Source organism: Zingiber officinale, chromosome 3A (assembly GCF_018446385.1).
Source record: "Zingiber officinale cultivar Zhangliang chromosome 3A, Zo_v1.1, whole genome shotgun sequence".
In the NCBI taxonomy this organism is placed as follows: domain Eukaryota; kingdom Viridiplantae; phylum Streptophyta; class Magnoliopsida; order Zingiberales; family Zingiberaceae; genus Zingiber; species Zingiber officinale.
Genome location: NC_055990.1, coordinates 45,251,553 through 45,323,641, shown reverse-complemented (window position 1 = coordinate 45,323,641; position 72,089 = coordinate 45,251,553). Strand labels below are relative to the sequence as shown.

The following is a 72,089-nucleotide window of genomic DNA, read 5'->3' as shown; positions in this document are numbered from 1 at the left end:
CTACAAGGTTAGTATTCTTAGTGAGCTTTTGAAAAATTTTATAGAGGTACCTATAATTGATTTTATTGGATGTGATTCAATTTTTGATATATACTCAGTTCATACTAATACGGTTCTAGCTCCTTCTTATATTACATGCTTGTGGGAGGTTTGCCTTTCCTTTGGGTGTGTAGGTTTTCAAGAGACCAATAATTGAAAGCTCAATCTAAACCGTCTTCGACCACCTGAAAGAACTTTAAAGAAGACGAAGATGGAGAGAGCGATACTTCATTTTTTAACTCCTATATTGAAAGCTCCCTCCATAATAAGAGCCCTTGGTAAGAGGGTTCTAAAATATCTTACTCCTCCAAGAGCAAGATTTAGATGAATCTAATGAGGTGGTCGAGCTAAAAACCCTAAACAAGCGCTTCTTGGGAGACAACCCAAGGGTTCTTTTAGTTCTTTTCAGTTTTAGTTTTTCATTTCATTAGTCAGTACTTTTAAACTTATTTTTACTTTTATTTTCAGGTTGTTAATTTGCTTCCATGAGCTGGCCACGACTTCTTCATGGGCATGGAAGTATTGGAGGAGTAAGGAAGGAGTGAAATTATCCTTTGGGAGTAAAATAGAGCTTGGCCATGTGTCATACACGGCTAGGTATATCCTGCAGAGAAGGGGGATGCTAGGGTCGTGTCTATAAGACACGGCCGTGTAAGGTCTCCTGAGAAGAGAAATTGCCCGACCGTGTACCAGACACAGTCGTATAATGGTTCCAAAAGAGGAGATGTGCTTTGCCGTGTCCCACACACTCCCTTGTAATGATCCAGAAGCAAAATCTACACTGCCTGTGCCAACTAGCACGGTCGTGCAAGGCCTCCCGAGGAGAGGAAGGAAGAGGTCGTGTCCCAAACACGACCGTGCAAGCTATACCGAGGAGAAGATGGCTGAGGCCGTGCATATTTGCACGACCGTGTGAACCAATCCGACAAGGAGAGGGTTGGGGTCGTGTAGATCTACATGGCCTGTGTGGACTGATTTCCCCTAGTCGTGTCTAGAAGACACGGCCATACCCAGGCCGTGTCTGCCATACACCCCACCTCTTCAAGTCACATCCTTTTCTCCCAAACTCCCTTTTTCTTCAACCTTTCTCTTAAACCTTCTCAGATCTAGATCTCAAACTCTTTCTTCTCCACAAACTTCATCAAGATCTAGACTTTTCTCTTCTCATATATCTAAGATCTCCAACTCCTTAGCCAAAGATCTTGTTTCTCAAGATCTATTCCTTCAAGATCTGACTTCTCCAAACAAAAACATCACCTTTCCCCACTTAATCTTGACGACATGTCCAATATTTTGAAGAAACTTCGCAAGGGAAGTGGTGGATCGAGCGAAGGGAAGGAGCCAACAAAGGAAAAGCGAAACAACCAACAAAAGGCAAAGGAAAGAGGATAGCACGCGACGAAGGCAACGACAATGAATTCAATATCATTTTTAGAAATGTAGATCATAAATCTAGATTTGAGATTCTTGTCAATAGAAAGATTATGTGCACACGTTATATGGATCCAACCGTTCTAGACATGTTAGGAATTAGAGATGATGTAGATTGGATGATTGAGTTCCTAGACTGGTATGATATTTTGTACACACATCTACCTACATATCTTCTCATTATTTTGGAGTTCTTGAGTTCACTAGATGTTCACTTTGCCAATGAGGATGACTATGTTGGCAAGATAACTTTTTTTTGTCCACCTCCTCCACCATATTGATTTCATCGGAACGATGAAAAGTTTAAGTCTGGGGAGGGGTGGCTTATAACTTGAAATTTTTTCTGCAATTTTTGTTTTGTTTTGCACTTGTTTTGCTTTGCTTGGATTGTTTTTGATATTCACTTGGATATCTTTTGAAAAAAAGTTTTGTGACATCCCCATTGAAGAAAACATCAAATCCTCACTTTTATGCTTACTTGTCCAAAAGCAAAATGGTTAGCACGTTCTTTATCTTGATTCATGATATTGTAAATGATGCTAGTATGTTTAATGTACTTCTTTTCTCTATCTTAAGTAGCATGATTTGAGCTAAGTATCATATGGAGATAAGTTTGAGATTTGGCTTAACCTTAAGGATCTTACCTTCACTTCACTTTACTTGAACTTGAATAATTGATATCATTGAAATAGTCATGATTCATCCTATTTGTTTAGTACTTGGTTTCCATGATGATTTCTCAAACTTCATTTTTGTTACTAGATGAGGCTTGAATCTTGAAAAGCTCATTTGGAAAAATCAAAATATCCCAACTTATGTGCCTATGAGCTTATGTGTTTAAGTGTTGCACAATGCAATCACTTAATGTAAAAAAAGGGTGCATGAAAAAAAAAGTGAAATGAAAAAAAAAGTATTGAAAAAGGGATATAAAAAATAGTTGTCGTGAGTGAAAACTAACTAGTCACCCCCTTTGAGACCGAATTAGGTTACTGGGGAAATGACTCCCATGTTTCTCCTGATATTGAGCATGTCTTTGAGACCTCGGGTTGATTGAGAAATATGAACAAAGTATGTGGCAAGTAAGTGTCTATCATCGGAAATATTAGGAACTCAATTGGATGATGACTTGGCTAGGACATAGATTGAAAACATAAAGAGTTTGGGTTACTTTGCACTGTGCACAAGATACTTATGCTTAAGCCATACTTGAGTTGTTTCCATGATCATGCTCATCAATGAAACTTTTTGATAGAGTTAGGAATGTACACTAAGGATTATGATGCATTATTGAATACATGATGAATCTTGATTGCAGCATTTTGCTTGAGGACAAGCAAAAGTTTAAGTCTGGGGGTGTGATGTGCGTAGATTTTATACACTTGTTTAGCATGTTTTGATGCACATTCTTATGTTTTATACATGCTTTGTCTATGCACTTTCATGCTTCTTGCTTTGCTTTTAGCATAAATATTTTTTTTTGTTCGGAGATCTGCTCTTGTGCATTTTATGCTTTCAGGAGTCGAATTTAGAAAAGAATTGATGTCCGTGGATGATTCTACAACCAAACGGAGAAGAACTGTAACGCCCGCCCTTCCCCTACTGTTAGCAAGGGCAGTGCTACGCGAACATACATGCATAAGAAATCATTGCAGTGGAAGAAAATTTTTTCCTTTTTTTTTCTTTACAACTTAAAGCTTAATCATATAATCAAAACATGTGAACATGCTAGCATTCATGTATATAAAAATTTATTTACTATCTATTACTTGAAACATGATACATGCTTGTCTAACTAAAGCATAAAGCAACTGCTCTCTAGAGCTCATGATCACTAACAATTCTCTAAATAAACAAGTACTTAGCATTTCGAGGTATCATGGAAGCAAGGGTAAGTATAGTTCACCTTAAGTATAAAACATCCAACAAGTCAAGATAATATCATCAAAGGTAGCAAGAAAGAAATAGTTCACATGCAAAAGCTTAAAACATATATAAGTCCTGAAAACACAAAACAGATCTCTTCCACTATGCCACTACCACACACATCCTTTGCCCCTCCTGCTGATTCCTTTAGTTTAACCATGCTTTGCCCTTTTCTGCAGTACAAGGAAAATAAAACTATAAGCACATAAGCTTAGTAAGATCTTTTCCTACTCACAAAAACATACATCATAAAGTTGATATAAAGTAATGACATGTTCATCTAATCAAACAAGCATAAGCATAAGGTAGTAGCATGTTCATTTAGGCATCATAGACATATCACACAAGAGCATTTTCATGAAGCATAATAATCATGTAGCATGAGATAAGCATATATAAGATGTTCTTTTGAAAACATATATCCTAATCATATAGCATGAAACATACGCAAGATGTTCTTTTGGAAACATATATCATAATCATATAGCATGAAACAAACATATGCAAGATGTTCTTTTGAAAATATATATCATGATCATATAGCATGAAGCAAACATATGCAAGATGTTTTTTTGAAAACATATATCATGATCATATAGCATGAAACAAACATATGCAAGATGTTCTTTTGAAAACATATATCATGATCATATAGCATGAAACAAACATATGCAAGATATTCTTTTGAAAACATATATCATATAGGTACTTAAACATAAATCTCAACATGAGGGCCCGGCATTGTACCACATATATGAATTGCGCGCATCCTAAATAAATCCGAGGTAGCAAATCTCGAACCTACTAGGAACTAGGTGTTAAATACCGAAAATAGGCGAATATTAATAAGGGAATTTTCCGGAATTTTTGGAAATTTTTCGGGAATTTTTCGGAGCTCGTATGGACGAGTTAACGGGGATAAAAACGGGGCCCGGAAAAGTTTGTTTGGGTTACCCCAACTTAAATGAGGAAAAGTTGAATTTCTTAATTCCTTTTTCTTTATTTAGTTTTTGTTTTTTTTTTTCTTTCCTTTTCTTTTCTCACCGTTTCCTTCCCCTCCCGCACGCGCCGACGCCGAGCCGCACCTCCTCCGTGCCCTAACCGCCGGCCACTCGGCGGTTACCTCCTCTCCTCTCCCACGCGAGCATAAGTCCCGGACCAAGGGAGAAAGCCGACGCCTTCTCCTCTCTGTGCTTGGGCCGTGACGCCGGTTTCCTCCACCCGACAGCAACGCCGGTGCCTTTTCTTCCGCGCGGCGTCTTCTCCCGTGCCCTAACCGGCGATCTCTCCATCTTCCTCTCCTCTTCCCTTCCGAGCCACACCGCCGACGCACACAGACGCCTTCGCCGTGGAGATTCCACCGCCGACACTGCTCCTCCTCAGCTCTAGCCCGACCCGCGATTCCTTTCCCTCTTCGGCCACCTCCGCACGGTAGAGAACCCCAGTGCCGGCCCCTCTTCTGTGTCGGTGCCCTAGCAAGCCGTCGGCGTCGCCCGTAGCAGTGCCGCTCCTCACTACGCTGCCTCATTTAGGCTGTGCCCTAGCGCTGGTAGCCGATTCATCTGTGCCCTAGCGCTGGTAGCCGATTCATCTGTGCCCTAGCACTGTCGCCGGAGTCTTGGATCACCTCCGATCAGTGGAGAGGAAGAAGGTAAGGTGAGTTGGAAAATTTGGGTCCCGACAGCCACCTTCCAGCGGCTGTTTTTTTTTTCTTCGGCAGCAACGTCCCTGTTGTGAATTAAGGTGAGCATCTGTGCAGTGATAAATTTTAAGTCAGTTAAGTGTGGATTATTGATGTAGGGTATTTGATTTAGAGGGCAACACCATTTACCTCACTTCGGTCAGGATTATTGGCAGCAAGAGTGGCTGTGAGAGTAGGTAAGGTTTATTGGGTATCTGGATTAAGCATTTGCTTAGTTGTAGATCGTAGTGTACTTGATTTTTGTTAGATGATTATTCATGTGTCAGTTGATTAGGTTTATGTGTTTTTGGCATTAGGGTTTTTGCCCTAATTTAGGGTTAAAGAATTTATTTAGCTATTTATAAGAATTTAGCTAAATAATCGTATATGTTTGGTATTACAGGACTTTGACGCGAGACGAGTATCTCGGAGTCAGATTTGGACCATTTTATCGGAGGCAGGTACTTTTGACTTATGTCATTTGATATGCTTAGTAATTAAATTAACATGTTGCATTAATTGTGTTTCTTATCTGTTTCGGTTAATCACTACCCAAATCTTACATGCTTGATTGATTGATTGGTTTTGCATCTCAGGTATATTTTACCTGTTTGTACATGCTTATAGGGGTAGTGATATGCCATGCTTGACCATGTTCAGGACCTAGGTTTTTATACCTTCTGTGTACCTTTGATTCGATATGATTCGTTGACCTAGGGTGCACTTTTCTATATATATGGATTAGGTCAGGATGTTTATATGGTTATTGCCATGCATCATTTGCATGATTGCATGCTGTGCGATAGTCCGCTCCATTATTGTTGAGCACATCGCCAGTTACATGGATCTGCACACACCACCACTCATGGGTTAGTGGTCGATTCAGGATGAGTGTGTTGCAGCAGGGACTCTGTTAGGCACCGTTGGTCCGCTCATGGGTAGTGTGACACAACGTGTTATCCGGCAGGGATTCCTCCCCGTCTTTGAGTACCGGGAGTTGAGAGCATTGCGCTCCCCCATCTATGATTTGGGGTAGGAGGATAGGTGTACTCCGACAGCATCCTGTCCACTCGGTCACTCATCAGGAGTAGTGACGACAGAGTGCACGGTTGTCACAGCCCTACCCACTCGGCCTCACTTTGGTATGAGATGATCGACTGGCGTCAGGGGTGACCAGGACGCATCATTGGCATCATATGCATGATGCATTTATTGCTTGTGTTTGTGTTTGCTGCATTTATATGCTGCATATTGTTTGGATACCTATGTTTGACATGCATACAGATTCCTATCCCTCGGACTGTTTGTTACTCAGGACCTGGTTAGTACAGTATTCTCCTGTTTATTTCAGATGCATTCTTATCTTTCTTATCAGGAGACTGTACGCATGATTAGTGCTAGGTGTTGTTTCTTTACTTTGCATATCAACTGTACCTGCTGAGTGTTGGACTCACCCCGCCTCCATTGTTGTTATTTTCAGGTTGATGCTGTCAGGAGGGAGTTCCAGTCGCTAGTCCCCACTGCACGTGGTGCTACTCCGCTGCTGGTTTTCTGAGTTGTTTCATTTTAGCTTTTCGCTATCAGACTTTATTTTAGTTTTGTTTTGGACTTACATATGGATATTGTATGGAATCTTTCCGTTGGATGAACTTTTTGTATGATTTGGATTTACTCTACTACATGCCTGCTTGAACGGCAGAAGAGGTAAGAAAAATCGGATTTGGGCTTTACGAGTGTAGTTGAGTAGGGTTGATTTCGAGTCAGAGTATTATTACTGCGTGGTTGTGTCAGCCAGAGGCTGAATATATATATATATAAACTGCGTGGTGATTGATTTTTATTACTGTTGTTATTCCAGCTGCCTGTGGCTGAGTATTTAGTACTTGTAGAAAATTTTGATTGTCCGTCGTACAGGGGAGATGCTGCCGAAATTTTCTCGGACAGGGACTCTTCTGGGGGCGTGACACTAGGCCCGTTTCCTTGACCATCGACCTAGGGGCAACTTAGAAGCCCATCCCATGGACCATTCTTAGGGTCCAGTATAAGCCAATACAAAAGTAAAATAGTATATCATGTTCTTGTCATATCATGAAACATAGCATATTCTTGTCATATCATGAAACATATCATGTTCTTATCATATCATGAAGCATATCATGTTCTCATAAAATGAAGCATATCACATAGCATAACATAGAGAGTCATTATCATGCATGGTTAGGATTTTGAACTTTCCATAATTCCTAATCCACATCTTGGCCGAAACTTGCATGGATATAGTCTTAAATTTTTAAGCAACTTTAACCAAAGAAAGCATCATACTAGCATCACATCATACATAACATAACATGGGAGAAAACATAAGCAAGTCTAGTTGGAATTAAGCTTCCCTAAGTCTCTTCCTTTCTTCTTGGCCGAAACTTACAAGGTATGGCCTTAGGTTTTAAGCACTTTTAAAATAAGGAAAGTATCATACTAGCATCACATGGTACTCATCCTAACATGGGAGACCTTTAGCAACATAAAAGGACTTCTCACCCTATTTTTCCTTGGTTGGCCGAAACTTACAAGAGGTGTCATCCTAGGTGTTAAGCAACATAAAGCATGGAAACTTTACACTAAAATCATATAATGGATTACACACCATGAGCAAGCATAGTTAGGTTTTAAAACTTTCCTAAATCCATTTTATTCCTCCTTGGTCGAAACCTAAGAGCATGGTTCTAGGGTTTTTAGCAACTTTAAAATATGAAAACCTTAACTAACATAATATAGTAGATCACCTACCATAAGGAATCATAAGCAAGCATAGTTTAGGTTTAAAACTTTCTTAAATCTATTTTATTCCTTCTTGGCCGAAACCCTAAGAGCATGGTTCTAGGGTTTTTAGCAACTTTAAGACATGAAAACCTTAACTAACATAATATAGTAGATCACATACCATAAGGAATCATAAGCAAGCATAGTTTAGGTTTAAAAACTTTCTTAAATTCATCTTATTCTTTTTTGGCCGAAACCTAAGAGCATGGTTCTAGGCTTTTAGCAACTTTAAAACATGAAAACCTTAACTAACATAATATAGTGGATCACCTACCATAAGTGAGTGCCGCTCACTTGGCTACCAGAATTCATAAACTCTAGTACTTAGCCTGGAGGTCTAGAGTTTGAATCCTGGGGAAGGCAAAAATCCACTAGCCAGGGGTGGGAAGACCTTGTGAGTGACGGCACGACCGAGGGTCGTCGGTCGACAACATAAGGGGTCCCCAGTTGGGCCACCCAAGGGACCACCAAATGGGCCACCAGTTGGGCCGCCTAAGGGGCCGAGGGGTCAGGTCGTTACAATAAAAAGACGCATTTTTATTGTAACAACTAAAAAGACGAATATGTTCGTCCCCAGCGCCCCCGTCAACCCGTCCCAGGGTCGACATGGAGGAGGTAAATCACGGGTGGTCACGGATGGTGCCGCTCACTTGGCTACCAGGATTCATAAACTCTAGTACTTAGCCTGGAGGTCTAGATTTCGAATCCTGGGGAAGGCAAAATCCACTGGCCAGGGGTGGGAAGACCTGGTGAGTAACGGCACGGCCGAGGGTCGTCGGTCGACGATATAAGGGGCCGCCAGTTGGGCTGCCCAAGGGACCACCAAGGGTCCGCCAAATGGGTCGCCCGAGGGGCCGGGTCGTTACAATAAAAAGACACCTTTTTATTATAACGACTCGGCCCCTCAGCCCCTCGACCCCTCGGCCCCTCGGCCCCTCGGACGGCCCAACTGGCGACACATTTGGTGGCCCCTTGGTGGTCCCTTGGGCGGCTCCACTGGCGGCCCAACTGGCGACCTCTTATGTCGTCGACCGACGACCCTCGGCCGTGCCGTTACTCACCAGGTCTTCCCACTCCTGGCCAGTGGATTTTTGCCCTCCCCAGGATTCGAACTCTAGACCTCCAAGCTAAGTACTAGAGTTTATGAATCCTGGTAGCCAAATGAGCGCCACTCACTTGGCTACCAGGATTCATAAACTCTAGTACTTAGCCTGGAGGTCTAGAGTTTTAATCCTGGGGAAGGCAAAAATCTACTGGCCAGGGGTGGGAAGACCTGGTGAGTAACGGCACGGCCGAGGGTCGTCGGTCGACGACATAAGGGGTCGCCAGTTGGGCCGCCAGTGGGGCCGCCCAAGGGACCGCCAAGGGGCCGCCAAATGGGACGCCAGTTGGGCCGCCAAATGGGCCGCCAGTTGGGCCGCCAAATGGGTAGCCAGTTGGGCCACCAGTTGGGCCGCCCAAGGGGTTGAAGGGTCGGGTCGTTACACCAAGGCTATATTACAGCCTTGGTCGGGGGCGCTTGGAAGCATTCCAGGCGTCAGGAGTGGGATAGAAATCTATCCCCAACGCAACGGTCAACGTCCACATCGATGATGATAAAATTTGGGTTTCGGGCACACTGACTCCGAGCGCCCAGAATGGGTCCAGGTGCTTGGACCCTTAAAGTCAACCCCATTGACTTTTTTGGTCCGGGCCTTCTACTCCGCTTCTGCTCGTCTCGGTCCGGGTCCTCTGCTTTGGCTCCACTTGCTTGGGTGATTTCGGCCATCCGAAATAGGGCTCACTTGAACCCAACTTCCGACCTTCGAGCAAACTTTCACTCTGGCTTCTCGTCCCTTGGAAATGTCGTGCGCCTTCTTCTCGTTTACCCGCATACTCTTCAGCAGCTCCTCGTCCCTCGGACGCATCGAGCTTGTCGGCTCTCTCCTATGTCGTCCTTCTTGCTAGCTGCATCTTTTGCTCGACGTCTTGTGCTCCTAAGTACCTGCACACTTAGACACAAGGTTAAACACAACAGGATCTAACTCAACTTATTTGATCACATCAAAATAACCTTGGGGTACCAATAATTCACATGCTTTTCATATATTGATGTTTGCTTGAGAATAAACAAAAGATTGGTCTGGAGGATTTTGATATGCGCATTTTATATAGAATTTTTGTTATATTTTGACGAACCTTTTGACCTATTGTGTATGCATATATTTCACGATATTATCCCTTTGTGCTTTATTTTAATACTTTGTTATTTTGGAGAACTGCTTTCGTGTATTTCTTTTGATAGACCATAAAAAGGAGTAAAAATGGAGATTGGAGATCAATGGACTGAAGTTCACAGCCTGCCATAGGTTCTCGTGCCAGTTGGCATGGGTTGTGCTTTGATCGAAAAATTAGTCTAGTGCCCATATTAGCTTGCACGGGCTATGCTCCAATCAGTAAAACTGACCATGGGCACCCATGCCTGTCGGTACGACTCGTTGCCAATGCTCGTTTGCCTCAACTGAACCTGACACGGGTGTCCATGCCTTTTGGCACGAGCCATGCTCTATTTGGCCAAATCCCCTGTATAATCGTTGTGCTTGACACGGGTGCTCATGTCGGCTGACATGGCCCATGTCAGGCACTCGCCCTTTGCCTATAAAAGGATGATCTCATTCGCTTAAGAGGGGATCTTGATTTGGAGTCTGCTTAGGGCTGCAAGGCAAACTGAGAAGATGATCTGAAGGGGATTCGATGTCATCTGGGTTTTGAAGAGAGATCGTGAGCATCTGGAAGAGAATTCTTGCGACGAGCGTAAGCTTTTATTCTTTATTTCTGAATCTGATTTCTCATCATCTGAACATGATTTTTGGTTGTAACTCTATATCTATGGAGTAGATTATAAATTCTAGGATTAGGGATTAGCCCTTTATGATATAAACACTTTTTTGATTGATCTATTAATGTTTGATTTTTCTTATTCAATGATAAGTTGATCTGTGGTCCAAATCTACTATGTAAACATGATCTTGATGCCAAAAGCACGAGATTCATATCCCGTGAGGATTTGGGGATGAATCGAAAGGAGAGCTCAATCCTCTGACCCATAGAAAATTGAGATGCGGAGAGTCGACTATGAAAGTAGATTGTATGTTGCGAGGAGAAATGGGTTGTCATTGATCTTAATGGATCAATCCCAATTCAGAGTCACAAATGTAAGAGAAGGGTTATTTGGAGTTCGTGGGATCTAGTGATAGTTCAACCGCTCCAAAAGTAGGTGATAAATTAGAATTGATATGTTGGTATAGTTCCAAAACTTTACATCGGATACATAGGATAGTCTACCAATATAAACCAACATTGAGAATATGAAATTAAACACCGATCAAATGTTTACTAACATAATGGTGAAATCAAAGTCCTAGAATTGCCTTCACTAATCGATATCTTTTGATTCACTCTGCCTTTCTACTGCCTTCTTGATCAAACCTTTCTATCTTTTATTCTCTTTGCTCTAATCTTTTGATTTTCTTGTTCTTGACACTCTACACCAGTTATTAGTCTAGATAAATAAATTTAGTTAGTAAGCTAGTACTCAATCACCAGTTCTTGTGGGTATGATATCTTTATTGCTGATGATATTTTCGTGCACTTATGGATTTATCACACATCAATTGCCACAATGGAAATCTTTAAAAACTCTGTTGGATGGTGAGAAAGATTTGATGCTTTTGAAAAGGAATACAAGATATGACAAATTGGATAGTATCGACCTACATTATCGGCCAAAAGTACCCAACTAATATTATCCTCCGAGTATGTGTCCTTCCTCCAATATGATTTCTGTAGATGCCCTCACAAACCTCCCTCATCACATAGTCGACATCCTCAGGTTTAAGATACTTAAGGAGGGGGTGTGAGAATTGTTAGGACCTCCGGATGGCTAGAAAGGGGGGATGTGAATAGCCTCCTTTAAAAACTCAATCAATTTTCTCACAAGAGTTTGTTAGCACAGCGGAAATAAGAAAAATGAAAACTGATGCAAAGAAAAAGGGGCAAACCACCACTAACAAAACGATGTACGAGGTTCGGGGTAACTTGCCCCTACTCCTCGGCGTGTCCGTAAGGTCGACGATCCCTTGATCTTTCAGTAGATCACACCCCGGATAAAATCCGGCTAAGTATTTCTCCTTCTCGGTGGAGTAACCTCTCCACAAAGTCACAGAGATGATTTGAAATGAAGCACAAGACTTAACAGAGATTTTTGGCTGAAAGAATGAACAAATGAACTTACAGCCACGATGAAAGCAACGCGCAAAGACAGAAGGATTCCTCAGCCAAACGCTCAACAACACAGCACACTTTCTTCGGTCGACAGAGACTTTTTCCAGAACCTTTCGTTACCAAAACCTCTCTTCTTCCTTCTTCTTATCCCTCTGCTTTCTCACTGTCTTCAGCCAGAGCCGAATCGCCGTCACCTGTATCGTATCACTGCAACCAACTCAGGCGTCGCCAATCACTCTTCCTCCTCATCTGGTTCTCTGAGCTCACACCAATACCATCCATGGTCTTCACTAGTGTCTCTGAGCTCGAACCAATGAGCAAGAGTCAAGTTGTTGCCAACTGATCGCAGCCAGTGAACGTTACGCTCAAATTGCACCACTTGTAGTGAAACACAGCACAAAGGGCATTTGTTCTTATTCTTCTGATGGAGCTTAATTTGAAATTAAGCACTGGCACGACACCTGCAACCTGTAACTCAAAAATCTCACAGCAGATGATTTGATCAGGTGAATCAGAAATTGCAGAGAAACAGCAGAAAACAAATGACATTGTTGTGGATCGGTAAACAGACCGATCCATAGCCTTCTGGACCGATCAGGACACACCCTGATCGGTCTGGGATTATGCTGATCGGTCTGTGGACCGATCAGCCTATGGGTGGATCGGTCCACAGACCGATCCCCCTATGGTTCTGAGTCTTCGTCGCTTGTTACTGATCGGTCACCAGACCGATCAGATAACCCACAGAAATCTTCTGTGTGGTTACTGATCGGTCCACAGACCGATCAGATAACCCACAGAAAGCTTCTGTGTGGTTACTGATCGGTCCACCGACCGATCAGATACCTAAGGTATCACTGGATCGGTCGACAGACCGATCCAGACAACCAGAGTATCACTGGATCGGTCTGTTGACCGATCCAATGCCTCTGTTGGGTTTTAGAGCTTCCCAGCCCTAAACCCTAACGTCTTCCTGGTCCAGAGAACGAGCTACCGAGCTCTCTCCGACTTCCACATCCGGTCCAGAGACTGAGCTACCGAGCCCTCTCTGACCTAGTCCGGAGAACAAGATACCGAGCCCTCTCTGACTTCCACATCCGGTCCAGAGACTGAGCTACCGAGCCCTCTCTGACCTAGTCCGGAGAACGAGCTACCGAGCCCTCTCCGACTCCGTCCGGTCCAGAGAACGAGCTACCGAGCCCTCTCCGACTTCGTCCGGTCCAAAGAACGAGCTACCGAGCCCTCTCTGACCTAGTACGGAGAACGAGCTACCGAGCCCTCTCCGCATGATCAACCTTGATCATTAATCAGTCTGAGTTTAATTAATATCTGATACAAACTTAAATCAGTGTCAACATCAAAACAACAGCCAGGTCAGACTGTATCAACAATCTCCCCCTTTTTGTTGTTTGACAACACGATTTAAGTTTAAATCAGAAATGTTCATATTTCAATTTTAGGGGAATCAAGATCCTCCCCCTAAAGTCAAACCTCATATATCAATTTTAGGGGAATCAAGATCCTCCCCCTAAAGCCAAACTTTCATTTATCTCTAAACTTGGTTATTCTCTCCCCCTTTGTCAAACACCGAAAAGGTGCAAATTAGGTAAGAAAACGTTAAAGGACTCCCCCTTAACCCATACTGTCTTTTTCTTAATCCACCTAAAATGTCCTCTAAGTGTATTATAAGACAGTAATAAAGAGATAAGAGACATACAAGACATGGCATATGAATAGCAAATTAATAGTCAATAGGAAGTGAAACATAAAGAAAAACAAGGAAATGAACAGTATAAATAGATGAAATCAGCAAGTATCCAGGTCAGACATAAATATCCAACAAACAACATCCAAAACATAGATAGTCAAAATGACATCACAGAACAATGTGTATCAATCAGCCTCCTCATCATGAGGAGCATCAGCATCATCAATGGGAGGAGTGGGTCCCTGAGGTGGCATGCCGCTACTCGAGGATGGATAGCCTGGGAAATCCTGCGGAGGTGGGTATCTGGCCATCCATCCCATAATCGCTTGATGTGTCGCCAGCTGCTGACTGCGTAACTCATCGTAGCGCTGGTCAATCCGGACGCGCAGCCCGTGGAGCTCAGCAACCAGCAGCTCATCGTGCCGATCAAAACGATTCTCCAGCTCGGCGATCTGCCAGCGCAGATCAGGGTCTGCCTCTCCATCGTCAGCAGCAGCAGCAGCAGGAGCAGCAACAGGAGCAGCCGCAGCCTGTCGTGGAGGTGCCCGTGGTAGCTCACCTAGTGCTCTCCCATCCTTCCACCAAACATCCCCATTTTGTCCTATGATGCCAGACTTGGAAAATGCCCGCAGATGCTGGACCATCTTCCCAAGTCTGCAGTCCTGCCTGACCATCTTGACTATTCTACCCTTAGAGACATCAATCTGAAGGGTCTCGAGCCAATCTGTAATTATATGCCCATAAGGCATATAAACAGTGAAGCTGTTTGGCTCACTATAGGAGATGATCGAAGAGTAGATGCTGGACATGATGTCAAAGTCGAGACGCCGACGCAATCCATAAAGCATCAGGCAATGATATGGTCGGATTTCAGACAAGGGTTTAGATGTGATTGGCAAAAGGCAGTTTATGACAATCTTAAAGAGGATGTAATCTTGGGCAGATAATCTCAAGGCTGCAAAAGTAGGAAAATCAACATCTAATTCATCTAGCCCACCCGGTCTAGGATGTCTGAAGAAATACTCATAAATAGAGTCAGATGTGACATCAAAAGGTGAAGGTAAGGGGTCTGGTAAGTCAGGATATATCGAAAAGACATTTCCGGAACACCTTCGGTAACCTAGATAGTCAAAGAAGGATGAGAAACTGAAATCAAGAGTCCGCTTAGTAACTCTTGTTTTATAACTTACATCATTAGTTTGATGAAGATTGTTATAAAACTCAGATACTAAGTCATAATTGATATCTCGTTCTAAATAAACAAGTGTATCAAGTTTGTAGTAGGCAATGATTTCTGACACAGTTGGACAAAATTCGTCCATGAATTTTCAATCCACAGACCTACAAGGGAGTAATTTAAAGGTTCTTTGTCTAAAGGCTTCCTCAAAATTATGATTTGGGAATCTCCCGGAGACAGATGGTTGAGGTCGAGAGGGAGCCTTAGACTTAGACTTCTCAGGTGACTTAGAGGTCCCCTCACCCACTGGTTTCTTCCTAAGGTGTAACAATGTGATCCAATAGGGCAAGTAAGTGAGCACCGGAGCCATCAACACCTGAAACAAAAACCACAGATATGGTGAGAAATGAAACCGAAATGCCAAGTTCTAGAGAAGTATGGAGTTACCTTGGTGCCATTGAAGTATCGTTTGGCTAGGGCTTTGGCTAGGGTTCCGGCGTGCAAAGAGAAGAGAAGAGGTGAGGTGTAGAAAAGTGTTGGCTAGGGCTGCAGCATGAAGGGAGAAAAGAAAAGATCGGGAAGCTTTAAGGGAGATGGGTGTCCAGGTGTCGAAATGATCGGACGGCTGTCCAGTCAGGAGACATCAGGAGCCTCCTGATCGGTCCCTGGACCGATCCGGGAACCTCCTGATCGGTCTGTAGACCGATCAGGAGATGATCAGTAGTCACTGATCGATCCCTGGACCGATCAGGGAACCTTATGATCGATCTATAGACCGATCAGAAGGTGATCAGTAGCGGGCTCTGCGTGCCAGGCTGACCTGATCGGTCCCCGGACCGATCAGATTACACACAGAAGAGCTGGAGAGACTTTTGGATTGGTCGACAGACCGATCCACCTTCTCCTGATCGATCTGTAGACCGATCAGTGTCTGATACTGAAATTTCTCCAGTAATTTCAGTAACTGAGATTCGTAGAGGTGTTCAGTAATTCGTAGAAGTTTCTCCAGGAAAACTTCCAAGTTCAGTACCTAGAACCTGAAGAATCTACAGGCATAACTATTTCTTAGAGAATATGGTCTGAAATTGTTTACAGCCCGAAAGTTTCAGACATTTAGAAAACAAACAACTTAAGGCTTGAAAATTGAAATTTTCGACCTTATTATGTTCAGTTTCAAGTTTGTCAAAATATAACCAACTTGCTATCATTTTTCAAGGACTTGTTCTAGTTTCAATCAAAATCATGAAAAGTATCGTTCAAATGTATCAATCAACACATCAACCAAAGTTACATAATTACTAGGTAAAGGTCCAACCAAGTTTCCTTGGTTGGAATATATGAGTAAGATTTAGGAACCAAATACACATGAATTATGTAATGGTCTTCCCCATACTCAATTTATGTCTCTTCAACCTAATTATTCAAGGGATGCATGATACATTTTGAATAATTCGGCTGATCCTAGCATCTCACCCCATTTCTAGCAAACAAAAATAATTTGTTAAACCTTATAGTTTGTGTGAGATGTTCCCAAGTTGCCCAAATTAATTTCCCAATTTCTCTTGTTATTTTAATTGTCCTTATTGATCATGATGGGTCCCAATGGCTTATTGAGCCAAACACATTCTCAATTCTCTCCTCAAATGGCTAAATTCATTTTCCGGAAGAGGTTTGGTGAAAATATCGGCTAGGTTTGACTTTGACTTAACATATGTGAGTGCAATGTCTCCCCTAGCTACGTGATCTCTAATGAAGTGATGACGCACTTCAATATGTTTGGTCCTTGAATGATGGACTGGATTTTTCGTTAGATGTTGTCACACAACACTTGCACTCCCTTATACGAAAGCCCATAATCTTCTAGGGTGTGGATCATCCACAATAATTGTGATACACTCTCTCCCATGGCAATGTATTCAGCTTCGGTCGTGGAGAGAGCAACGCAATGTTGCTTCCGACTTGACCAACTAACCAATGATGAACCTAGAAATTGGCAACCCTCACTGGTGCTTTTCCGATCCAATTTGCACCCAACATAATCAGAGTCGGTATAACCTATCAAGTTAAAAGACTCCGTATGAGGGTACCATAGACCTACTCTAATTGTGCCCTTAAGGTATCTCAGAATTCTCTTAACTGCAATTAAATGAGATTCCTTGGCACATACTTGATATCTAGCGCACATGCCCACAGTAAAAAGTATGTCCGGTCGACTAGCTGTGAGATATAGAAGACTACCGATCATGCTTCTATATTGCGTTAGATCAACTGGTTTTCCATTCTCATCATTGTCAAGGCGAGTGTTCGTCGCCATTGGAGTGGATACTTCCTTAGAGTCACTCATTTTGAATTTCTTGAGCATCTCTTGAGTGTACTTCGTCTGATGGACATAAATGTCATCTCGAGTTTGTTTGATTTCAAGTCCAAGGAAGAATGTCAATTCTCCCACCAGACTCATCTCAAACTCACTTTCCATGTGAGTGATAAATTCATTCAAGTAGCCCTTGTTATTTGAGCCACAAATTATATCATCGACATACATCTGGGCTACAAATATATTTTCACCATCTCTACGCAGAAATAGTGTTGGGTCTATTTGACCTCTTACAAAACCCTTTTCTAGTAAGTAAGTTGACAACCTTTCGTACCATGCTCGAGGTGCCTGTTTAAGCCCATAAAGAGCTTTCTTGAGCTTGTACACGTGGTCTGGAGCTTTGGTATTCACAAACCCCCGTGGTTTTTCAACATAGACCTCTTCTTTAATGAAACCATTTAAGAAGGCTGATTTAACGTCCATTTGATAGAGCTTGAAGCCTCTATGTGCAGCAAAAGCTAGCATTAAACGAATGGACTCTAATCGAGCCACAGGAGCATAAGTCTCATCATAATCGAGGCCTTCGACTTAACTATAGCCCTTGGCTACAAGTCTTGCCTTGTTTCTTACGACTTCTCCCTTTTGGTTTAACTTATTTTTGAAGACCCATTTGGTTCCAATAATGGTGGTCTTCTTAGGCCTAGGAACTAAATCCCACACTTGGCTCCTTTCAAATTGACCTAACTCATCTTGCATAGCTATGATCCAATCAGGATCGTGCAATGCTTCATCAACTAATTTTGGTTCGATTTCTGAGATCAAGGCGACCTCATTAGACTCATTTCTAAAAAATGATCTAGTCCTAACCCCTTGTTGAATGTCTCCCACAATCTTGTCTTGGGGATGACTAGAGGCTATCCTAGATTGCCTTGGTGTTGGCGGTGCTTCATGAGTGATCTCACTAGACACAGGCAAGGGCTCAGTATCAGGTAAAGGATCAGACTGAGCCCTCTCTTGCCTTTGCTCATCGTCATCGGAGTCAACTTCGACTCTTTCTATGTTTTGATCATTTAAACTTAGATTTCTAAGTTCAAATTGAATTTCTCCTACATCCCTTGATTGATCATTTGATTTAGGGATTTCTTCAAATGCTACATCTGAGGACTCTTCAATCAATTTAGTCCTATTGTTGTAGACTCGATAGGCTTTGCTGGTGAGAGAGTACCCGACTAGTATCCCTTCGTCAGCCTTAGCCGTGAACTTTCCAAGATGATCCTTGGTGTTCAAGATAAACACCTTACAACCAAACACCCTAAGATGTTTAATTGTAGGGGGTTTCCCAAACCAGAGTTCATGGGGAGTCTTTCCTAAAAACCTATGTATCAAGACTCGATTTTGCACATAGCAAGCGTTATTTACCGCTTCAGCCCATAAGTAGCTCGGTAGTGAGTACTCATTGAGCATGATTCGTGCAACCTCTTGCAAGACTCGGTTCTTTCTCTCCACAACCCTATTTTGTTGTGGAGTCCTTGGAGTAGAGAACTCATGCCTATATCCTTTTTCTTGACAAAATTCTAAAAATATATGGTTTTGAAATTCTCCACCATGATCACTTCTAATTGTTTTAATTGTTGTTGATTTTTAATTTTCAGTTCTTCTACAAAAAGAAACAAAAACATCTATGGTTTGATCCTTATTTTTCAAAAAGAAAGTCCATGTATATCTAGTAAAATCATCAATGATCACTAAACAGTATCTACTCCCATTCAATGAAATAACATTACTGCAATCAAACAAATCTATATGCAATAAATCTAAAGCAGTAGATATACTTACAGCGCTTTTACCTTTATGAGCCGCTTTTGTTTGCTTACCCTTTTGACATGCATCACATAATTTTGTCTTTTGATACTTGATGCTTGGTAAGTCTCGCACTAATCCTTTGTTGGCCAGCTTTCGAATATTCTTCATGTTTACGTGGGCCAATCTTCTATGCCACAACCATGATTCTTCTTCTTTTGACATGAAACACTTAGCAGAGGCATTAGTAGCACTTTTAAAGGATACTTGGTAAATGTTATCTACCCTTGTGCCTACTAGTACCGTGTCAAGTGTGTCAATGTATTTGACCAGACATTGACTTGAATGAAACTCAATTGTGTAACCCGTATCACACAATTGGCTGACACTTAGGAGATTAAAAGTCATCCCCTTGACTAGAAGGACATTTTTGATTTGGAGACATTCGTATATTTGAATATCTCCAACTCCTATCACCTTAAGACTACCATTATTACCAAAGGACACATTACCTCTATTTTTGTTTTGAATGGTAGTAAAGAGTGACTTGTCCCCGGTCATGTGCTTGGAGCATCCACTATCAACAAATCAAGTTGATAGATGCTCCCCCTTGACAAATGCCTACAAGACACGAAAGATAGATGTTTTAGGTACCCAAATCTTGGGACCTAATGCATCTACAATGAAAGACCTAGGAACCCATGCCTTGGTCACACCCTTCCTAGTCTCATGAACCCTAGAAGCATGTGATCTATGAAATTGGGTTCTAGACACTAAGGAAATGAAACTAGACTCCTTAGGTTGATATCCTAATCCGGCCTTGTTGTAGACCACCCTTTGGGCATTTAGAATCATATCTAAGGTCTTAGAGCTAGTTAAGAATTTCTCAAGCATTTTCTTGAGTTTCTCAACTTCACTCTTTAAGGCTTTGTTTTCATCCTCAAGAAGCTCTTGATGAAGGTCATCAACCTCATCTTCCCTAAGAGTCTTCAAGTGTTCTACTTCTTCTTTTAATGATTTGATTTCAGTTTTTGATTTCTTAAGCAAAGTTGATAAATGTGCAATAGTTTTATAGCATTTTTCTAAATGTGGAGAAGTTACCTCTTCATCATCCGAAGATGATGAAGCCGCGGCTGATGTATCACTTCCGGAATCAGATTCCTCCCTTGCCATGAGCGCTAATTGGCGAGTGCTTTTCTCCTTCTTCTCTTCCTCCGATGAGCTTGAGGAGGATTCATCCCAAGTAGCTTTTAGAGCTTTCTTCTTCTTGGCCCTTTCCTCCTTCTTCTTGAGTTTTGGACACTCGCTCCGATAGTGTCCTTTCTTGCTACACTCATAACATGTAACATTAGTCTTATCAACATTTTGATCAATAGACTTACCTTTCCCTTTGTATCTCCGGCTCCTTCTCATGATTCTTCTCACGAAATTGGCCATCTCGCTTGATGATGATTCACCTTCATCATCGGACTCGGAGGAGGATGAGGATGTAGGAATTTCTTTCTCCTTCTTCTTTTCTTTCTTCCTTCTTCCATCCTTGCTCTTTTCTCCTGCAACTAAGGCAATACCTTCTACCATAGATGACCACAAGGCATTCCTCGGAAAGGCTTTGAGAGCGTACCTTACGAGATCGTGATTTTCTACGTGTTCATCTACGGAATGAAGACCATTAATGATCTCTTTGAACCTTCCGTGTAGTTCACTTACCGTTTCGTTCTCCTTCATGGTGAGATTTTGTAGTTGGTTTAGGAACAAGTCTCTCTTGGCAATCCGAGAGTCTCGGGTTCCTTCTTGGAGCTCGATGAGCTTGTTCCACAAATCTTTTGCACTCACAAATGGACCTACCTTGACAAGTTGATCTTTGGCTATCCCACATTGTAGGGTGACCACCGCCTTGGCATCGGCTTGTCCTTTGCGAGTTTGCTCGGCGGACCACCTTGACGACTCTAGTTCCTTACCTTCTTCATCCTTCGGAGGTGTGAAACCTTCCTTGACCGAGAACCACATGGAGATGTCGGTCTTGAGATAATACTCCATACGGCTCTTCCAATATTGGAAGTCCGCTCCGTCGAAGTAGGGTGGACGATTGGTGCTAAAACCTTCCTTCATAGCCATCTTCTTGCTCTTTAGGGTGTTAATCCGGATGAAGAGCAACCTGGCTCTGATACCACTTGTTAGGACCTCCGGATGGCTAGAGAGGGGGGGTGTGAATAGCCTCCTTTAAAAACTCAATCAATTTTCTCACAAGAGTTTGTTAGCACAGCGGAAATAAGAAAAATGAAAACTGATGTAAAGAAAAAGGGACAAACCACCACTAACAAAACGATGTACGAGGTTCGAGGATAACTTGCCCCTACTCCTCGACGTGTCCGTAAGGTGGACGATTCCTTGATCTTTCGGTAGATCACACCCCGGACAAAATCCGGTTAAGTATTTCTCCTTCTCGGTGGAGTAACCTCTCCACAAAGTCACAGAGATGATTTGAAATGAAGCACGAAACTTAACAGAGATTTTTGGCTGAAAGAATAAACAAATGAACTTACAGCCACGATGAAAGCAACGCGCAAAGACAGAAGGATTCCTCAGCCAAGCCCTCAACAACACAGCACACTTGCTTCGGTCGACAGAGAGTTTTTCCAGAACCTTTCGTTACCAAAACCTCTCTTCTTCCTTCTTCTTATCCCTCTGCTTTCTCACTGTCTTCAGCCAAAGCCGAATCACTGTCACCTGTATCGTATCACTGCAACCAACTCAGGCGTCGCCAATCACTCTTCCTCCTCATCTGGTTCTCTGAGCTCACACCAATACCATCCATGGTCTTCACTGGTGTCTCTGAGCTCGAACCAATGAGCAAGAGTCAAGCTGTTGCCAACTGATCGCAGCCAGTGAACGTTACGCTCGAATTGCACCACTTGCAGTGAAACACAGCACAAAGGGCATTTGTTCTTATTCTTCTGATAGATCTTAATTTGAAATTAAGCACTGGCACGACACCTGCAACCTGTAACTCAAAAATCTCACAGCAGATGATTTGATCAGGTGAATCAGAAATTGCAGAGAAACAGCAGAAAACAAACGACATTGTTGTGGATCGGTCAACAGACCGATCCATAGCTTTCTGGACTGATCAGGACACACCCTGATCGGTCTGGGATTATGCTGATCGGTCTGTGGACCGATCAGCCTATGGGTGGATCGGTCCACAGACCGATCCCCCTATGGTTCTGAGTCTTCGTCGCTTGTTACTGATCGGTCACCAGACCGATCAGATAACCCACAGAAATCTTCTGTGTGGTTACTGATCGGTCCACAGACCGATCAGATAACCCACAGAAATCTTCTGTGTGGTTACTGATCGGTCCACCGACCGATCAGATACCTAAGGTATCACTGGATCGGTCGACAGACCGATCCAGACAACCAGAGTATCACTGGATCGGTCTGTTGACCGATCCAATGCCTCTGTTGGGTTTTAGAGCTTCCCAGCCCTAAACCCTAACGTCTTCCTGGTCCAGAGAACGAGCTACCGAGCCCTCTCCGACTTCCACATCAGGTCCAAAGACTGAGCTACCGAGCCCTCTCTGACCTAGTCCGGAGAACAAGCTACCGAGCCCTCTCCGACTTCCACATCCGGTCCAGAGACTGAGCTACCGAGCCCTCTCTGACCTAGTCCGGAGAATAAGCTACCGAGCCCTCTCTGACCTAGTCCGGAGAATGAGCTACCGAGCCCTCTCCGCATGATCAACCTTGATCATTAATCAGTCTGAGTTTAATTAATATCTGATACAAACTTAAATCAGTGTTAACATCAAAACAACAGCCAGGTCAAACTGTATCAACAAATGATCGCTGATACAACATATCTCTGACTAGAGTGAAGCGAGAAACTCTTCTTCTGAGCAACTAAGCTTGTTCAGGATCGGCAGACAGAATTCCTTGCTTGAGATAGATAATGATGGGTATTCTCCAGTTAATAGTTCACCCTGACTTGAATCTTGCTCGATATGAGAAACTAATAGAGTTTGAGACACACATTCATCCATTATCCACCTTGCCAATGCACTTGCTAGTTTGGCTAACTTGTCCACCTTTTGATTATCTTCCTAAGGGATCTTCTACAGAGTAAATTCTTGAAAATCACCTTTTAACTTCTCAAAAACATCCTCATATCCTACAATCGATAATTTTTTTTTATCTCAAAACTTCCACCTAATTGATAGGCCACTAGTTGGAAGTCGGAGTAGATCACTTGAGAGCCTCCGACTTGCTTTCTTGCTTGTAGTCCTATGAGCAAAGTCTCATATTCAGCTTCATTGTTGGATGCTCAAAAGTCATGCTGAACAGAATGTTGAAGCACATCTTCCATCGAGGATAATATCCCAATTCCGTTGACTTGCTTGGTTGAAGAGTCATCTACATAAATTTTCCAAATTCCTTCTTCTTCTTGGCCGAGAACTTTTGTTAAAAAATCTGCTAAGGCTTGAGCTTTAAGAGCTATTCCTAGCTGATATTAGATACTATATTTACTTAACTCGATAGTCCACTTGATCAACCTTCTTGGGGTTTCAGGATTAGTTAACACCTGGCCCAAATTATTATTCGTGAGGACTATGATCAAGTGAGTAAGGAAGTATGACCTCAATCGTCGAGCAACGAGGACTAGTCCAAGAGCTAACTTCTCAAGGTTAGTGTACCTACTTTCTACATATTTTAATAAATGTCCCAAAAAAATAGATGGGGTGTTGTACTCCATCTTCCTGTTGAAGTAAGACCACTGCTACCGCTCCTTCAGATGCTAATAAATACACCCACAACCTTTCTTTGTTACTAGTTTGGAGAGCAAAAGTAGTCGGGATAAATATTTTTTTAATCCTGCGAAAGCTTCATCACACTTTGCATCTCACTTGAACTTAGAAGTCTTTCTTAATACTTAAAAAAGGGTAAACTTCGATCAGCTGAACGGGAGATGAATCGAGAGAGTGCTGTAATACGTCCAACCAATCATTGTACCTCCTTTAGATTACTGAGGGGGGACATGTTCTGGAGTGCCCAGATCTTCTCAGGATTTGCTTTGATTCCTCACTCAGTCATAATGTATCTAAGAAATTTTCAGCTTTTAACTTCAAATAGGCACTTATTGAGGTTAAGTTTAAGTCCATATTGTCTTAGTGTGCGATACCTCTCCTCAATATTTGGGATCAAGGTATCAAATAGTAGATTTGATTAAAATATCATCAATATACACCTCAATATTTCTCCCAATTTGATTCTTGAAAGTCCTATCCATGAGTCGTTGATAAGTTGCCCCTGTATTCTTTAATCCGAATGACATAATAGTATAACAAAAGGTTCTATTAGTAGTCACAAAACTAACCTTTTCTTGATCTTTAGAAGCTAAGAGAATTTGATGATATCCTTGATTAACATCCAACATGCACATAAATTTACACTCGGAAGTAGAGTCCACCAATTGATCGATACGGGGTAAGGGGTAGTAATCTTTAACAGACATTATTGAGGTCACGAAAGTCAATGCAAACTCTCTATTTACCTCCTGATTTGGATATCAACGCCACATTGGCAAGCCAAGTAGGGAATTGAACATCCTGTATGCGGCCAATTTCTATTAACTTAGTGATCTCTGTTTGAATTACCTGATCCCACTCTGATGAGAATTTATGCTTCTTTTGCTAAACATGTCAAACTTTTGGATGTGTGTTAAGCCGATGCACCATTATAGCAGGTGCAACACCTGTAATGGAGGACCATGTGAAGACATCATAATTATGCTAGAAGCATGCAATTAGTTCTTGTTTTAATTTTGAAGAGAGGTTGGCCGCCACTTGGGTGACCTCGTCTGGTCGGTCGGGATGTATTCGTATATTTTTATGATTCTCCTCTAGGAAGGACATCGACATCTTTTGGATAGCTTGGACAATACTATCTTGAGTTTGACAGGTTTTGCACAAATCAATTCAGATTATATCTAGCATTTTCTAGCCACCAACTGATTTCCTTTTACCTCCCCCACTTGGTTCCTATTTGGAAATTAATTTTTTAATAAAAAGTGGAGACTTTTGCTTGAAAGGTACTTAGTGTTGGCTTTCCCAATATAATATTATAGGTTGAGATGGTATTTACTATAATAAAAGATATTTGTCGAATCTGCACGAATGACTCCCCTCCTAATGAAAGAGAGAGGTTAATTTAACTGATAAGTTGTACCTCATGTTCTGTGAAATCATACAGGGGAGTATGTATGGGATGAAGCTCCTCACCATCCAGCTGCATCTTATCAAAAATAATTTTAAAGATGATATTGACGGAATTACCAATGTCAATGAATACTCTTTTTTACTTGATAATTAGCGATGAACACTTTAATTACTAAAGCATCATGTGGGGCCTCGACTCTAACCAGATCCTCGATCCAAAATTTATGGAAGGTTCATGCCTTCTTTCTCGACTAGTGCTAGTAGTATAACTTTTTAGCCTTCTTCTATGAACCCTTCGGGCTTGAGTGGAGTCTTCATTTGTGGATCCTCCTGAGATTATATTTACAGTTCCTTAATTAAGTACTAACCTTCTCCTTACTAGTATCTTTTTCTTCGCCATTCTATCGAGATTGGGAAGAGCTTCGAGGTTCTTTCGAAGGAGAATGAGATCATCGACTTGCGAGTCAGTTGGTATTGGTGGTGACAACACTTGTAATGTTTCGGAGATTCCTCTTGCCTGGCTCATGTTATTTGGCATTCTGCTAGTTAGCTATTTGTTTCAACTCCCTTGCATACTATTGACAATTTTGAATGGAGTGAGTACTTGATTGATGATAAACACAATACTAAGTCACCTCAAGGGATTGTCGATCGGATTTGAGAATAGGAGTTGGGACCACATCCATGGCTTGCACTACTTTTTCTCCTCTCCAATTGAATTCTCGACTTCGCAGAAGTAGTGGAGGAGCTCTTCGATCTTGATGAGTGGGGATAGGAGTTGGAGTCGATGTCGCCTTTCTTTTTGTTGATTGGGCTTCATGGATTTGAATATACTTAAGTGGGACTTGATTTGTTAGAGGCTTTTTTACCAAGGATCTAAAAAAATTTCCATCAACCAAGTCCTGAGAGAAGACACTAACTTGCATTTCTAGGGTAGCCGAGGGGGCATTCATGGCTACTCGATTAAACCATTGCAAGTATTCTTTCAAGGGTTGAATTTATGCCTTAGAGCGAACATATCATGTGGGGGGATTTTTTGGTATCTCCGATTGGTTGTAAAGTGTTGCATGAATATAACTTTAAATTCTTCAAAGGTTCAAATTAAAGAAACAAGGAGTTGACTAAACCACCTTTGAGTCGAACTCGAGAGTGTGGTTAAGAAAACTTGACACTTGACATCATTAGTCTATTGGTGTAATAAGGAAGCATTTTTAAATTTATATATGTGATATTCTGGATCTGTAGTATTATTATACTCAATCTATAATACCCGAAAGTGTTTTGGTAATTCGTCCTAGAGGATATCTTTTGAGAACGGAGGAACTCAAGGAGCTTTCGAACCGCTAAATTTAAGGCCAGTTTCCCTTAAAAAACCTTGATTAGGGGTTTAACCAAAAGATTCTACAAAGAGCTCTTTAACCACGAACTTACCAATTGATAGACGAGAAGCAGTTTGTAGCATTTTAGTAGGCTAAGGTACCTTCTAATGCACCGATGTCACTTCAACGAACTAGGCAATGGTTCGGTTGAAGGATTGCTCGTTGGAGGATGTGAGAGTTTCCTCTTTAAAATTGCTTGCACTGTTGTGACGACCAATTTGTCAAAATCCTCTATCATCATGGCTATGACATTAGGTCTTCCGGCATCATCCATCTTCACACTTCGGTATAGGTTTTAATTTAGTTTTTCCATGAATGACGCCAATTTGATCTCGCTAACGAACGTTAACGGATGAATCGCCAGTGAGTTAGCATTGCTGCCAATTTAATTGTTAATCATCGAATGAAAATGAGGATGATGACATGGTTGGGAGCCTAGATGGAGACAAATAATAAGAAGAGGGTTAGAATGATGGCCAAGGGGTTCTCCTGTGCAAGCATTCTGACACTCAAGTGAGAGGATGAAGAAGATGAATATTAGAGTTTTGATATATGTAATAGTACTTATGTGTATGAATACCTTGGAAGTTGAAAAGGACCACCTTTTAAAGAGAGAAAGCAGATATTTTCCTTCCATTCCAATCTTCATACTATCATTATTTAATTTTTTAAATAATGTAAGATTTATTCACACCGCTATCTTTTTCCTAAAATAACCAAGATTGATAGACTTTTTTTTTCTTTCGTTCTAATCTTCATGTTGTCATTATTTAATTTCTTAAATAATGTAAGATTTATTCATACCTCTATCTTTTTCTTAAAATAACTAGGATTTGTGTGATAATTTTTTTTTCCTGAAATAATCTTTTATCCTACATTGCTTGGGAGCCGGGAGACCCAAGCTAAGGATTCGAGATGCCCAAGAGGCTAAGGAGCCGGGAGGCCCACGTAACCAGATATAAATCTGACCTTCCATTGGAACCCTTTTGGAACTACCTCAATAAATTAACTAACCTCCTTTTATCCATATGGTGTCCTACTGATCATTCTCTGGATCAAAGACAATATGTTATTTAGTCACTAACATCACTTTTTAGCTATACGAACTGTTAATTTGCCGCTAATATTTCATCGTTATTTTAATGATTTGTTGTAGTGTGTTGTCTAATACATTTGATCCTTTAGGCCCACCCAGCCAATTCGATTGATCAAACCCATATGATTTATTTCCACCACCACCTCATTTGGTCTAATTATCCCTATTGAGCTGCTTGATCAGTTGATCTACTCAAGTCGATTAGCCCTCTCAGCTAGCTTAATCAACTTGTCTAACTCACTCACTCCATTTGACAAGCTTGATCAACTTGCCTGATAACTTCACCCTAACTAGTTTGATCGACCTCTTTGCCTTGATTAATTGGATTGATTTAATTAGTATCCAAATTAATTGAGTTGATGTATCTGTTTAATCCAATAACTTATCAGTCCTACTAATTTGTTAGACTTGGATCCCATAATTTGCCTTCCTTACTATAAATTGACTCTGTGATTTATCTCCCTTCACATAACTTGAAAATGAAATGTGAGGAGTGTCTAGAGTAAATATAACCCCTTACACTATAAGTCTATATCCCCTTGTAATTCGTAAGTCTACTCCAACTAATCGTTTAACTATTTAAATTATTTACTTAATTAATTTAAGAGTAAATTAGAGAAAATCCCTAACCACGACTTCAACTTTGCATGCAGCCCCATCTCCAAAAAAAAATTCCACTCTCTGCATGTAAAGTTTTGTTTGCTTCAACTCCCTCATGTAAACATCATTATCTAATTGTCCTTTATATTTTTTAGGTACAAAAAAAATCTAAAAATGAGTATAATTTCACTTAAACTAGAATCGAGTATATTTTCTATCAAATTTAGTATGATTTTTTCCAGTTAATATAATTCATCCTAAATTCATTACCATTTAAAGAGAATTTTTCATCCAATTGAGCATCATTTAAAAAGAATCTAGCATATTTTTCATTCAATTGAGGTGGAAAAAGTCTGTCAAATTTGATAGAAAATATACTAGATTCTAATTTAATATGCTGAATTTAAAAGGAATTATATTCATTTTAAGACTTTTGTATCTAAAATATTAGGGGTAATTAAATAAATTGATGTTTATTATATTTGATTAGGGAGTAAAACTAATTTTTTTTTTTAATATAGGGACTCTATTTAAAGTTTAAATTGTGATGGGAGAATGCAGGTAAAATTTCCCTTAATTTAACTCTTTTAGGCTGTTGAATTGATGTGCTCCTTTCAATCAATCCGACCATCTAAAAATCAGATTATATTATTTTATAAAAATTAAAAGGGGAACATAGTAAACTAAAAAAAATAATGATAAAACATTTGGATAAATTAGGATAGAAGTAAAATGTTAGATTATTGGAATCTTTCATTCAATCTTATCCTATTTTAATTATAACAATTATATTTTATTCATTAAATTTGTGGTCAACTTATTGTTAAATATTAATACCACACCTAAAATAAAATATAATAAATTTGGTTCGTTGCCATGTAAGCAAATATAGTTAAAATTGTTTCAAGATTATTACAACAAAACTATTTTAGGATAAAAATTAAAATAAGGCACTTTTAATATAATTTTAAGATTTAGATTTGATACCGTCCGAAAGTGCTGCTGTTGGAAAATCGAACTATTTTGAAGGTATCCACTCTTGCCAACTCGCTAGGTACTGGGAACATTGATTATTCCAGGGAATGTTTAGTTCTTTCTTAAAATAAGAATCAACATGAGAATTATGATATTATGAAATAAGAATAAATAGGAATATGAATATCATTTTTAAAAGTGATTAGTTGAATATTTTCTATCGGAATAAATCAAAATTTTTTTTTTATCTTTAAAGAAAAATAAGAGAAAAAAATAGATATGAGAGAAAAATATGATGAGAGAGAATGATGAGAGAGAAATTATGATAAGAGAGAAAGTGTGATGAGAAAGAATGAAAAGAGAGAAAGTGTGACTAGAGAAAATGAGGAAAGAGGGTGTAATGGGAGAAAGCATTATGAGAGAGAAAATATGGGAGAGGGTGAAGAGAGAGAGTATGTGTAATGAGAAAAAATGAGGAGAGAGTGTGATGGGAAAGATTGAGGAGAGAGAAAGTACGCTGAGAGAGAAAATGTGATGAGAGAGAAAGTATGATGAGAAAAAAAAGAGGAAGCAACTGTAATGGGAGAAATTGATGAGAGAGAAAGCATGATGAGTGAGAAGAGTGAGTTAAGAAAAAAAAGGAGAGAGTATGATAGGAGAAATTGAAAACAGAAAATATGATGAAAGAGAAAGCGCGATGAGAAAAAAAAAAGAGTGTGTGATGAGAGAGAAAGTATGATGAGAAAAAAAAAAGGAAGTGACTGTAATGGGAGAGATTGATGAGAGAGAAAAATGATGAGAGAGAAAATATGATGAGAGAGAAAGCATGATGAGTGAGAAAGTGAGATAAGAAAAAAAAGGAGAGAGTATGATAGGAGAAATTGAAGAGAGAGAAAATATGATGAGAGAGAAAGCGTGATGAGAAAAAAAAAGAAAAGAGAGTGTGATGAGAGAGATTGAGGGGAGAGAAAGTATGATCAGAGAGAAATTGTGATGAAAAAAAAAAGAGGGAAGAGAGTAAGATGGAAGAGATTGAGAAGAGAGAAAGTGTATGATAAAATAAGGAGAGAGAAAATATGATGTGAGAGAATAATGAGAGAGAAAGTGATATGAAAAAAAATTAAATAAATATATTTTGATATTTGATATTAATGAGAGAAATTTTAGTTTTAGGTTAAGGGTATTTTTAAAATAAGAGAATATTTTAATTATTAAAAATAAAGTAATAACTCATTTAAAGGAGATATGAGAATAAATTATTATCCAATTATAAAGATTCATTATATTATTTATATTTTTATTCATATAATTTAAACATTAATAATATCAATTAATAATTATTATTTTTATTCCTTATTCTTATTCTTCTAACCTCCTTATTTATTTGATAGACAAAAAACTAACCGTTAGATAAAGAGCGAACCCCGGTATTGGGCCCAGCGAATTCACATGTGTCTCGGATGGGACAATACTGCACATAAGATCAAGGACAATATTGCCCTCCAATGTCTTGATTATTACTTTCTCTAACATTTTCGAATCTTTTGATAAAAATATATATAAAAAGTACATCCTGAAATTTGTATTATTAAAAATTAGAGATATAGCCTAATCGAGTCGAATAGTAAGGGTCTCGAATTCGGACTCAGTTTATTATCCCTAAACTTGAGTTCAGCTTTGATTTAAACTTTAGTTCATAAGTTTAAATTTAACTTGTAATAAAATTAAATAGTTCGAATTCGACTCGAAAAAATTTAATTTTAAAATTAAATAACTATAATAATTAATAATATATTGTTATATTTATTATTTATATGATATTTAGTTATATATAGATAATAAAATAAATGAGTATGTTCGTGAGTCTCTAAACGAATATGTTCACGAGTCTTTAAACGAACTTGCTCATAAGTTCATGAATTCATGAACCAAATACTATTAAACTCGAATTCGATTTGATAATATTTATAATTTTGAAATTAAATTCCAGCTCAACTTATTAATTTAATCGAATAAATTTGAACGATTTTTTTTCGAACACCCTTCAAAATCGAGCTGACAACCATGAAATTTATTTTTTCCCCCTTTTTTTAATAATAAAATCTGCTTGGTGCTATTTTTCTCTAAATAAAATTTAAAAGGGTAATATTGGAAAATAAAAATAAATATAATCGAACGGCAAGGTTTAAAACCTGACGACATCTTCAAACAACCGCAAAAAAGAGGATCTTGGGAGGAGCGATTCGGTTTGAACTACAGAGTGGAAAGCGCAGCTCTCTCTCAGGGCGGCGAAGACGAAGACGAAGGAGAAAGAAGGAGAAGGTAGTGAAGGAGTTCCAAGGTCCTCTCCCTCTTCTCATGTTTCTATTTCATCTATTTTATCTCCTTTGCCATTTAGGATCGCCTTATTCATCTTGTTGTAGAAAGATTGAAGGGGGAAAGTTAGGGGAACGGTAGAGGAGAGATTTAGAGGTTTTTCTTCTTCTTTATTTTAAGTTTCTCATACAGATTGATGCTGCTAAGCTCTTTTTTCATTACCTCTCCTTTTCCACAATTTTACCCACCGGTTGCTCGTGCTGCAAGTCGTTTTTCTCTACTCTTCTTCTGTTCCTTTTTGTTAAAGTTTGCTTTTCAAGCGATTGTGATCTCGGTATCATATTGATCATGTTAGTCCGGCTTAAACTCCATGGAGTTCTATTGGTAAAATAGCTCACATTTAATTTATTTTTAGATTATTATGTTTGATGTAGGTAAGTTGGTCAATATGAGTGTGCAAACGGGCCAATCGCATTCGTGGTGGTTTGCTAGCCAAGACAGGCTCCGTAGTTCAGCACAATCTTCATGGCTGTCAATGTCGATTTCCAGTAAGATATATACTGCCTTTTCTATGTTATGGTTAGTGATTTGTATTGGGCGTATTGCTTTATTTATATTAAACTTTCATGATTCCATGAATATGACTACTTGTGCTATAATTGTTTGTCATTATTTGCAAGCATAGTTATGGTTTTTAGTGAATAGATGATGCAACAATGTTTAGTCTAATTATTCGAATACAGTAGCCGATTTAGTGGTTTCTCACATGAAACCATAAAGAATCAACATGCCTATGATTCACATAACTGATATTTTTGTTACCAGTAGAGTATCTTCACTTGGATGTGTATCTAGATTCGATTTATGGATTGATCACTACTTCTCAACTGTGAAATTTAGAGGAGAGGGCTACATCTCTGGGATGGAAGACTAATCTAGAAGGATGATGTTGTTGTCTGAAGTCGGTGAAGATGAACAACTGATGAGATGACTTGCGCGTTGACCGCAAGAAGACCTCAAATGGGAAGAGTCCAAAGCCACCAATGGGTTTGCCATGTCACAAAGTGACAAAGGAGAAGAAAACATTAGTAGACGGGCCAAGGATGGGTTCTCGACATAGTCACTTCTAAGGTTTAAAATTTCGATCCGTGCTAAGGTTTCAGTCTCAGACCGGAATGATAAAGTTTCGGTATCGTATCGTGTCGTGCCGATACAATTTCGATATTTTTTTATTTATATATAGTAATTATAAGATAAATATATTTATAATGTATAAAAAAATAAGTTGTATATTGATTTATTATAAATTATTAATTATTAAATAATTTAATATTATTAAAAAAATAATTAAAAATAATTTTATTTAAATATAATTGGTATATCAATAATTCAAATTAAAATGCAAGTATCTATAATAATAATAATAATAATAATAATAATAAGTATATAAATTAATACAAGATATTATTTTATATTAATAATAATTATATAAATTAACTATTTATTCATTTAATTAATTATTAATTAAATAATATATTTTAAATAGTAAAAAAATATCAAGTAAAAAAATTTAAAATACAAAAATACCAGAATATCAATATAATTTATTAGAATTTTTTTATTTTTTTAGAATTTTTAAAGAATTTTTTAAAATTTAAATGAAATTTAAAATAATAAAAATATATTAGAACATAAATAAGAATTATTATATTTTTTAAATTTTTAAATAAAATTTAAAACATTATTTTTCAAAATATTAATTAATAAAATTTATTAAATTTATTTTAATTTTAAATATATTTTTTATATATTTTATTAGAATAATTTAATTAGGGTTTATAGAAGCCTCTTCGAAATATCACATATCCTCCTTAGGAATTGTTTAAATTAATTAAATAAAATAAATAATTATTGAAAAGAAAAAAACCTGGTGGACGCAAGATCGCTCGCGATCATTGCCCGTGGGGGCGTCCGGCGACGCTGGAAGCGTCGTCGGACGCCTTCGGTGACATTGGAAGGGTTGCCGGAAGCGTCCGACGACACCGACAGGGTCATCGGATGCTTTTGACAACGTAGAAAGCCTCGCGCGCGACGCCTTTTGTGCCGAAGGCATTGCGGGACGCCGTTGGAGGCATCCCGTGTCTCCTCCGGCGCCGCCGAGACGGGGACGCCTCTGTGCCGGTTTCGGCCGCCCGACGGAACGGTAAAAACCATCCTTGCCGGGCGGCACGGAGCGACATTTCATACCTTGGTCACTCCAACGCTCAAGTTAGTTGGGAGGCTGAATAATGGTAATTGAAGAACAATCATGAGGAATAGTGGAAAACTCTCAGAGAGATCTATTGTGCGAAGAAAGGACCCCTTTTATAGTGTTGTTTTTTCCCCATGCCAGCATAACGATGCATATTGTTATAATAGGGTCAACCATACTGTCATACTGCTCTCCTGCCCAAATTGCACCGACCAGTTTTTGGATAGAGATAGTGGGAACACCCACTGTACTAACTGCATAGAGAATATTCCAGTGATTCTCTCACAATCGTTATCTTGCAATGATTATATTAATATAATATTGATACTTGGTTGGTGATTGTAGACATCTCTTAATTTTCTTTTTTCCTACATAAATTAGGTGGTAAAAGTTGCACATTTGTGACTTCTTATCTATATTGACTTTATGTAGAATAGCATATAAGAGCTCTATTGCTATAAGAATATCTGCAAGTGAACATGACCTTCAATTTGACATATTTTTGAAACAACGATTTTAATAAGAGAAAGTGAGTAGCAAACCTAGTTACTCTTGGTCATAGAATCTCCTCATCAATAAATTTCCTCATTAATCTATGAATTCAATAATAATTATAGAGAAATTTTATTAATGATTGACCTTTTTTCACTACCTTATTCATTATATTGTGTTTACCGATATTTGCCATCATCAAATTGATACAGTATGCTGTGCATGGAGTCCAAAATAGTGTTGGATACTTTTGATTCAATAACTCTCCATTCCTCTTAAAGTTGACATTATTATCTGTAACCACCTGCACTATATGTTGTGCTCCATCTCGAACTACATTATCCATCAAATGATATATGTAAAGTGCATCATGATAGTTTGGAGTTGCATCAATAAATTTATGAAATATCATCTTTCTATTGCAGAATAGCAGAAAGTTAATAATGCTCATTTGTGTAGGTCCTGTCGAGCCATTACCCATAACGTAACCTCATATAAGATACATTGCTTCATGCATGATAGGATTAAAGTCTTGATCTCCTCCACTTGTCATCTAAATACGAACCAACAATTTCATATGTAGTCGAAGGTTGAATACCAGGACCAAATTTTTTGGACATTGGACACCATGCTAGGGTAATATGTGTTGTTTGCTGCATTAGGGGTAATATGATTAAAATGAAAAATATAGCATTTGACCAATTGATTTCTTCTTCTCTCTTATATAGATATCATCAATTCTATTTTGTTTACGCCTTAGTCCCATAAAAGGGAAAAAAATGAGCAATATCACCTTGTATTAAAGTAATATGAACACCTGCACTTCTTCCCATCACTTCCACTAGCACCAGCTGAGCTACTTCCACTACCACCAACTATAGTACCACTATATCTCATACGTTACTCATATTCATATTGAATTTGAGAGGCACTGGGAGCTGCTAAAAATTCTTCGTCATTTGAACCTTCACCACAACCTTCAAATTCATCATAGATTAGTATTTAGAGCTTCGATTATCAAAGTTCATATTGTTACTATTGGTCAAGGTTTAAAATTTCAACCCGTGCCGAGGTTTCGGTCCTGGACCGGAACAATACGGTTTCAGTACCGTATCGTGTCGTGCCGATATAGTTTCAATATTTTTTAAATATAAAATATATTAATTAAAAACTAAAATATTTAACATAAATATTTAAAAAATAAACAAGATAAAAAATAATCTTTTAAAAAAGGAAAAGATATGAAAATAGATAAATAAATAAATAAATATTTTATTATAAATTTTAAATTTAAATAAATGGAATATAAAATTAATTAGATAATTTTATTAGGGTTTAATAAAGTCTCTTTAGATTACCTCTATTATAGTTAGGAGTTGATTAAAATAATTAACCTAAGTTTAATTTTAAAAAATCTGAAATCCGACACCACTCGTGAGCCAGCACGACTTTGGCATTGTCGCGGGGTTGCGCGACCAACCATGGCCGCGGGGATTGCATGACTCCTTCGGCGCGACCACGTTGATCGTGCGACCCCTTTGCAGTGACCGCAGGGTCGCACGATGCCTCCGCGATGGCAACGGAAGGGTTATTCGACCTCTCCGCTACTGTTGTAGGGTCGAGCGACCCCTCCGCTGTGACAACGGAATTGTACAACACGTCGCACCTGTCGTGGGTTTAGTGCCGGGGTCGTGCCCGTGCCAGTCGTCGAGCAGAACGAGACGTTTCGCCCGTTTCGACTGTTTCAGTACGACACTTTAAACCATGCTATTGGTCTACTCGATTTCCTAATTTACCTCTCTACAAATGGCAATGAGGTCATCCGTGTGGGGCGTCCGGGGTCAACGTATTACCTTTTGCAAAAATATATAATTACAATTTGCTGGTGGATATCCAGATATTTTTAAATGTCCAAAAGTTTCTTAAGAAGTTCATCATGCAATGAAAGATGAACTTGATGGCAACAAAGCATTAAAGTATAAACAACAACAACAATGTGAACTTTGTTAATCAAAGCTCTAAATACTAATCTATGATGAATTTGAAGGTTGTGGTGAACGTCCAAATGACGAAGAATTTTTAGAAGCTCTGAGTGCCTCTCAAACTCAATATGAATATAAGAAACGTATGAGATAGAGTGGTACTATGGTTGGTGGTAGTAGAAGTGGCTTAGCTGGTAAAGTGACTCAGCTACTGCAGCAACATTGGGAAGGAGTGCAAGTGTTCGTATTACTTCCACACTAGGTGATATTACTTTTTTTTTTTCCTTTTATGGGACTAAGACGTGTAATTGATATGATATTGATCCACTTGCATCCCAGACCAAGCTAGTAAACAAAATAGGATTGATGATGCCTATACAAGAGAGAAGAATAAATCAATTGGTCAAAGTATTACTATTTTTTATTTTAATCGTATACCCTCTAATGCAGCAAATAACACATACTAGCTTAGCATGGTGTTCAACATCTAAAATCTGGTTTTGGTAATCAACCTTCGATTGCATATGAAATTGTTGGTCTATATTTAGATGAACAAGTGGAAGAAATCAAGAATTGAATTCTATCATGATGTGTAATGGCTAGACAGACCTACACAGATGTGCATTATCAACTTTCTACTATACTGCAATAGAAAGGTGCTATTTTATAAATCTATTGATGCAACTATAAACTATCATGATGCACCTTACATATCGTTTAATGGATAGTGTAGTTTAAGAGATAGGTGCAGAACATATAATGCAGGTGGTTACAAATAATGGTGCCAACTTTAAGAGGGATGGAGAGTTATTAGATCAAAAGTATCCAACACTATTTTAGACTCCATGTGCAGCACACTATATCGATTTAATGATGGCAGATATCAGTAAACTTGATATAATGAAGGAGGTAGTGAAAAAATGTTAATCGTTAATAAAATTCCTCTATAATTATCATTGGATTCATGGATTAATGAGGAAATTTATTGATGGGGAGATTCTGCAGTCAGGAGTAACTAGGTTTGCCACTCACTTTCTTCTATTAAAATAGTTGTTTCATAAAAAAGTCAGATTGAAGGTCATGTTCACTCGAAGATATTCTTATAACAATAGAGCTCTTATACGTTGTTATACGTAAAGTTGATATGGATAAGAAGCCACAAATCGGCAATGTTTACCTCCTAATTTTTGAAGCAAAAGAGGAAATTAAGAGACCTCTATAATCACCAACCAAGATCAAGATTATATTAATATAATCATTGCAAGATAGGACAACCAAACGGGAAAGTATATTCATTTGACATGTGTATATTTTTTAATGATACATATTTTTTAAATATTGTTATTAATAATTATATATGTTTAATTATTTTAGGTTATTATCTCAATTCAGTATATGAAGGGGAGCCTTGGCGCAACGGTAAAGTTGTTGCTTTGTGACCAAAAAGTCACGAGTTCTAATCCTAGAAACAACCTTTTATAAAAAGTAGGGTAAGGTTGCGTACAATAGATCCTTCCTCGGGACCCCGCATAGCGAGAGCTTCGTGCACCGGGATGCCCTTTTGTTTATCTCAATTCAGTATATCAATATTGTTATAATCTTGGCACAAATGAAGATCTATTAGTGATCCTTAAAAATATAATATCAAGACTACAAACAAATAAAAAATTAGTTGCTGAGCCTATTAATGAAAATCGATTATTTCAGAGACATATAATTCTTTTAGCGATTTTTTACCATTGAGATATAAAATGGATGCAGGTAAATATAGTAAAAAATATTACTAATTATTGTTAAAAAATATAAATACTATTTTAATTTTATTCTTATTTATCTTACAACTGAGCGGTGGCTACAATATGGAGGATTAACTCTAAATTTGAAAAATATTGTACTACGAATTCTCTCACAAACAACGTCTTTAAGTGGTTGTGAAAGAAATTGGTCAAATTTTTCCCTCATTCATACAAAAGTACGAAATCGTCTCTCTTATTATCACTTGGAGAACATAATCTATGTTGATTATAATATGCATCTTCAACTAAGAGCAATAACAAAAGAGAAGGATAAACAACAGCTTGGTGATGTAGACCCATTTGATATTAGATTTATCCAAATTGAGAATGATCCAATGATGACTCAATTTCTTACCTAGCAGATTGAACAAATATAAGTTAGAGGAAATATCAGTGAGGAAGAAGATGATGATGAAGCTTTTGATCGAGAATTTCGGTTTTCTAGATCTCGGCCTAGACGTTCTCAAACATCCCAACCCCAAATCCAACCAAAGTCCATAGATAAAGGCAAAGGCGACAAAGGTAAAGCTAGTGCAATTTTTACTAAAGAGAATAAAAAGAAAACTCATACTTTGAAGAGAAGGGGTCAATTGATAATTAGTGAAAATCCACTTGATGCAATTCATGAGCAAGAACATGATGACACTGTAGTTCGACAAGAAGTTCGAAATGAGGATAGTGATATTGATAGCAATGCAAGTACTCATAGAAGTGATGATAGAGGTGATACATCCGGTGATTGTAAAACTTATATTTCCCCTTCTCCAACACTTGAACCATGGACATGTGAGAAAAATTACACATGCAACCCAAGATGATGATCATGGAGTTAGAACTATTTAATATCAACGGCAATATAAGAGGTGACAAATAAAAGGAAGCTCATAATTACTAAGATATGCAAAGAGTTTAGTTGAGATTGATTCTGATTGAAGTTGATCATACTCTCAACCTTCTTATTATAGCTCTCATGCATTATATGGTAATCCATTATATCAGAGTTTGAGGACATATGTTTATCCTTATCATGTGCCTATACCCGTTTTGATTCCCGTTGTGCCAGTTCAAATCCGACTAACAGTGGTGAATCAAGACATACTGATGGACATATGGAAAAATAAATATCAATATTGCTTTCATCTGATTCACGCCACTAATTTTGATATTAGTAAGGTAACATATTATGATGTATCAATATTAATTCGAGTTATTGATGGATCAATTTTCTTTAAAAGAAAATATATTTACTTGTTTTTGTAAAACAATATTAAGTTGGTCCATAATTGAGAACTTATATAAAATCAATATACAATTTTTTTTTTGCCACCATGGGTTAGCGCAGTTGGTACCTACATGAGTGTTTGCTCAAATAAGTCTTGCGGTTAATTTCTAATAGGTGCAAAATGCTTCGTTGGATGCCTGATCTCCCTCATGCAAAATGTCCTCTGTGATTTAACTGTCTGTATCTTGTCATGGGGCCGACGATATTGAGTTGTTTGAGGTGAGCGATATCACCTTTTGCTCCAATCTATACTTTATTTTTAAATTATACATAATAAACATATTTATCTAATAATGACTATATATAGAAATAAAAAAGTATCAAACCGTATCGACACAGCATGATATGATATTAAACCGTATCGATTCGGTTTGGGACCTAAACTTCGGTACTAGTCGAGATTTTGAACCTTGGTTGAATGATCTTTTTAAGATGTGATTGTCTTGCTATGGTGCTCATAGTGGAATAACAATCATCTTCAGAATGCTAGAATTGGACTTCCTCTGTTGGATTGTAGCACTCCAAATCTTATAGATTCTCGAACCTTTTGCGCCTTAGAATTGGACTTCCTCTGTTGGATTGTAGCACTCCAAATCTTACAGATTCTCGAACCTTTTGCGCCTTAGAATTGGACTTCCTCTGTTGGATTGTAGCACTCCAAATCTTACAGATTCTCGAACCTTTTGCGCCTTGGAACTCATTGAACTTATAAGAGAAGAAAGCTAGAATTCAACTAGGAGAGGAAAACATGAGTTTCTTCGATTATTGAAATGCAATATGGAAAGCTCTTTTATGGGGAGGACAACCAGTAGAAAAGTTAAATTTGAATAAAAGTAGGAAAAAAAACAATTTTAGTTTTCATAGAAAGATGAGACAGTTAATGGGGATTGCCTTCTTTGAGGTCATATAAAAAATTGACTATTTTAGTCAACAACACTAAAGAAATCCTTTTTTTTTTGCTTTGGTTTACTGTGTATTCAACGTGCTTTAAGGGCAATTCAAATGACTAGCTTGCGGACAACCATGAGCCTCGCTATACAGGTGATTGTAGGCCATTAGGTGTAAGAAATCACATGAATGCACATCTATAAGGCCTAGAGCCGCTTGCATGGCAGGGCTCATGAATACTCTCATAGTTGCCACTTGGACTAACCTTTTAAAGTGCATTGCATAGATTGTAACCAGAAGCTCTCAGAGTGCATTGCATTCGTTATAACATGAAGAAGATCACTCTTTGATTTCTCTAGTGTTGTTGACTATGATCTTAAAGAATGCAGATCTCATTTGATATCTCATACTTTATTGAAATTCATTTTTTGTTTACTTGCGTTCAAATTTGTTTTTTCTACTAGTGTCCCTTGATCTGCCTCACAATCCCTAGAAATGCAATTTAGAGGGTTGCATTTCAATCATCCAAGAAACTCAATCATTCCTCTTCTTTTGAGTCCTAGCTTGTAAGCGAGTTTCAGGCGTATAAGGCTCAGCCCATTGGATTTAGAGTGCTATGAGCATGATTGTCATTCTACTGTGAGCATTGTTGTAGGGTAATTTCATCTCAAAGAGAGAGACCAACTATGGCATCAACTAGACGAATCCCTATTCAATCCTCTCGAATCTCCTTTGCCTTTGTGATGTATAAACGTGCTAATAATTGTTTACAAATAGCTTTTTCCAGTAAACTTTACATACTGCTTGAGGTGTAAAGATTTCGCTACTCCACATCTTATGTGTAGATAAAATATTTGTTTCAAACTCTTTATTTTACTAACATGTGGATAAACTATGAGATCAATATACTCAGTACATGCATATTTTGTTGCATATATTCAAATTGATTGGTAGTGGAGGCATCAGTGTCTATTAGTATGAACATTTGTAATATAAACAAATTTCTTTCTCTCATACTGTTTATAATTCTGTGTGTAGGATAAATGTTTGATACATAAGATTTGCAAGAATCACACCGCCATAGTTTTGATTTTGATAGCTTACTTCCTTACCTAATACCGCGCTGTGTGTGTTTTCAGAAAGGATTTATTGCTTGAAAAGTTAGTTTCATTCAGTCTTCAAACTAAATAATGAAAAAAAGAAAACTGTTGTTTTTCAAAATTAACACTAAAGTAGGAAAGAAAAATGGAAATGTGTTTGGTCATGCAAAGTTGTCATTACAATTTGGCTCAATTTATGCTTCTTTCTTAAGCAGAATTGGAAGAGAAAACCAGGCAGATGCTAAACCTTATAGAGGAGGATGCTGATTCGTTTGCTAAACGTGCGGAGATGTACTACAAGAAGAGGCCTCAGCTCGTGAACATGATCGAAGATTTCTACCGAACCCATCGCTCATTGGCTGAGCAATATGATCAACTAAAGTCCAGATCTGGGGCGCGTCGTTCAATACCAGTTTGCCCATCTCACTTCCACAGAAGCTGGCCGCAGAGCATGAGCAGCAGTGAAACAGAGGAGATATCCAAATGTTCAACACACTCATTTGATTCAGAGGACTCAGAAATTGATGATCCCGAAGGAGAAATTGTAGCAGAGACGAAGTTAAGAACGACGCCAGATGAAGGGAGTAACGGCCATTTGGTGAAACTGAAACAAGAACTGGAAAGATTCAAAGCGGAGAATGCTAAACTTAAGGTTGAAATAGCAGGGAAAAATGAAGAGAAGAGGGAGGTCATCAGACAGCTTACTTTGTCTTTGGATATGCTGAAGGAGGAGAACGTTACCTTGCGGAAATGCCTCAAGGACCTAGAGAGAAAGAGTGGCTTCTTTGAACTTAAAAAGCTGACCAAGGATATGTTCTCTGGAAAGCTGTTTCGTGGGAAATCAAAGAATCAAACTACAATTGAAAGTTTGATGAACTAAAAAAAATCAATTGAATCTTTCATTAAACTAATTTAGAGATATGTTTTTCTTTTAAAAAAAAATAAGATAATAAAATGTGAGACAAAATGAAATGATCTCTTTTTATTAATGAAACCAGTTCACAGCCTGAGGATTTATCACTACGGTGAAAGTTTTAAGCGTTTAGATGTAGTGAATCCTCCATCCACCACGAGATTATGGCCGCTGATGTACTTAGCTTCATCCGAAGCCAAGAACGTCGCCGCCTTCGCCACGTCTTCCACCTCGCACTTCGTCCCTGCCAACTCCGCGGAGGACAGCTCGATCATCTCCACCGCCCGCTGCTCTTCCATATCCGGGAAGATTTCTCTGATCGCTTTGATACCGAATGGCGTCGGCAGCCCGACCGGCGAGATGCAATTCACCCTTATCCCGTGGTTGCTCAGCTCCGCCGCGGATAACCGCACTGCAGCCGCCACCGCCGCCTTCGACAGCGAATAGGTGAGCGGCGCCAGCCCGCCGACCAACCCGGTGATGCTCGCCGTGCAGAGGATGCTCCCGGCGCGGCGCGGGACCATCACCCGCGCCGCGTGCTTGATCCCCGCCACCACTGACCGGACGTTGACGGCCATGACGCGGTCGAACTCGGTGAGGTCGACGTCGGTGACGGCGAAGGTCATGGGTCCACAAATGCCGGCGTTGTTGTACATGATGTCCAGGCGGCCGTGCTTGGCGACCGCGAGGTCGACGACGGCAGCGACTTGGGGCTCCTGGGTGACGTCGCAGGGGACGAAGGTGGCGCCGGGGCCGAGCTCGGCGGCAACATACTTGCCGAGCTCGTGCTGGATGTCTGCGAGGACGACCTGTGCGCCGTGGTGGATGAACTCCGCGGCTGTTGCCTTTCCGACGCCGCTAGCGGCGCCGGTGATGATCGCGACTTTGCCGGCTAGCCTGCAATCAATCGAACATTTCTAAGATCATTTATATATAACGGTAAATTTCATTTTTTGCCCCACCGATCGAATCTTGATTCCTGGTTTGCACACGCTAAGTCAATCTGTACGCTACACCTTAAACTTAAAAAAAAACAATTGCCCACGTTGAGCTCACGATTGATAAATAAATACCAACTTTCGTCTCTTTCTTCTGACAACATAAAAATAAACAACGAAAATGATCCCAGAAACTTGATTTGGGCGAGGAAAAAACGTAGGGCAGAAAACAGAAACATAATTCTGTAAATGAATCCTAAAGTACTGACCTCGCAGGAGTCGAGTGAGTGGAGAATTGCTGCTGCTGCGTTCTAATTCCAGTCCTGATCGCCAATCCCCTCTTAACTCTGCAATTAAACAAAACCTGTAAGGAAGAGAAGATGGGAGAAGTGAAGAAACAAAAGACTAAGCAGGCAGAGCGGCGTACCTCAAAGCCATTCCGAGCATGGTTTCTTTCAACTACTCTTCCTCTTCTTCTATTTCTCTCTGTGAGATGAGAGGAAGGTGAGCGGAGGAGCAAGCTGCAGCGGAGGATCTTCATTTTAAGCTGACTTGAGTAGCTGAACATTTGATAATTTTAAAACTATGTGGATGTTTTAAGAAGATGTGCAAGCTTTGAAGGGTAAAATGAAAAGTATCCCTTGAATTGAGAATATTTTGAACTTCAGGGGTAAAACTATAACTTGGAAAGCAAAGCACTATTAACCCTAACTAAAGTCGATATAGTTAGGTCATCGGAGCTGTCTCTCTTCTTCGAAATGGCGGCTATGCGGGATGCTCTCCTGAGGCACCTTCGGGTGAGAGTGGGTTCTCCGTTTCTGGCGCCTGCGGAAGCCATCAACTCCGCGCGCATCCTGCGCCGCCGCTTCTCTGAAGGCGCCGCCGCCACCTTCCTTGATAAGTCAGAGGTTGCTGAACGAACCATAACCGTCGTTAAGAACTTCCAAAAGGTCGATCCCTCCAAGGTAAGTGCCCAATCCTCATTCTGGTTATGTTTGATTGAATCTCTAACTCTTATCGTTCGATGGTCATCGAGGGTTTAGCCGTTTCGAGAATTAGATTCGGATTGTACGTTTTTGTGATTTTTTATATGACGATGTGATCTTATCCGGCGTCTGTTGAGGATGGGCGAATTTGACGATAATTGACAACAGTGTGGCATGCCAATTTTCTTGCTTTGGTCGCTAATTGTACTCAATGAGATGGCAATGTATTGGGGTGCTATTAATGGAACTGGGATGTGAATGTTTATTCTGAGCCTGGATTAATTTTCTGCAATTCCTTCAATCATTATCATTTTTTGAAACTCTAACCATTGTTATTAGTCAATGACATATTAACACTAACGGCGTTGGAGCAACATGAATTCTCAAATTTCGAACTTCCAATTATGATAGTCCTAAAGCTAGAAACAAATAATAATTGAGTTCGTTCTGAGGGTTAGGGACTATTTGTCAATTAAACAAGAAAGACTACAAAATGACATACAAATTGAGTATCAAGGTTATGCAATTATACAAAAAACATTTTAACTAAATAATAAGTACATACACTCTGAAGGTCGGAGATGCTGGAGCTCCATTCACGTAGTTAGGAGACTATTGACCATAAAAGTTCGTCCCTTTATTTCAAGTTTCCTTTTGCTTCTTCATTAATGCAGTTTCAACTGAAATGATTTATAAACATAATGTATTAGACCGAGTGCAAATTATCTTCTTTATTTTTTCTTTTCTTCTTTTTCCCTTTATAAGCTGTCTCAGTGTGGTGCCAATCCAAATGGCTTGTGCCCAACCCCAGATACACTTGGTTGAAGGTTCTTGTACGATGCACTTGAGATGCCCAAGCCTTGGCTTGGCTTGCATTATTTTGCCTTGATACCTAGATGAGATTGAGTGACCAGTCACATCATTAACATGAGAACCATAGGTGTCTCATTTTGAGGCCCTATTGGATCATGAGGTTATGAGCGCAATGGTTCCTGTTTAGATGAAGTGAGGCCTCACTCTACTAATCAACATGAGGTGATGGAATTTGCACACAAATATTGACTTACTAGAAAAATTTGCACCCCTCAAGTCTTGATGCCTTGGAACTCTTTAAACACATCAACTAAAGAAATTCCTTCTAAATACTCCATTCCTGTTTAGATGAAGTGAGGCCTCACTCTACTAATCAACATGAGGTGATGGAATTTGCACACAAATATTGACTTACTAGTAAAAGTTTGCACTTTCAGAAACTTTAAACACATCAACTAAAGAAATTCCTTCTAAATACTCCATTCCTGTTTAGATGAAGTGAGGCCTCACTCTACTAATCAACATGAGGTGATGGAATTTGCACACAAATATTGACTTACTAGTAAAAGTTTGCACCTCTCAAGTCTTGATGCCTTGGAACTCTTTTAACACATCAACTAAAGAAATTCCTTCTAAATACTCCATTCCATTCCCTTCTGTGGTTCTGGTCATTTCCATTTCCAGCTTGATATGTAAGTAACTCAGTTAAACTGTCAAAAGTTTCCTATATGGCTTTTGAGAGATAGCAGTTCCCATGATTTATAAGAGAATGGATTATTCAATCATACTTGAGAATACATTTTGAGCTAATTTATTTTTCCAAAGCAATTGTTTTTATTTATTTAGTGGTTAAACTTGAGTGGCAATACTTATCTCATGCATACCTTATGTTATAGAGTGGAAACACATTAACTTTGATGGGCACAACCACTTGTTATGTGTAATATTCCATGGCTCATGTGTATTTCGTGCATGTGATCCTTCCCCTCCCTTTCTGCATCCATCTTCTATATTTCAATCAAGTAGAACAAGCCTATGAGCTTATGGTTGGTTTCACTCTATCATCTAAAGTAATTCCTCCTCTTTGGAGGCATTGCATCAGAGCCTCACTTGTAACAACAGGCCTAATACACCACATGAATTTTTAAGTGTTCTTTTTCCTTGCATGAATTGCTTCATATTTCTAAGTGTTCATTCATACCAAGTTTGAATAGGTTAGATATAATCATGTGCTATGGAAAACTTCTTGTGTAAGGTTCACAGATAACATACTTGTACTCAGAAGATTAGTTTGACCCTGGGTTTATTAATAAATATTTGGGATGTGGAAAGCTAAAAGCTTCATGGCTTTTGTGATTATAATAAAATTGTCAAAATCTTCCCTGGATAATTGGGGAAGTCAGTCAATGATGGAAAATGGATGTAAGTTACAGGTGGTTACAATTCACTGTAGGAATGTCAGTGAGTCTCTTTCTCCTGTGAATATTGCACCCTTTAAACTACACTCTTACATATGATTTCATGGTGAGTTAATGCATCTTAGATTACAATAAATTTATCTCATGTCTATTTTGATGATAAATAAGAGATTAGCATTGTGATGAGGTTAATTCTTGAAGTGTCCAACGTGTAATATTTAAAGATTGGGTGGTGTGAGAATGTACATATTTTTTTTCTTTCAAAAGGCATTCTAAAGATAAAAATATTTACATATTTGAGTGTTTGAGTATGTGGTAGCTAAACTGAGCTAAAAAAACTATAAATTTAACACAGGTGATAGTAATGTCCATTTAAGAAAGAAGAATGAGGAGAAGAATGTATACCAAATTACAGAAGCTCTGTGAGGAAATGAAGATATCTTGGTAATATTAGATCTACAGAGGTTTAGATTTGATGTCAAAAAATTAAGATAGAAAATATATTTCTGAACTGTGAGAACTCTACAATAAAATATATTTAGAGATTCAAAATTATTACTAGTTTAGGAATCATATATATGTTTACAATATTAGTCTGACGAGGTTAAAGGAAGCTTTGAAAATGAAGGTATGTAAAAGTGTTGGTCTAGATGACATTGCTATTGAAGTTTAGATCATGATATATATTGAGTCAAACAGGGTCAGGTTGAGTTATTACAATCATCATAATGCATAGTTCATTCTCGTTCATAGATTATGTGTACCTTGACGATAGTGAGTGAGAAAAAATATGATGGTTTAAACTTGTTGAAAGATGACTAATATTTTACAATTAGACTACTATATTACTAAAATTGAAGGTGTGAGAGGCCAAAGGAGACCAAAGAGAAATTGATTTAAATAATCTTAGATGTTATTTGTGATATGCCTATAAAGTTCATTAATGAAATAAGGTTCATGTTGCAGATCCCAAATAGTTGGGACCCCCTTATTGTTAGATTCTAAAGTAAAATTTGATGCATAAGATATAACACTCATGGATGTGTTGCAAAAAGGGTTTTGAGCCGATGTCTTATATGCAGTATATTGAATTGTGCATACTCACCTGTGAATAGTGTCATTTCTTTAGTATCTTCAATTTTCTTTATCTTTTTTTTTTTCTGTAGGAATTATCACAAAGCTTACTAATAAGTTCAGGTACATGCAAAGAAAATTTTAAAACTGACCCAATATTCAAAACGAAATGATGTTTCTGGTTTCAGAGAATGCTAAGACAGTATATATATCATTTGAATGTAGATCCGTGATTTAGTGGAAAAAATAAGAATTGATTTTTTCCATAATCTAGCATATTGTCAATGCAAGGGATAGAGGCTGGCCAAAGAAATTATTAGTTGTAAAAAAATAATTTAAACAATTTATGCATACAACAACTCAATGGAGAGATCAAATTTGTGTACTTGACCCCAAATGCTTGGGATAGACAAGGGTTCGATGTTGAATCTAGCGCATCATCTTTTTAAATTTTTCCAGCAATCGTTTTTGTTCCACAAAAGTCATTTCATAGCTGATACAATGTACCTCTCTGTTTGGTAGTATGTTGTCTAGCTGAAATTCATGATTTATTTTCTTATTCCAATTTGTCAAATGATGAATGCATGCCTGTGACCTTCACTACAAATGTTGTAAGTGCCTATGCTTATGTATGTTCTTTCCTGGTCTTTGTAGGTCACACCAAATGCTCATTTCCAAAAGGATCTTGGGCTCGACAGTTTGGACACTGTTGAGGTTTTGATGGCTCTGGAAGAAGAATTCGGGTGTGAGATTCCTGATAATGAAGCAGATAAGATTGATTCGATTAATGTTGCTGTGGACCTCATTGCCTCACACCCCAAAGCAAAATGAGATACCCCAAAGACGAAATTTCTTGTGTTTGTTAGTATCATCAGATAAGATAGATGCAAGCCTCGATGTATTCAGAAGGTTGAGTTATGAATTGTTTTTCGTCCTGTTAAACACGCGTTGCAACTAGCAAGGTGCTTTTGTTTCCTTGATTGTTTGAAAGATGGAATAATTTTGTATTTCGTCCTCACTGAACGTTTGTAGAACTGCACTAGATTCGAAGACTGTCTTGGAACAGCTGCTCATTCTTCTACATTTGGAAGTTCACTCTCTTTGGACTACATTCTTCTATGCGTTCTTTATAGTACTAGCAATATGTCTTCGCTTGTCAAAATTTGATATAAATTTTCAAATTTTTTCATCTGTGTTTGAGATCGTACTATTAACGATTTTAATTTGGTGTTCTATATGGGTTCAGAATTTGGATAACAAAGTGTAGAATGTAGTAAACAATGTAAGCTCATATTGTCATTTGCCAAAACTTGGCTTGGCGTTTATTATAGATCATTACACTAAGCTCCAACACTCGATCACGATGGCTATGCGACGACCCAAATTCCAAAACCAAATGGCATATTTATCCTGCCAAGAGCAGAAGATTCCAAGGTTCACAAGAGTATTTCAGGAGATATGGGCAGAGTGAGAGAGAGAGTATGCTGAGAGTATTCAGTATCCATATATCTGTCCTCTGCTCGCTACGTCTGAATCCCTTCACATGTTAAGCAAAAGCCACATCACTGCACTGCACTGCACATGGAATCAGTTGCTGGTTGATCTTTGTAGAGTAGTGTGCCATTGCAAGCCAGTTAAAATGGAACTGCACCTTATCGTTTCCCTTTGTCGTCAGTACTAACAACCCATGACAACCAAAGCTAAACACTCTTCTCTGCATAGCATGCTGTTTTTTCTGGTCGTCCATGGTCAGATCCACCTCTCCTCCTCCCTCAATGATTCAAAACTACATTTCTGTGTTTGAACACAATCCACACTGAATTAAACTAGAACAAAACAATGATTTCTTATGGTGTACGCCAAGATATCTCCAGCTCCAATTACGCAACCTGGAAATCCACTCGCCCCAACTCTACAGCCAATCAAATTCCCCTGGTAATCACGTATCACTTCTTAATGGCTAATCTCAGGCAGGAATATATCATCATCGTTGTTTTTGAGTTGCAGTATGGAGCCATTACTGGATGAAAGTTTATCAAGGATGCTGTAATTTTTGATGATCGAGTGCTTCTCTTCCCTTCTCTATTCATCATGCAGACAAAGCCATGCAATGTGAGAACATGCTCCAGTGGGCACTAACTAAATAACATCGTTAAACACTTTTTCATAATTTAATCATTACACTAATAGAGTTTGTCATGGTTAATAAATAACGATCGAATTTTTAACAATGATCATCACACGAACTCATAATTTATAAGCATTTCACTATGCTTAGCCGCCATCACATTAAATTAAACCACAATGATTGCGTTTCAAAATACTGACCGATTGTATATGTCGTCCCACGTGGAGGCGGCTTAATTACGGAAATTACACGACGACGAATAATGACAAAGAAAACCAATAAAAGAAAATTCGATTAAAACTGATCCGTCCATTTCGACCCTCCCTCGTCACTGGCCGTCCATCATGCGCACGAAGTCCTCGAAGCCCACAAAGCCATCGCCGTCGGCGTCAACGCCGCCGATCATGCTCCGGCAGTCCTCGAGCGTGCACTCGCCGCCCCCGAGCGACCCGAGCACGCCGAGCAGCTCCTCCGCCGAGATCTTCCCGTCGCCGTCGGCGTCGAAGACGGCGAAGGCGTCGCGGAGCTCAGATCCGCCGCCGGCGAGGCGGAGGCCGCCGGCGGCCTCGAGCGCGGCGAACTCGTCGAGGCTGATGCAGCCGTCGCCGTCGCGGTCGACGTCGGCGACCATGCGGGCGACCTCGTCGGCCGAGGGCGGATCGAGAACGAGGCGGTGGAGGCAGGCCTCGAGCTCGGGCTGGGTGATCTTCCCGTCGCCGTCGAGGTCGAAGACGCCGAAGAGGTCTCGCAGGGAGAGGAAGGGCGGCGGCCGAGATGGCCTGAGTAGAACAGACGTGGGCGTGGCTGCCGGTGCCCGGTCGGCGAAGTCTTGGGAAGAAGAAGAGGAGGAAACTGAAGCAAAAGAAGTGGAGCGATTACTGTTGTTGTTGTTCTTCTTCTTCTTCCTCCTCCTCTGTTCCTTGTTCTTGGAGTTGCACTGTAAGGAGACAAACAGAGAATCCACGCTCAGCTTCATAGTGGAGAATATTATCGAGGAGGCCGACGAAGAAGCAAGGAAGGCGGCGAGAAAGAGGAAGAGGGAGAAGGAGAATTAAAGCGAGGAAGAAATGACGAAGAGGTTCGAGGAAGCTTCGTGGAAGTGGGAGGAGGAGAGCAAAAGGATTTGTACGATTTATTTTTAATGCCGTCGACGTGGAAAGATTTTGACTAGTTGAATTATTTAATTTCTATAAGACAAAAATAATAATAATAATAATAATAATAATTATTATTATTATTATTATTATTATTATAAATCAAAATACTCCTACTTATAAATGACTAACATAAAAATTTTTCATAATTTATGTGTCTGTTACCGAGTCGTTTAAGTTGATTGATATCTTTTGCTCCAATAAATAAGGAATATATGACCCTAAGTTACGGTATAATGGTTAGTTCAGAGAGCTTCACTTGCAAGATAAATAAAATATGTAACGGGGGATTAATAAAAAATAACTGAAAAAAAGACGGTCTAGTTGTCAAAATCATCCCTAAGAGCACTCTTCATTTTTTTTAAGTTAAAATAATACTCCTATTTTGAAAATGTTCTAATAAAATTAAATTATTTTTTAATTTAAATTTAAAAATAATATAGAGAGTATTTTTATAATATTTTTTTTATCAAATTTTGTTGAAAATGAGTGAATGGAGAAGAGAGTGAAGAAGAAAGAAGCTCCATTCTGAAGAAGATTTTAGTCCCATATTGGAAGTTTCAAGGCTTGATGGTTGGTTTATATTGTTTCACAAGCATGTGTGTTGTGAACAAATAAATGAGTGGAAGCTTTCTCTTGTGTGTGGATGCATAGGGAGGGTGCAAATCTAGGGCCCGGATTGCACTGAACCAAGTTTGCTTGTGTGCGAGCACGACCTATGCACACCCAAATAAATTAACCGACATTTTGCCACTTGGATTATTCTTTTTTCATTAACGCTTAAATAAGAAACGCATATTAATATAATGCATATGACGTTTCTTTAGCAAATGGAAAAGTAACCTCATGCAAGGCATCCTATAAAAGGCCTTGAGCATGAGAGGAAAAAAAATCAAGGAAAAGAAAGATTAAATAATCTTTCCATCCACCTTCTTTTCCCTCTTCTTCTTCTCTGTCGTTTCTTTCTTCCACTCGACAGAACCCTGGTGATAGCATTCGGGTATTTCTCAGTTCGCCGCAACCACCAGTGCTAGGTGGAGATTGCGGTTTCACCGTTGTATCCTGGGAAACAGACGACCCGAGTAAGCCTCGAAGCACAGCCGGAGGTGGACGAATCTGTTTCAAGGAAACTGCGTCATTCGCAGGCCTCGGTCAGCCTCTTCACTGTTCGGCTTGTCTCGCTGTTCGCTCGACCGGCCATTCTGCCTACCCGACCTCGCTGCTCGGTCGGCCCCTTCGTTCGCCCAGTCAGCATCTTCGCTCGCTCGGTCGTCCGCCCTCGGTACACTCGGTTGGTCTCACTACTCGCACGATCAGCCTGTTTTGTTGCTCGCCCGGTCGACCACCTGCTCGGCCCGGTCTACCTTCAGTCCGCGCGGACTTTGCTGCTTTGACACTCTGCTCACTTAACCACTCCGTGGTCAGAAAACCAGCCCCTGCTGGCAGCCTGAGATTATCAGCTCAGGTCATTTTAACAGATAAGTGAATTTAAATTCAGTATATTTAAATTCAGCTAATACCCCGTAAAATCTCCGGCTACAGATTGATTGTCTCCAACAATCTTGAAACAGACTCGTTTCTGTTGAGATGGCCACAGAACAGAATGTTGAGGTGCAACAGACTCAACAAATAAAGGCCCCCTCCGCCCCGATTGGAACTGTACCAATCAATCATGGGGAAAAGCCAGATAAGTTCAGTGGACTGAACTTCAAGAGGTGGCAGCAGAAGATGCTCTTCTACTGGCTCGGTTCTTGACCGAGGACCCTCCCAAGCGCACTGAGGATGCTGATGCGCAAACCATCAGTACAGTGGAGGCATGGACTCATTCCGAGTTCCTTTGCCGAAACTACATCCTCAACTGCCTTGCCGACTCGCTGTACGCTGTGTATAGCATGAAGAGTACGGCTAAGGAACTGTGGGAGTCCCTAGACAAGAAATACAAGACGGAGGACGCAGGGGCAAAGAAGTTCATCGTGACTACAAGATGGTTGACTCCAAGACGGTGATCAGCCAAGTCCAGGAGCTTCAGATGATCTTGCACGAGATCCATTCGGAAGGGATGGTTCTGAGTGAAACCTTCCAGGTGGCAGCTATCATTGAGAAGCTGCCTCCCGGCTGGAAGGAGTTCAAGAACTACCTGAAGCACAAGCGGAAGGAGATGAATGTGGAGGAACTCATAGTCAGACTTCGCATCGAAGAAGACAACAAGAGTTCAGAGAGGAAGCTGTTCTCTCAGGCTACTGTGAAAGCCAACGTGGTCGAGCACGGTCAAAGCTCGAAACAGAAGAACCCCAAGTCTTCTAAGATGGGACCCAGAGGAGGCATCAGCAAGAAGAAGTTCTCTGGGAAGTGCTTCAACTGTGACAAAGTGGGTCACAAATCTTCGGAGTGCAGAAAGTCGAAGAAGAAGCAAGAGGCCAACCTGAACGAGGGACCTGAAATGGACGACCTCTGCGCTGTGGTCTCCGAGCTAAACTTGATCGGTTCAAACCCGCGGCAATGGTGGATCGATACTGGAGCCACTCGACATGTCTGCTGCAACAAGGAGCTGCTCCACAACTTCGAAGAAGTCACTGGAGACAAACTGTTCATGGGGAACTCAGCAACCTCGGACATCACGGGCCAAGGAAAGGTGGTGCTGAAGATGACCTCGGGCAAGGACCTCACTCTGAACAATGTGCTGTATGTTCCGGAGATTCGTAAGAATCTAGTGTCCGGATCACTTCTGAGCAAGCATGGCTTTCGCATTGTTTTTGAGTCGGACAGAGTTGTATTGTCCAAAAATGGGATGTTTGTAGGAAGAGGCTATGTATCTGATAGGCTGTTTAAGCTCAATGTAATGGCCATTAGGCCCAAGATAAATAAAACTGAAAGCTCTTCCACTTATATGCTTGAGTCTTCGTGTTTGTGGCATGGTAGACTAGGACATGTTAACTACGATGTGTTGCGTAGATTAATAAACATGCAAAGCATACCTTCATTCCACCTTAACCCAAAACACAAGTGTGAGATTTGTGTTGAAGCGAAAATGACAAGGTCATCCTTTCAACATATTGAAAGAAGTAATGAACCACTTGACCTAATCCACACTGATGTGTGCGACCTAAAAGGTACGCCAACACGTGGTGGTAATAAATACTTCATCACTTTTGTAGATGATAACACAAAATACTGTTATGTGTATCTTCTCAAAAGTAAGGATGAAGCTATAGAGAAATTTGCTCTCTATAAGAATGAGGTTGAAAATCAGCTTAATAGAAAGATTAAGGTGGTTCGAAGTGACCGAGGTGGTGAATATGTGTCACCATTCGCTGAGTTGTGTGTTGAACATGGGATCAGACATGAAACAACAGCTCCTTATACTCCTCAACAAAACGGGGTTGCTGAGCGAAAGAATCGAACTCTTAAGGAGATGATGAACGCTCTTCTATTAAGCTCTGGATTGCCAGAGTCCATGTGGGGGGAAGTTGTGTTAACAGCTAATTACCTTTTAAATAAGGTGCCCCGGAAGAAAATAGATAAGAGCCCTTATGAGTTGTGGAATGGAAGACAACCGTCCTACAAATATTTACGAATGTGGGGGTGTCTTGCCAAAGTGTTGGTACCTGATCCGAAAAGGATTAAGATAGGACCAAAGACTGTTGATTGCATATTTATTGGATATGCACATAACAGCAGTGCTTATCGATTTTGTGTGTATGAGTCACACGTACCGGAGATACACAGAAACTCGATAATCGAATCGAGAAATGCCTCTTTCTTCGAGCATGTGTTTCCGTATAAGACCCGTGAGGATGCTAGCTCCTCAAAACGGACGAATGAAACACAAGGCGAAGAAGAAAATGATGACAATGAGGAACCGGTGGAGGTTGAGCCTAGACGGAGCAAAAGAGCTCGGGTAGAAAAATCCTATGGATCGGATTTTATCACTTTCATGTTGGAGAGTGAGCTCCGAAGTTACTCAGAGGCTGTAGGCTCTTCTGATGGACCTCACTGGAAAGAGGTAATTGCATCTGAGATAGAATCTATCTTGCAAAATCACACTTGGGAACTTGTGGATCTTCCTCCGGGAAGTAAACCACTAGGTTGCAAGTGGATTTTCAAGAAGAAAATGAAGTCAGATGGCACGATCGATAAATACAAGGCCAGATTGGTAATCAAAGGATACCGACAACGAGAAGGCCTTGATTACTTCGATACATACTCTCCGGTATCGAGAATAACTTCCATTAGAGTATTGTTGGCTATAGCCGCTCTATGGAATCTCAAAATACATCAAATGGATGTAAAGACAGCTTTTCTAAACGGGGATTTAGAAGAGGAAATCTACATGGACCAACCTGAGGGGTTTTCTGTGCCAGGACAGAAAAACAAGGTATGTAGATTGGTGAAGTCATTATATGGCTTGAAACAAGCGCCAAAGCAGTGGCATGAGAAATTCGATAATGCCATGAAGGAATGTGGATTCAAGATCAATGAATGTGATAAATGTGTCTACATGAGAGCCACAGAGAGTGACTATGTCATCTTGTGCCTCTATGTAGATGACATACTTATCATTGGGAGTAATGATAAGATAATCAAATCCACAAAAGTTATGTTGAACTCAAGATTTGACATGAAAGACATGGGCCTAGCTGATGTGATTCTGGGAATCAAAATTCTTAGAACGACAGAAGGACTTGTTCTTAGTCAGTCCCATTACGTGGACAAGATTCTTGAGAAATTTACCAAAGGTGATACTGCGTTGGCACGAACGCCGATAGATACGAGCCAACATCTATCGAAAAATCGAGGTGAAAGTATCTCTCAGCTAGAATACTCTCGAGTGATCGGAAGTCTGATGTACTTAATGAGTTGTACATGACCAGACTTAGCCTACGCAGTAAGCAAACTGAGTAGATACACGAGTAATCCCGGTGTTGAGTACTGGAAAGGGATAACAAGAGTATTGAGGTACTTGAGGTATACTCGTGAATATGGTCTGCACTATATGAGATATCCTGCTGTGATCGAAGGATACAGCGATGCAAGTTGGATATCTAACATAAAAGACTTTAAGTCTACGAGTGGATATGTATTCACTTTGGGAGGTGCAGCCATTTCCTGGAAATCTTCTAAGCAAATCGTAATAACTAGATCCACGATGGAATCTAAGCTCGTAGCTCTTGACAAATGTGGTGAAGAGGCTGAATGGTTATGACAATTCTTAGAAGATATTTCACGATGGTCGAAACCTGTGCCAGTAATTTACATACATTGCGACAATCAATTAGCAATTGGTCGGGCACAAAATCATCTGTATAATGGTAAGTCTAGACATATATGTCGTCGACATGATACCATTAGATAACTACTCTCAACGAGAGTTATCACTGTTGACTATGTAAGATCAAAGGATAACCTAGCTGATCCGCTAACCAAAGGGTTAAATCGAGAGTTAATTGCAAGATCATCATGAGGAATGAGCTCGATGTCGTTGTTAGCGATCAGTGTAGATGACACCCAACCTATGTTGACTGGAGATCCCAAGAACTTGGTTCAAAGGGACAACTAATCTGTACCGACTAGACACACTGTGTGGGATAGTCCAATGAAACAGTGACTACACCAGAGTAAGCCGATGGGCTTTTTATGATCAAGAAGAGTAGATGACAACTCTTGAGGGATCACCTATGTGAGAAAGAAGTGGAGCCGCTTTGAAGAGAATTGGAGGCATAATTCTTCGAGCTTCTCACAGAACCAGGTGTGTTCATGGTCAAGAATGAATACACTCATGAGAACTGAGTTGTATCAGGGAGAGTCTTGGGTGAGATTTGTCACTGCTTACACAAACGATAGTATAGTTCAAGGACATCGTGTCTACTATCAGCCAGTAAGCAACCAAATCTTCACAAGGGAGGGTTCAACGGGTAAAACCTACCTATCTTATACTTGACTCAACTGCTGGATGTTATCACTTACTCTATCTCAATTCATGTGGGGGATTGTTGAAAATGAGTGAATGAAGAAGAGAGGGAAGAAGAAAGAAGTTCCATTGTGAAGAAGATTTTAGTCCCACATTGGAAGTTTCAAGGCTTGATGGTTGGTTTATATTGTTTCACAAGAATGTGTGTTGTGAACAAATAAATGAGTGGAAGCTTGCTCTTGTGTGTGGCTGCGTAGGGAGGGTGCAAATCTAGTGCTCGGATTGCACTCAACCAAGTTTGTTCGTGTGCGAGCACGACCTATGCATGCCCAAATAAATTAACCAACATTTTGCCACTTGGATTATTCTTTTTTCATTAACACTTAAATAAGAAATGCATATTAATATAATGCATATGACGTTTCTTTAGCAAATGGAAAAGTAACCTCATGCAAGATATCTTAAAAAAGGCCTTGAGCATGAGGGGAAAAGAGATAAGGAAAAGAAAGATTAAATAATCTTTCCATCCATCTCTTTCCCCTCTTCTTCTTCTCTGTCGTTTCTTTCTTCCACTCGACAGAACCTTGGTGATAGCATTCGGGTATTTCTCAGTTTGCCACAACCACCAATGCTAAGTGGAGATTGCGGTTTCACCGTTGTATCCTGAGAAACAAACGACCCGAGTAAGCCTTGAAGCACAACCGGAGATGGGCGAATCTGTTTCAAGAAAACTGCGTCATCGCAGGCCTCGGTCAGCCTCTTCGCCTGTTCGGCCTGTCTCGCTGTTCGCTCGACCGGCCATTCTGCCTACCCGACCTCGCTGCTCGGTCGGCCCCTTCGTTCGCCCAGTCAGCATCTTCGCTCGCTCGGTCGTCCGCCCTCGGTACACTCGGTTGGTCTCACTACTCGCACGATCAGCCTGTTTTGTTGCTCGCCCGGTCGACCACCTGCTCGGCCCGGTCTACCTTCAGTCCGCGCGGACTTTGCTGCTTTGACACTCTGCTCACTTAACCACTCCGTGGTCAGAAAACCAGCCCCTGCTGGCAGCCTGAGATTATCAGCTCAGGTCATTTTAACAGATAAGTGAATTTAAATTCAGTATATTTAAATTCAGCTAATACCCCGTAAAATCTCCGGCTACAGATTGATTGTCTCCAACAAATTTGTTAATATTTAATCTTGAAATTTTCACTTTGAAAAAGTTAAAATAATCATAAAAAATAATTTTTTTTAAATGACTATTACACTAATTTTGATCATTTTAAAACAATATTTAATAAAATCTAAATAATTTTAAATAAGTTATAAAGAGTTTGTTATATAAAAATGTATTATATATATATATATATATATTTTTTTTTAACTAATATTGAAATCAGAATTTTTTTATATAAAAAAAATATAATAGAGTGTTTTTTTTTTAACTTTTAGATTCAGTGAGGCCACTTGATTTCTGCTCATATTTATAAATTTTAATTGCTTCCTTTGAAATATGCGTAGAAATGAAATAAAAATAATTAAATATACATGTCTTTTATTATCAGAGCGCATCCACGTGGGATGTTATATACCTCATCAAAAGGGGACTCCCAAATTATATATATATATATATATATATATATATATATATATATATATATATATATATATATATATTTAAAATTAAAATAAATAATAATATTAATATTATTTAAGATCAAAATATGAGTATAAATTTGAAATAAAAGAGTACAACATATAAAAAAAATTCCACTTGCATAAATTAAATATAATAGATGAATAATTTTGTGGATATGAATTATGTTAGTGCAATCATGCCTAAGGTAGAAATTTCAATGATTGATAATTATTTAAGTTTAGGCTAATACATTGGATTTAATATGAGTTTGAGTTTGCAGGACCAAGAATGTTGAAGATTGGATTCCTGGCAAGAGAATCTCTTGCAGGTCAAAAGACCGGATGCAAGGCAAGAGAAGTCCAAGGAGATCAGGGGACCAGATCTTTGGCATAGGAGAAGCCCTTGCAGGATGGAAGATCAAATGCAAGGCAAAATAAGTCTAGGAAGGTCGAGAACAAGATGCTTGGCGAGGTAATTGATAATCAACTAAAGTAAAGTGTGTTAATCGATTAAGAAAAATACTTAATCGATTAAGAGGGTGTTATTGATTGACTTAAAGTGTGTTAATCGATTAAGAAAAATACTTAATCGAAGAGGGTGTTATGTGATTGAGTCAATCGCTTAACAAACCTTATGTTTGAAACAGAAGGTTTCCTAATTGATTATGGTAATCGATTAGGAAATCATAAGCGATTGAATCAATCACTTATAGTGTCATTTTTGCTTCGAACAGAATGCTTCTATTCGAAGCTTAAGTGATTGGCTTAGTCGATTAAGAGACATTCTGTTCGAAAATAGAATAATTCCTAATCGCTTAAGCTAGTGATTACTCTAATCTTAATGGATTAGGGTACGCGATTTGGAAGAGTCGTGTAAATGAAACACTCGCCAAATCGACTACTTTAATCGATTAACACCTGGTAATCGACTAAGATCACTTCTTAATCGATTAAGACTCACAAAACGACAAGAAAAACAGCTCTTTCTCGACGGTTTAAGAAGATCTGAAGAGCCAGTTTGAAGGGAACTATTCTATTGTGATCAAGTGTTCTCCATTGCTCTCCAATGCTCAAGCTCAAGCTCAAGTTTAACTTCAAGTACTCAAGCTCTCACTAGTACTATAATCTCAAGTCACTCAAAGAAGAAGAATGTGTACTCAAAACCCTAATCTCTTGACTTCTTCCTTGTGAGGTATTCTGTTGAGAGGGAGATTTGTAGAAGATTGTGTAAGGTTTCTCCACCTTCGGTGTTGATCCGAGAAGAAGAAATTTATAGTGCAAAGTGTGACTGTGGTGTGGAACCTTAGATTAGTCACCTCAAGGAGGTGGATATCAAGTAAATACAAGGAGTTAGTATTGTCTTTAAATTTCCGCTGCACAAAATCAAGTTAATCAAGAAATTGAAGTGAGTCATTCACCCCCTTCTAGCTCAACTGGACCTAACAAATTATATGGAATTTAGTAGATATGGACCATATGGATTTGGTGTATATTGATTATTTGATGATATACAAACTATGGACAATTTGATAGAATTTGTGAATTTTGGGAAGAAATGTTTTCTTCAGACAATTTTGGGTAATTTATAAAATTTTTAAAAAATCCTCAATTATTTCCATCCATTTCGGAGGAAAATATAAGTATATTTTTAGAGAGATTTAGGTATTTGAAAGATTGAAATAAGATGATAGTACTTATAGATAAAATTTTGATTTTTTCCTATTAAAACTAGTCGTAAAAAGGTCGTTAACTAGCTGTTGTTTTTTAATTTTAAAATTTTAATTTTTTTTATTAAAAAAACATATATACTAATAAAAAAAAAAGCAAAAACAGGAGATGTGGGACGCCCAACGACTGATGAGTCACGTGAACGTTATTGACAAGAAGAAGTAGGACCTCACGTATGGATAAAGAAAAAAAAAATCAATGAATGTGTTCATCGCGTTTAGAGCTTTGGGTGGGCCATCCTTGTTCAAACATTTTCACCTATTTGGTTTCAACCCCCATTGAACATAATAACTCTATTAATTCTTTCAATGTGGATGCTTTCAGAACATCCACATCAATATTAATATATGAATGTTATAATTATAACATTCAAATAACGTTACAATTAATATGAATGAGTATTATAATACTCGTATATTAACACTGTTAATGAACATATTTTATAAAAAAATCTAAAAATTAAGAAAATAAATTTTAGATATAAAAAATTAAAATAAATAAGTGGACAATGAGATTCACAAATAATAAATATTAATATTAAAGTGAATATAAACATATATTAATAAAAAAGAAGTACTAATATAATGAATATGTCTGCGTCACATGTCATTCAAATCAATACGGATGCTCTTATCAAAATATCTACTTTTTAATATCAAAATCTTATTTTATGGATCTAATATTACTACTCAAATTACTCCCAATAGGCAACTAATGAAAGGTTAATTAAGTTTTGGCATTAGTAAAATGTTAAGGCCATTTAAAAAAAATCCTAATCCATGTTTAGCATTGTCATTATATCAAATAAAATAGTGAATCATATTGTTAATAGTGACCGGGTAAGTATTCTGTTTGATAATATAATCCTATTAATTTTAATAAATTTGTTACTCCATCGATTTTCAACTGCTTTTATATATATATATATATACACGCAATTCATTTGCCATCTTTTTTTATTATAACTGTTATAATTGTCAAAATAAAATTACTACTATAAGTATTTATATACTTTTAAAAAATTACTACTCTTGTACTTTTTTAATCGACAGTTTCGAACTAAATTAAAAAACAAAAATTTAAATTGAAAATTTAATTTGATTTCAAAGTGAATCAAACAGGGTTTTTAATTTTTAATTTGATTTTAATTATTGTCTCTAACCATTTAAATCAAACTATATATACTCTTCTTTACAATTATCTACTTCTCAATCTTCCAAAAAATTGAATAAGATACCTTATGAAATAATAATCAATAGCTACATATGAATTGTTTATCTTTAAAAGAACCTGACTATAATTTGTGTCCTACTGCTTAACAATTCAAAAATACTATTTGATCATAAAAACTATATTTTTTTCTCAAGCCTCTTAAGGCATCATAAATTCTTATAAGTTCAATCTAATGATAATGATAAATTATTTAAAAATTGATTGATTGTACTCATAAAAGTTAGAACAAGCCTATGTTTAGGACTCCAATTTTTTATAGAACTCATTATTTTTAACATTTTAATTTTATTTTTAAGTGCTTTTTACAAGTAGTCATCTCAATTTTTAATAAAAAATTATTGCCGCGTTTCACTTTTATTCAATTATTGGTGCCGGTTCATTTTTAATATTAAATTATTTATATTTCATTTATTGTAGATATTTTAAATTATTATTTTAATTATATGCTACAATACTTAGGGGTATAAATGAGTAAACCTTTCGTGAACTATTGGTCTCGGTTTGAAAAAAAAAATTATTTGACTAAGTTAACGAGCTAAGCTTGAGCTTGATTTCGAGTTCGAAAATATTATCGAGCCGAACTCAAGCTTAGCAATATTTGATTTGTGAGTTCGTGAACATGTTCGTTTAGAGGCTCACGAACATATTTGTTAAGAAATTGATTTATTTTATTATATATATAATTAAATATTACATAAATAATAAATATAATAATATATATTATTAATTATTATAACTAATTATCTTAAATAAATTTGGAGTAAGATCATTCAATTTTTAAATGAGTTTTTTTCGAGCTGAGCTCGAGTTGAATTTGAGTTATTTAATTTTATTACTATTCGAGCTCAAGCTTAAGAACTAAAGCTCGAATTAAACTCGGGCTATACTAAATTTAAGGATAACGAACTAAATTTGAGCTTGAACTTTTTACTGTTCGACATACCTCGACTCATTTACCGTTCTAATAATATCTAATTAATTTTTTTCTTTTTAATATCTCTCAAAAATCATAGCAATATTTTTTCCCTCTCTCGTCAATACTCCATGCCCTTTTTTTTCCTCGACATTCCATGCCTTTCTCCTTCTTAGCTGACGATGAGACGTCTTTTTTCTCACTCATTAGTAATTCTTTTTCCTCGCTCTTTCTTCCGCGATAAGGACATGAATTAAGAGTTTTTTTTATATATATATCCCGACAATGTAATATATAGAATGCTAGTGTTTTTAAATATCAAATTATTATTTTTTCAATTTTCGTGTAGTCTTGAATTACACGGTTGCTTTAGTCTTATTTACCTCCAATAATATCTCATGAAATATTTAATAATTTAGTAATTTTAGGTAGAAATATATTAAAAAAATTATGGATTTAAAATATCAAATATATCTCTATTGATATGAGATCTTTTAGGTAGAGCCCAAAAATAAATCCTGAAGGTCTAGATAGGACAGGTAGAGAGGATGAATAACCTGCAATAGAATTTTAACACTTCTCTTACTACTTACTTAGCAAGGGCACAACACATATTAATTAAAAATAAAAAAAAACATGAATTAAAGTAGAGACAGAGATTTACTTAGTTTGCAACCAATAATGTTGCTAATACAAGGCAATGAAAGCTCCAATAAAAGATCTTCTTCGAAGCAGGCGGAGAAACCTCTTACAGATATTGAAAAAATAGAAAAAATGAATAACGAAATGAAAAGTACAAGTGTTGTATTAAACTTCGAGGACTAAAGCTCTATGTATAGCCCACTGATTGAAGTTAGATATTGACTGATATGGCACCTCTCGGACGCCTAGATCAGGTCTAGACGCTTGGACTCGACCGACTTGATCCACTTCGGAACAACTTTCTTCAAAGGTTATTGGCTTCTTGAGAGCCTGTACCTAGTCCATGAGCTTTGAGTTGGCTGACGTGGGTTCCATCCTAATCTCTTTGGCAATGGATTGTTGATGCGGCCCAGACAACTCCAAGCGCCTGAATCTGGTCCCAGCACCTGGACCTAGTCCAGACTCCTGGACAAAGTCAACTCAACAATTGACTTGTTCGGTCGCTTGGGTGATCCTCAGGCCGTCTAGAGCTTAGACTTCCAAAATAGATCTAAGCTAGACCAACGCCTACAGTCGTACTAAGACTCATCCTCACTTGATCACTCTCCTCCAGTTGACTTACCTCACTTACCATTTGCAGTCTCTTGCCTCTTAACCCTCCATGTATTCCTGCCAAAATCGCACATTCGAACTTCAGCCAATCATCTAGAATTGAATATCCCAACTGTACTTCAGCCAGCTATCAGGTCCTATCGATCCAGCTGGACTTCCTACCAAAATCACACATCTGGACTTCAGCCTAGTGTCAGGTCTTCTAGACCCATTAATTCCTGCACACTCGGTAAAAAGGTTAGACAAACATAACATCTAATTTTAAACCATTTGTCATTCATCAAAATCTAATTTCGATCATTGGTGCTTACTACACCAATAATTAATTCCTAATTTCTTATCCTTTGATCACATTAAAAATAAGTTAGGAAAAATATGAAAAAAATTTAAAAAATATTGGAAAATTTTTCTAGAGGTTTTAAAAAGGGGTAAATTGTCTTAAACTCACTGCATGCGAACTCAACTTCCTTCTAAATCCCCGTGTTAGAAAAAAATTTATTCCTACTCACTACATGTGAATTTTTCTTTGAATCAACTCCCTAATGCACATCGATTTACCTAATTATCTCATTTTTTAGGTATAAAAAGTCCAAAATGAAGTATAATTTCTCCTAAATTAGGCATATTTAAACTAGAATCTAATATATTTTCTATCAAATTGAGCATGACTCCTTTTTTGGTTGACTAATCAATTGATATACTTGATTCTAGTTAAATGATGCTAAATTTAGGAGGAATTATACCATTATTTTTTAAAAATAGAATCTCTCATTATTTTTATAGATATAAAAAGTCTAAAATGAGATATAATTTCTCCTAAATTCAACAACATTTAAATAGAATCGAGTATATCAATTAATTGATCTGGCAGAAAAAAGAGTCATGCTCAATTTGATAGAAAATATACTAAATTCTAGTTTAAATGCGATGCATTTAGGAGGAATTATACTTTATTTTAAAATTTTTGTACTTAAAAAGGGCAATTAGGTAAATTAACGTGCATTAGAGAGTTGAAATAAAGGAAAGTTTAAATGCAGAGAGTGAGAATGAATTTTTTCTAATGTAGGGAGTAAGGAGAAAGTTGAGTTTGCTATTAGGGATTATAGAGCAATTTATCGTTTACAATAAATATACAAAAACTTGTCTTTTTATCAAAAATTTTTTTCCCAAGAGAGTAATTTTTACTAATTAATTATTTGTTTTAATAAAATAATTAATTTCTTTTAAGTTTTGAAAAATCCTATTTTTTTTTTTAATATGAAGCATGAATGTTTGAACGAATAGAAAAATATTCACAAATAGAATATTTCTATTTTAATCGAAATAAATATTTTTGAACAACAATAATTAATTTTGAAATTAAATGATTAAAAAATTAATTATCTAAAAATATTATTGATTTTTCTAAACATTCAAATAATAATATACTTTAGTTTAAAAATCAAGTTTTTCAAAATTTATCTCCGAAAAATTTTAAATTGTAAAATTGAGTTTTTTGATAAAAAAAAAATCATAAAAAATTAATTAGTAGCAAAACAATTCTAGTTTTTTTTTAAGACTAATAGCTAATCTGTCTGTGCATTAAAAAAAAATCAACAGAAAACATGAATATCATATTTAAAATAATTAATTTTACTAACAAAGTTAAAATTAAAGTAAATTAATATTTAAGCATGTAAATAAAATCAATTTAATAGTTTAGAATACATTTAGAACCCAAAATAAATTTTTACCTATTAAATTTATCAGAAATTTTCTAAGAATATAATTTTTAATTTTTTTTTATAATTTAACCCCTATGGTTTCTCAAATACTAATTAAACCTTTTATAATTTTTAAAATTTAAAATTGGTAAAGAATTGGAGCATGCATAATCCTTTTTCAATAAGTCTATTTGATCTTTTAATTTTGAATTTTCTATTTGAATTTTATCAAAATGTTCTAACGGACATGCATTAGCTAAGTTTATTTTTAACTCATTGTTATTATTATTATTTTTTTTAGATTCATACATTTAGTTTGCAGTTTGCATAAGGATTTAGATAGTATTTTCACTACTACATAAAGTTAATCAAGAGGTAAGAGTCCTACCTCACTTACTGTGTCAGACTCGTAATTCAAAGTTCTCCTTTTATTGATGCTCTCGATACTCATCTCGAACGAGGTTTTGTCGTCTTCTTCTTCTTGGTGACTTGCTATTAGTGCAAGTTCGTGTATGCTTGAACTTTGGATTCTGATGACATTTCGTCCCATGTAGCTTTCATGTTCTTGTTCTTCGATCGTCTTGGTTCATTGTCTTTTTTTTTTTTTTTGCTTTTGAGTTTAAGACAATTACCCTTGATGTGCCCTTCTTATTGGCAGTTGTAACATCTGACTTTTCTCTTTGTTCGGAGAATTTTGTTGGCATGTCTCTTATCAAATTTATTAGACTTAAAGAACTTTGAAAACTTTCTTACTATAGAAGCTGCTTCGTCTTCTTTGTTTGATGATTCAAAATCTATCTCAATCTTGTTGGATTGTAGTGCTAAACCATGATTTGGCTCTTTTCTTTGTCCTATACATCGAGACTCATGTAATTCTAAGGTTGAAACTAAATTCTCTAACGTACTTACCTCAAGATCTTTTGAGATGTAATATGAGTCTATAATCGATGTCCATTCAGGGATTCTTGGGAATACATTTAATGCATATAGGAGAGAATCCTGGTTTGACACTATTTCTTTGAGGTTGGTCAGTCCAGTGATTGCCTCTTTTAGCTTTACGTGTAGTTGGGCAACCGTCTCATCCTTTTCCAATTGGAGGTTGCTGAGTTTGTTGCAAAGCACATCTCTTCTTGCTAACTTGATCTCTGAGATTCCTTCATGCAACTCTAGGAACTTCTCCTAGAGTTCTTTGGCAGAGTCATAGGTGTTGATCTGATTAATTTCTTGAGGTGGCAGTACACTTAGAAGGTGAAATTCGGCCTTACAGTTGGCTACAAAGATGCTCTTTTTTGCTATAAAGATACTTTTCTTTTTCTTCTCCGTATTGATCTTTGAGTGTTGTAAAGTCATATTTGATTATTGGCAATAAATTGAAATCTGTTTTGAAAAATATTTCCATATTCTTTTTCTAGACTGCGAACTCCCCTTCGAACTTTGATGGATGAATACTTGGTTAGACCATCTTTTTGTTTCTTCAGTTGACGGTTAGTCCTTCTAAAGTGCATCTCGCTCTAATACCACTTGTTAGGATTAGTGGGTGGGTAGAGAGGGTGAATAGCCTGCAATAGAATTTTAGCATTTCTCTTGCTACTTACTTAGCAAGGAAACAACACAGATTAATTTAAAATAATAAAAAAACATGAATTAAAGAAGAGACATAGATTTACTTGGTTTATAATTGAGGAAGTTGCTAATCCAAGGCAATGAAAGTTCTAATAAAAGATCTCACTCGAAGCAGACGGAGTAGCCTTTTACAGACATTGAAAGCATAGAAAAAATAAATAACAAAAATGAAAAGTACAAGTGTTGTATTAAACTTCGAGGACTAGGACTTTATTTATAGCTCACTGGTAGAAGTTAGTCATTAGCTAACGTGGAATCTCCCGAGCACCTAGATAGGTCTAGGCGCTTGGACTTGATTAACTTAATCCACTCCGCAATGACTCCTCGTCAAAGATTATAGGCTTCCTCGGCGCTTGGGCTCAGTCCGGGCACCCAGAGTTGGCTAATGTGGATTTCATCCTGATCTCTTTGGCAATGACATATTGATGTGGCCTAGACAACTTCGAGCACCTAGACCTGGTTTGGGCACCTGGACTTGTCTTGATTCTTGGACAAAGTCAACTTAACAGTTGACATGTTCGGTCGCTTAGGTGATCTTCCGGCTATTCAGAATTGAACTCACCTGAATCTAACTTCGACCTTCTCCTCAAGCAGACTTCCTTTCTGACTTCTCGTCTCTAGGAAGCGTCGCGTGCCTCTTTCTCGTCCACTGGTGTACTTTTCCGCAGCTTTTCATCCCTCGGATGCACCAAGCCCGTCGACTCACTTCTTGTCTCATCCTTCTCACTCGTTGCATTTTCTGCTCGACTTCTTATGTTCCTAAGTCCCTACACATTTAGACACAAGGGATCAAAACTATAAAACTTAACTTAACCCGATTGATAACATCAAAATTAACTCGGGGTACATATTCCATGAGGACTTAAGTCCAAAGTGGACAATATTATACAATTATGAATATATGTGAATTGATATCACAGTTATGGTTCAGATTAGATGTCATGTAGGGTGACCTTGAATGAAGTTGAGGGGAGGCTTGGAGTAGATCAATACTGACCGAATGTTTGTAGGGAAGCTTAGAGTAGGTCAAGAGTGACCAAATACTTATGGAAGAGTGATTAGATATTTAGAGGGAGGCTCAAAATAGGTAAAAAGTTTGGAGCAGGTCAAGAGTGACCAAATGTTTATAGGGAGAGTTGAAGCAAGTCAAGAGTAATCAAATGCTTATGGGGAGGTCTAGAGCAGATCAAGAGTGACTAGATACTTGAGGGGAGACCCGGACCATGAGAGTAATAGTGGTCATTTATTTGAGGGAAGGATTGTTAGGAATATAATCAAAGTCCTATATTGAAAATATATGGAAAATATTATTAGTTTAAAAGATAGAAAGTACCTTCATTAGTATGATTTTTTTTAGTAGAGCTTAAAAATAAATCCATAAGATTTTAGGCTCCAATGCATAATATTAGATATTAGATTGTTATGGAGATGTGAATTTGTTTGGTCCTAATATTTTACTCTTTGAAAAAAATTATTATCAAAATTTAAATATAAAAATTTAATTAATAATTTTATATTTAAAAAAAGTTAGAAAATTAAATTTTATATAAAATTTACTTTCTAATATTAATATTTTAATATATATTTTTTTAAAAATAAATATGTCGTTGACAGTCACCAATCCGAATGAAAAAGGACTATAGAAATTTTTTATTTATGACCTTATTTTTTACCACGTCTCAAAGCCCTCCGTGAGTTAGATGTTATATTTTTCTTATAGACCTTTCTATATTATCTAATGTTTAACTTTGTTTTTTTTAAATGTTTCTTAGGTAAATGGATGGAAATGTTATGCTGCACATTTATATCTTTATTATCAACCTTATCTTGATAATTAAAAGGAAGTGTTTGTTCCTACTACGATATATTTATAAAAATTTTTGTTTCAATAAGACTGGCACTAAAAGATGTTTAATTTCTGGATAGTCTATTATAAGCATTTTTTGATTTTTTTCTAATTTTCGATGAAAAATTTTTATAGGACTAAAATGAATCATGTTATCCAATCTAATTAATTATCAAAGGGAGTGTTTGCTGTTGTGTGTTCTGATGATTAATTCGCCCATCAAAATAATTTTTTACAATGTAAAATGAAATTAAATAAAATAGATAATTTTAAATTAGAACCTGTAGAAATAAACAAATAACAGATCTTGAAAATGAGGGCCGGATCTGCTGCTAGCCGAGGTATTCGGGATTGGCTCAGTGGCTAAAGCCCAAGAAGCAACAACAGCAGAAAGCTCATAACGAAATATGGCCATTGTAGCAATCTCTCAAATATCTACAATTCGATATTTTCCTCTAGTAGGATAACAAATCTGGAATGTTCGCACTTTTAAAGTTTTGTTAGGAAGGAAAAAAAAAACACACCAAAAACTAATTAGCTTCTTGTTCATGCCAAGAATTCAGTTTATGGAGATGAGTATCAAGTTTGTATTTGATTTTTTTTTCTAATATTCCACTTGCTGTACGAAAAGTGATCATATAAAAACTGTGGAAGAAATTCTAATATTAGAGATCACCATCAAAGAATTAGAGTTAAACTATCATTATGGATATAAATAGTTGATCAAAGAATTGAAATTAATTATCATAATTAGTTCCGACTGTTCTTGATAAATACATATCATTGAAGATGTTTGGGTACTCGATCGGTAAGAGTTCACATTCTTAGTGAGACCTACTACTTATACCCACTGAATTGCTAGTCGCCATTGTGAAGAGTCGCCACTGAATTCGCCGATGATCGGATTGCAGAAGAACCAAATGGATTCCTTTTTTTTTTTTAAGAAAAAAAAGAAGAATTCAAAGGAAAAGAAATCGATAGAAGCAAGATCATAGCAAATGGCCTCTGTACAATTAGACTGAACAAATTAAAGGCAATGAATTTGGTGTGGCGATGGAGCTGGGAGTTAATTGTACTGGACATTTAACATGTGCACGTGATCATGCTATTGCTCGATGATTGATTGAGACTGGACTAGAAGAATCCAACCAACGCATTTTCTTCTATTAATTACTTCACGTAGATCTTAAAACAAGCTAGATCCATCCGCCTTTCTGTTCCCAAAGGGGACTTCGTCAATATCCATCAAAAATATTAGAAGAAGAAGCTACCTGATTTATAATAAAATAAAACGATAAATATTAGTTAATTCTGCTCATCGATTAATTAACTCTGCAACGAATATTGCCGACACAAAGCCAGTTAATTAATTAACTATTTGTTAACCAATCGAATTAACTGGACTTCGTTGGGCTATGAACTCTGTGCGAGTTTATTATATATCAACAACTAAAACTTGAGGGCTTTGGTAAGGAGGCCCTAGCTAGAATTGATATAGCACAAATATATTAAAATCTTACATGACTAATTAAATTATAATAAAACTAGGGTAGGGTTTGGTGTAATGTCATTTATCATAGGCCAGTGAGTTCCACATGCATTAATTAATTAATAGTCCATTCTGTCCCTTCTTTCCCAAGCTTGAAAACAAAAGGTTAACTCAACAGGGTTTAGAATATTAACAGTGGTGCGTATTTATGAATAATGAATACAATATATTAATTCTAAACTGCAAATTGCTCTCGATTGAAGGGTACGTATGGTCATCTTTGTCATTTAATGTCCCGATTAATTAATGCCCCATTAGATGTGTGGAATGCTCTTTGTTGCATGGGGGACAACTCCTTGTGCTCCAATAGTGTCGACAGGCACACTGATGGTTACCTGCATGAGACTTTAATCTCGAAGGAACCAGCAAATCTGTCATTGTACTCGTAGGAATTAATTAAAGATGTGGAAGAAAAGCAATCTTGACATTTGGCCAATTAGTATGATGATTAAGACATAAATACTTAATCAGCAAGGTTCCAGCAATACATTATGCTCAAATAATCCATGTTTGGCATATTAATTATTATATTTATGGAGGAGATCTTTTAGGTCTTTCTTGAAGCAACATATGGCGATTTATTATTATGAGATGATGGAGAGCTTTAATATGCAGCTGATACAAGCAGTTGTTAATTAATTTTCTTCCGTACCCTTGTGGGCTATTAGTTAATGAGAGAAAACAAAACGAATGGGAAATTTAAAACTAGTTGGAGAATGCATTTAAAATGGTAGATGAGAATGAGCAAGATAAGGCATCTAGTTAGTCGCGACAAGGAACAACACATAACGAAGAAGGAAGGGAATTATTGATTTATTTATTTTATATAAAGGAGTGCTTTCCTATTGCATTGCTTTCAATGATTATACCATGCGATATATATATAATGCATCAGCATCATGGAGAGAAAAGATAGTGAAATGGGATAAGAATCTAGCTAGATGTAGTGGCATTTGAAATGTTTGGTTAGTTGTAAACCACACGGTGTTCCAAAGACTACGGTGGGCTCCAAAGATCATGGTGCGTGCATTGGGTGCTTAGTAGAGATGCCCTCTTATGATTATATCTTGTCTGTGTTGATTATGGATAGAATCATAAGGGATGTAAAAGTGGATCAGTCCAAGTGAATACGAGTAAGGTTGAGTCTAGCTAGATGGGTTATAAGATCTGAGGTTCATTGAGGAGTATGGTCGACAATGAAAACTTAAATATATGGATGATTGCGGAGAAAAATTGTCGTACGCATATGGCTAAAATAGTTTGTTTGTATGTTGAGCTAACTTGACCCGGCCCCTTTTTATGTACCTCAAAATGAGTGTGCCCAAATTAAAATGATGGAGCTCCTGTGGCTAAGTTACTCTCATTGATCTAATTATCTGCCCATTTAACCATCTTCGACTATTGATTAAGCTAATAAATACATATTTGCTTCTCATTAATTAGTTAAATCTAAAGCACAAGGATTGAAACTTGTGAGCAATCCAAATTTTGAGAGTCATAACTTTTGATTCGGATTCAACAACATGTCATTTAATATATCAAATTAAAACTTGTTTAAATATCTATAGTTGGTTACGGGGTGTAACTTGTAATGGCCAAATCTTAAGTCAATAAAATATCATTTAAAGTCTTTTTGGAGGCTTCGAACAATTTTTATAATTGTTTTAGGGTTATTTTTATCTTTTACATCGTTAGAGTTTTGAGACTATTTAAACTTTTTGTTAGAATGTGTAGAGAGTTGTTGGGGGTTTTAGGATTATTTT

The 72,089-nt window shown here is 37.9% G+C and overlaps 4 protein-coding genes across 4 annotated transcripts; 2 read left to right on the top strand and 2 right to left on the bottom strand.

Moving 5' to 3' along the window:
* Positions 1-31,641: 31,641 nt before the first annotated feature.
* On the top strand, positions 31,642-42,408 carry LOC122050386 (protein NETWORKED 3C-like). The gene is made up of 3 exons (XM_042611293.1): positions 31,642-31,762; positions 32,172-32,285; positions 41,744-42,408. The coding sequence occupies exons 2-3, from the start codon at positions 32,186-32,188 to the stop codon at positions 42,406-42,408; spliced, it is 765 nt and encodes a 254-aa protein (XP_042467227.1). The 5' UTR covers positions 31,642-31,762; positions 32,172-32,185.
* Positions 42,409-42,485: 77 nt separating this feature from the next.
* On the bottom strand, positions 42,486-43,954 carry LOC122051831 (momilactone A synthase-like). The gene is made up of 3 exons (XM_042613128.1): positions 43,807-43,954; positions 43,649-43,726; positions 42,486-43,338 (listed from the first exon to the last, which is right to left on the bottom strand). The coding sequence occupies exons 1-3, from the start codon at positions 43,824-43,826 to the stop codon at positions 42,549-42,551; spliced, it is 888 nt and encodes a 295-aa protein (XP_042469062.1). The 5' UTR covers positions 43,827-43,954; the 3' UTR covers positions 42,486-42,548.
* A 139-nt stretch (positions 43,955-44,093) lies between these two features.
* LOC122051832 (acyl carrier protein 2, mitochondrial-like) lies at positions 44,094-48,751 on the top strand. Its single transcript, XM_042613130.1, has 2 exons — positions 44,094-44,344; positions 48,325-48,751. The coding sequence occupies exons 1-2, from the start codon at positions 44,138-44,140 to the stop codon at positions 48,499-48,501; spliced, it is 384 nt and encodes a 127-aa protein (XP_042469064.1). The 5' UTR covers positions 44,094-44,137; the 3' UTR covers positions 48,502-48,751.
* Positions 48,752-49,891: 1,140 nt separating this feature from the next.
* LOC122051830 (probable calcium-binding protein CML18) lies at positions 49,892-50,887 on the bottom strand. Its single transcript, XM_042613127.1, has one exon. It carries the CDS (start codon positions 50,772-50,774, stop codon positions 50,127-50,129), a length of 648 nt encoding a protein of 215 aa, XP_042469061.1. The 5' UTR covers positions 50,775-50,887; the 3' UTR covers positions 49,892-50,126.
* Between the last annotated feature and the right edge of the window lie 21,202 nt (positions 50,888-72,089).

Bases quoted from the DNA above. Each gene is read 5' to 3' on its own strand.
- LOC122051831 (XM_042613128.1), bottom strand. From the start codon at position 43,826: ATGCTCGGAATGGCTTTGAG. The intron at 43,727-43,806 runs GTACGCCGCTCT...GTTTAATTGCAG, and splicing joins ATGCTCGGAATGGCTTTGAG to AGTTAAGAGGGGATTGGCGA. The intron at 43,339-43,648 runs GTCAGTACTTTA...GATTGATTGCAG, and splicing joins ACTCACTCGACTCCTGCGAG to GCTAGCCGGCAAAGTCGCGA.
- LOC122051830 (XM_042613127.1), bottom strand. From the start codon at position 50,774: ATGAAGCTGAGCGTGGATTCTCTGTTTGTCTCCTTACAGTGCAACTCC.
- LOC122051832 (XM_042613130.1), top strand. From the start codon at position 44,138: ATGGCGGCTATGCGGGATGCTCTCCTGAGGCACCTTCGGGTGAGAGTG. The intron at 44,345-48,324 runs GTAAGTGCCCAA...TGGTCTTTGTAG, and splicing joins AAAAGGTCGATCCCTCCAAG to GTCACACCAAATGCTCATTT.
- LOC122050386 (XM_042611293.1), top strand. From the start codon at position 32,186: ATGAGTGTGCAAACGGGCCAATCGCATTCGTGGTGGTTTGCTAGCCAA. The intron at 32,286-41,743 runs GTAAGATATATA...TTTCTTAAGCAG, and splicing joins GCTGTCAATGTCGATTTCCA to AATTGGAAGAGAAAACCAGG.